Below are 69,981 nucleotides of genomic sequence, written 5' to 3'. Positions count from 1 at the left end.
TTCAGCTGGAAAGATACAGGTTGCTCTATTTACACAACTCAGTTGGAAATGGAGTTATTCACTCCCAGATCCCTTAACCTCACTGAATATTTCAGTCACTAGCAAATCAACACTCCAGGGTAAGTTCTAAAGAAGAGCTATCTAAAAATTTCAGTGCTGAGGCACAATAACTTGTCACCACTCCACTTCCAGATGTATTTCAGTAAAAGATATATTTTTAATCCATTTGGAAGTGTTCTGAAAGCTGTCCAGCCAATTCCATGTCGATCACTGCTCGATATGCTTTTACAGGAATAAAAGGCCTTTTGGCCCGATCCAAAACCAGCACTGGCAGAGTCCACAGTGTTCCTTGATAGCTGTTTTACATCATACCTATGTCTTCAGTCCTAATATATTTTTAGCAGACGTTTAAGTGGAAGCAGCTCAGATGACTGTCTGACACAGACAACGTGCTCATGATCAAAGTGTCCTCCCTGTTCAGCCAGGAAGAATACAGTGCCTTCTCTATCTTAGGTTACACAAACTACAGAGATGAGCTACGTGAAAGCTCTAAGTAGTAAGTGCAGAAATACAAGACCTTTAGGAGGCATCCTGAGATGGAGCAGGAGGATCCTTATTCTCGGGCTCCGGAGGAGGAGCTGGCACGCTTTCCTCTTTCTTTTGTGCAGCCAAAAATTCATGAATCGCCCTCTCTATCTGGGGCCTGAAGATGTGGTTTAGTTTTGGATCCACCACCTGAGAAATAATTCTGTCCACTCCAGCTTCCAGCATTCCTGACCTTGAACAAAGACAAAGGAGTCATTCAGTTCCTCTGAAAAACTTCTCCCCACTCTCCTCCAGTAATTCTCCAGAGCCCTCCTGTCAACTGCAATTAGCATTAACATGGTGAGAACTGCAGCCCACTCAGTAGATCCTTAACAGGGAGTTGTTTCAACCACCTATTTTCCCCCCTCACCCCTTCTCACTTCTCCCCACAGAATTAACAACTGACATCTGGTCTCTCAGGTACTTAAATGACACCTTGGACAGGAGCCACTTTAATAGGGCTCATGTGGAAATGAGGTCAACATGAAAGCAAACAAACACATTTTGGCACAAACAAGGGAAACAAGCTATTCTGAGGAAGGCAGGTGAGAGCAGTCTTTTTTTTGGCTGTCTTGAGGGAGAAGAGGCCTTCCCCCAATAACATTACTGTCACTCACTTCTTATAACTGTTAGTCTAGACAGCTGTGTATTAATTAAGGAAACAAGAACACGTAGCACACGGCAAAGTTTCTGGAACCAAGCACCAGTAACTGAAGTGACTTATTGCTTCGAGGGCCGCGTCAGACTCTTGGATTGTGGGGCACAGGCAGTCTGGGCTTAAGTCATGTCTGTGAGGGACAGGAAACGCCGACAGTGCCCACTGCTTGGAAAAGCAGCCACAAGACTTAACAAGGCTGCGGATGCTGGTGGGTGACTGGGTGCAGGGTCACCACACATCACATCACCTCCCACTAACAGCACGTGTGTATCTGCATCCAGCAAAGGACAGCTACCCAGACATGCCTTGACAGCCTTCTGTGCTCGGTCTTGCACCCACAGAAGTGACAGGGACTCTCCAAACTCCCTTTATTTTTTTATACTAGTAGCCTATCTAAAGCGAGCACTGTATGTTCTGCTAACTATGGGTTCTTTGATGTAACATTCTTCTATTGCCATTTCCCTCGTGGCTGATTATCATGAAATAAGAGGATGTGTGAAGTGATAGGCATGTCTCAAGGACTTTAAGTAAAGGTAGAAAGTTCTGTACTTTCAGTGGATACCCTCTTCTGTAATTACAGATTAAAAACTGAAACTAGCATTAGGTACTAATGATCTGCAGTTTCCATCAAGGGAAATACAGCTTCTGCGTGCAAGACATTCTAGTAACTCTTCTTGGAAGCATAAATGCCATTCTCAAGTTCACTACTGCCCCCTCCCCACAACACTGCTTATATCAATGACTTTTAGTCAAACCAGTTAAGGCTCCTACTTCAGGCAATGATGAGTTAGCAGCAGGAGGTGCTAAACCTAGATCTCTAAGCAGTGAAGTTAATCTGGCTTTCCTGCTGTGCTGGAAGTACATCTTAAATAGCTGTTAAAAAGCTACGCTCTGCTGCGTGAAATCGGGCTAGCCGCGTTTCATTACTGCCTGCTAGTGGTTGGAGCCTACTTAAACAAGCTTTGGAATCTTTAGGTTTTTCTTTAAGTGACACGGGCTCTCCTCCTTTCAGAAAAGGAAGATCAAGGTTATTCAACTCAGCATATCAGGTACAGTTTTGCTAAGTGGGCAGTACTGGGTTTTTGCAGCAATAACTTGGCTAGCTAGCAAATGTGAGTACCTCACCATGCTCCCCAACTCATGAAAACTACAAATTGCAGGTAAAGCAGCAACATAAGCCTTTCCATGAGAGTTAAGACTGCATCCACTACTACAATAAAACTCAAGAGACCGCAACAGAAGGTGCTGTGAGAAACTTAATGCTGCAAATTCTTATTTGACTCAGGTAGTGAGATGGTTATACGTTACTTATCAAATCACGTTACCACTGGTTTGCAGACCGGTGCTTACTTACTGAATCACACTCTGTCTGAGCCCATTTCGTAACTGGTTTTTGTTCATTGTTGGATTCCATTCCTGTTTGTCCAGGTGGGTCGATACAAAGTTGTCCACCTTCTGCCTCAAGTTTTGATAGGCTGGCTAAACAACAACAAAAGAAAATCCAGTTAAAGTGCTAAAAGATCCCCAACCCGCTGCCAGAACCCTGCATAGTACTTCTTTTGTTGTGTACATTCCTGTTTCGTTGTCTGTATTCAGACTTTCTGAACAAAGGTAAGCTTGTTTTACTTAATAACACAACTGGTAACTGCACCGAGCAGCCTGTCAGCATGCTGTTAGAATAACAGAAATAACTGATTTGCTTAAAAATTGTTGTCTGCTCCTAATTTTACTTAGTGAAATACAAACCATCTGCGTAGACAGTTGTTCATACAGGATTGTTCTTGTCTGGAAGCCGTCTATCATAGAATTCCTAGGAAACTCAGTAATTAGCGAGTGTTGCTATCACCAACGTGACTTGCTTCTGTGACACTAACATCAAAGCTAAAAATTTGAAGGGTTTTGTAGGTGGAAACTTAGATTAATTCCCGTTTACTGGAAATAAAAAAATGGACAAGAACATGTGGCCACTGAGGTTATGGTGCTGTGCAAGGAGAGCGTGGCAGCACTTTAACATCAAATGTGGTGTGAGTGCGGGGTGATGCACGAAAGGGTCGGTAACAGAGGGGCAGCCACACCGAGGGCCGGGTCCCTCCGCCTGGGCAGCCCCCCCAGGGCAGCTTCAGGAGCCGGCTGCGGGCTGAGCACGGGCCTGGCGCCGAAACCGGCCCCTGAGGAACTCGAGACCGGGACAAAGGCCCGGGGAGAGGCCCCCTCGCACCTTGGTGTCCACGTCGGCCAGGCAGTCCCTGCGGAAGCCATCGAAGAGGCCGCGGCTCTTCAGCTGCTCCACGATGATGGCGATGAGCTGCGCGTCCCCGGGCGGCAGCGAGGCCGGGTCGGTGGCTCCGGGCCCTGAGGCGGAGGCCGAGCCTCCCGCTGCCCCCCCCCCTCCCGCCGCCCCTCCGCCCGCCCCGCCCGGCGCGGCCCCTCCGCCGCCGCCGCTCTCCGACATGGCCGGCGGCCGCCACCCGCTCGCCTCAGGCCGGCGCCGGCGGCGCGCGGCGTTTTGCGTCGCCCCGGCGCGTTGCATCTCGGGGAGGCGAGTCCTTCCCCTTGAGGCGCCCTTATAGGCGGCGAGGCCTGTGAGTTCAGGAGAACTACGACTCCCAGGGTGCATCGCGGCGGGACAGGGGAGGGGAGCGGGGCTGTCGCGGTGCAGCTTGGGAGTTGTAGTTCGCTGGGGGGGGGGTGCTGAGGTGGGCCCTGCCAGGCCCTCGGGGGGCTGTGGTAGCCCCGGGGCGGTGCTGTGCCCCCCCCCCGAAATGTAGACGTGGGGAGTAGCGGTCCCGTCCTGTCCATGCCCTGAGACCCCCGGGGGTGTCCACTCCTTCATGATTTGGGAGTGGTTTTCAGTGGGGTTGTGAGGACAGCACTGGTGTGAACCCATTAAAAATGGTTTTCCTGGGATTGTGTTCATTAAATCACCAACAAAAGGAAGGGCGGCCCCAAACCAGTCCTCTTAGGGCCAACCAACCCATGTTCCAGGCGCTTTTCCTCTTGTGTGGCCTCAGACACACTCTTAGGCACTGCTCTGACTGTGCGATATCTGGGTACAAACCCCACACATCAGTTTTGTTCCTTTCCCAGTCACGGTGCAGGGAAGGATTTAACGCAGCAGGAGGTGCCAGCCGCAGGGAGACCCTGCACGGGAGCAGTAATGCAAACACACCCTGCACGGGTGCCCTCTGTACCCTGCTGAACAAGCATGAAGGCAGCACTCTGCGTGCACTGTCCTCCTCTGCCTGATTAAAATTCAGCAGCCCCGACAAGCAGCATAAGCTGTCCCCTTCCATCTGGCACCTCTGAGGAGAGAAGAGAGGAAAAAACCTGGTGGTGTTTTACAGAGCCCGAGCTTTGCTCTGACAAAAGCATCCTGTGCAAATGCTGCGTCCCGTGAAGAGGCACGGGCGCTGTCCCGCATTTCTCTTTAGTTTCACCCTGCCCAGGCAAGGAGCAAATGGAAGGCTTGGGGTCTCCGTGTAACACTCCAGAGGCTTCTTCCACCAGCACACTTTTTTTTTTTTTTAATTATTTATTAATTAATTTTGAGACCAGGATCTGCTGTCAGCCTGCTCAGTCCCACCCGTTGCTTCTCGGGCGCGGCTGGAGGCGGCTGCCCCGGCAGAGGGCACCCCGTCCCCTCCTCTGCCCCGTCCCGTCCTTTGCTCAGCCCCAGCCCGGCCTCTGCCCCGTCCCGTCCCCTCCTCTGTCCCCTCCTGTCCCCTCCTGTCCCCTCCTGTCCCCTCCGCACCCAGCCGGGGCCAGGCAGCAGCAGCAGCCCGAGGCTGCCTCTCCCTGCCCGCACCCATCGCCGGGAGACATCCAGCCCGGGATTCATTACCTGGGGGCTCCCGCAAGCCGATGACCCTCCCAATTAACAAATGACCCAAAGACACTGTCACCTGTCACCTGCCCCAGCCGTGGCACTTGCCCGGCAGTGCTTCCTTCTTCAGCACAGCACGGGCAGGGGGGGCTTGGGGTGTGCAGAAAGGGGAAACCTGGTAGGTAGGTTTCGTCGTGTTTTGAGGATTTGTCGTGTTTTTTTTTTTTTTCAGGTTGGCTGGCTGTGTGACCTTGCTTAAGCAGTGTTTGGGGATCTGTAGCAAAGAAAAGCCCAGCATTTCACCTCATCTGTAGGGTATTTTTGCTCATCATCATAGCCTGTTAAATCCCAGTGTGTGAGATAAAGCAGGCCAGCCCCCAGGGGGGAGAATTCTGGACCTGGCCGTGCGTCAAACCTAGCGCAAAATTTGTCAGGTCTGTGAACTTTTCCTCTCCTGTATCACTGCCCTCAAGGAAAGATCCAGGCGGTGTGCACAGTTCAGGTCAGTAGGAGACTCGGGAAGGGTGAAATCTTACCTGTTTTCTGCTGGTTTTGAAGACCCAGTTCTTGGGTCGGAATATGTGTGTAGGGTGTTCACAGCAAAGCTGTAAGCCTGAGGGAGAAAGTTTATTTCAGGAGAAATAACCAGAAAAAAAAAATGTTTAGAAAGCTATTTGATGAAAATCAAAGCAATGATATTTAGTCTATTTTCCTGTGTTACAAGCCTCCCGAAGCCCATTCCTTTGCTTGACCAGGGGAGATAAAAATGCTTGATCATAGTTTAAATTGGTAAAGTCCCACCCGTCCAGAGTCACGCTTTCTATCACAGAAGCTCAGCTCTTTTTGTCAGTGGGTGCCACCACCGCCTCCCTTCAGGTTTCCTCCGTTCACAGCCCCCACTCTCCACCCACCCCGTTGCTGTCACAGGAGCAGCAAACCAGCTCCCATTTTCTTGGAATTTCTGATATCACGGGGAAAAAGTTCCCCTCAGCTCCAGCTGCCTACAAAAATCATGGACATGAATGTTTGTGGTGAACGTTGTAAGCCCTGTTTTATACTGCACCATTGTTTTTGCATGATTGACAACATTTCTTCCTTAGACGATGCGTGTAGCTTTTTCCTATTGCATGATTTGAAGCACAAGCCCCTGCCCATGAGGATTTGGGGTGGGGGCAATCAGTGTGGCTGGCAAAGGGGAAGGCTCACTTTCCTCTCTGAGGTTTTCCAGCTCCTGTGTCAGTGTTAAATGATGCAGACTGGACGGAGGAGGCACAGTAGGACGCTTTCTCTTCCTTCTGACAATTTCCAGCCACAAAACTAGAAGCCAGTTACTGAGTCTAGCTTCTACCAGCTTTGGCCATACCAATGATCAGAGAAAGGTGGAGCTGCAGAGCCCTGCTGCAGGGCTGGGGGGTGAAGCTTCGTACGCACGTTTGGGCTGCTAGTGACAGAATTACTGAACTCTCTCTGCTTCAGCTGAAAACTTGTAGAGTTTTAGCATCAGTTCTGGTTCTCTTGAAAAACTGGAGCATTGAACTGGGACCATGATTTTCCAATGCCTGTGTGCTGTAGCGTAAGGAGATAGCAAAAGAAAGTCTGTGTTAATCCCAAAGGGAGATCAGACAGAGCCAAGCAGCTATGCAGGCAGTCCCTGCTCTGCAGGGAATTCTGCCCCTGTAAATCCAACCACTTTATAGATAAAGATTTCCCTTCTAATAACTGTGTAGGAATAGCCCCATAGGAATCTTGCCATGCTATCAAAAATCATTTCGGGCTGAAGGTGCTCATTGAATTTTGTTGTCCCAGCCTAGCTCACAAAACGGGCACCTGATGGATGTGCATTTTCAGCCATGGAAAGCAGCATCAGTGCAAGGTTTCATCACCACCACCACCTTCAGTTTCCTCTGCAGGAAGGGCTTTCTGGGTTGGACACGGGGTCGCAGGAGGAAGAGGAGACTGTGAATGGGGCTCATGTCTGTGCCAGTATCAGAGTGTCTCTGCAAAGTGCTGCTGGAGGCAGAGCTGGTACTGAGAGCCACACCTTGTGCAATGCAAAAACCAGCTGCTCCCGAGCAGGAGCTGTGGAAGCTGCCTCCCTCCCTCCCTGCGCTGGGACCTCCAGCAGTACAGACCCAAATCTGCTTTGCTGTTCTGAGCAGGTGAGCGTTTTCCCTGGTGTGTTTGCAACCTAGATATTGCCCTGATCTGGCTGCGCACGAGAACTTTACAGTACGTTTTAGCGCAAGCTGGCTAGGAACAAAGGTGAATCTGGCAGCAGTGTCAATGAGATGGAATTTACTCTTCCCTGTTAGCAGAACACAAGCAATGCCTGCCTGGTTTGCCTGTTTTGAAGGGCGTGCAAGTTTTGCATCGTGCAGATCTGGCTCTTTTCAGCTGGGAGAAGGGAGCTGTGCTCAGCCCCATTCCTCTGCACCATGACAGTGGTGCAGAAAGCCCTGAGGTAGGGAAAATGCATGTGTGGCAGCGTGGTCCTTTTGGTGTCCCAAGCTCCAGGTGGGCTGTTTGCTCTTTGCCTCAGGCCTTGAAGTGGTTAACGCAGCGCTCGCCGCGTGGTGGCTGGGCTGGGGTCAGTGCTGCAGCGAGCTTGCTTTGGCAGCCGGAGGAAGCGCCAGAGTTTTTAGATCCTGCGGATTTACAGAACGAACAGCTTGGCTGCACAGGTGGCAAATTATTGAAAGAGTTGAGAAGTCAAAGGAATGTTCACCAGCCCATGATTCTCTCCTGAAGAATGCACACCATGCGCTCAGCTTGCCAGCCAGAGCCCCGGAAGAAAATGTATGTTCCCTGCACATTTGCCATTCATGTTGGGCAACTACTATCCACAGAGCATATGCTCTGTGTGTGACACACTTTCGGCATCAGCCACGACTCAGACTAAGCCCCCAGCCCCACAAATGTGGGTATGGCCTGAGCTCATAGCCAGCTTAGCTCGTGGCAGTGATTCCAAGAATAATATATTTACTCCTGAGGTTCAGTGTTAAGGTGTTGCTTGCAAGATTGGGTACTATTGCCTTATAAATATTGCTGGTGTGATGGACGACGTTGCAATTCCTATATGGGTTTATTTTTATATGTAAATAAATATATGTGTATGTGTATGTATGTGTAGAGTACCTGCAGAGGTATCGGGGTGTTAGAACAGCAGGTAGGGACTTTAGGCAGGCAGAGTTTGTGTATGATATGCCCATTTCCATCCAGAATGGTGTTTTTTGCTCCCTTTCTCCCATTCTCCCTTGCTCCCTTGCCCCCTTTCTCCCTCTTTTCTCCTTTTTTCCCACTGAGACCAAAACCCTTAGGAACTCCAGAGCACTGTGTCTTTTAGTACCTAGGGCAAACCCATTTGTAAGGCCGAGCTGCTGCAGAACTTTTCAGAGTTGTGCATGCTGTGTCCTCAAGCAGGAATGTCACTGTTGTTCATTCTTAAATCATTGTTTCCATTATTATGAAAGACTAAAAGCATGTGGGAAAAATAATATAAATATTATTGCCATATATGCAGAAGTGGGTAATTTTCCACACTCGATTGTCAACTGCAACCTTGGAGTGCATCTGTGTGACAGAACACAGCGGAGTAATCGGCTTTCGGTTGAGGTTTTCACATGTTTCGTGAGTGTTTATAGAAAAATAGTGATTAGGTTGATGAATTCAGTAACTGCCCCGCTATGCAGGGAAACAGAGGCTCTTTGGTGGCAAAAACAATTTGCTTGTGATTGCTCTGGAATGCAGAGACAGGGATGGGAATAACTCTGAGAAACCTCGGCTCTCTGTGCACACTGCCGGCCACAATCACATTTCTCAAAGCTCAATATTCACCTTTCCCGGAGCCCATAGGCTCGCCTGAGCAGCGTCTCACTTCCCATACCACCAATTTTACTAGTGAGGGCAGTACTGCTATAAAAAACACCGTGAGAAGCGGCGTGCATGGCATGAATTGCTGCCTATTTCCGATCTTTCCCTTTTAATATCTGTGTCAGGATAATGTGCCAGGATAGCCAGTTGTCCATTACTTATTTTTACTGCATCACCTTTCCAGAAACTCTTCCCTGCAACCCTCTGTAGCTTTGAACCCAAACAGGGTTTGACCCTTTCCTTCTCCTTGCCCTACCCTACCTCAGCCTGGGGAATGAAACCCCATATTTAGAGCTGCTCAGTGGGAGGAAAGCGTGACATGCTGTAGCATTTAGGGACCTAATGCTACCTGACAGCTGATTGGAAATACGCTGGTGTCAGAAAGGGAGCCAGCTGTTCCCTTACCTTCTGGAGGGAGGTAAAGACTGGGCTGTCACATCCAGGAGTCGAGCAGCAATTACCCTGACGTTAGAGGATGAAAGGATGCAAACAAGTAGGCTGAAAATTAATTTCTTTTGCCCCTCTGTTTCATGCAGCCATCAGCGGTACATCTGGGCACTGAGAATCTAATTTAAAAGTGTAATTTCTATCCCAAATGATCGTGTTTGCTGTACTTTTTGCTCTCAAGTCAAGTTCAAGGGGGAGCAAACATGGAGTAGAGGTTATCGCTACCTCTGCGCTTTGCTTGAGCCTATTTCTGGGTGGATATGTGCACGTGTATTTCTTTGCATGGACTACTAACGCATGTTTTATGCTCCAAGTAAGCTCCTTGTCCCTTATTTACAGCTTGCAGTTTTCTTCCCTTCTCCAAGGACCTGCAGCTCTTGACCTTTTAGCCTAGTAAATTATTTACACGTGAAACAGTGAATCAAAATGATGGGTCTCAGGAAGATGCTGCTTATTTTCAAGGAACAAAACCACATTTATTCCTGAAATCTCCTTCCTGAGGCTTTCACTGTAGGCTTGTGTGTCCTGTCCTCCTCAGCCCTCCGCGTTCTGAGAAGGAGGGGCACTCCTTTTTCACACGCCTGGTTCATTTGCAGAGGGAAATGTCTTTCTGCCTCTGATTTTCAAACATCCCCTCGACATTTGGGGATGGGGTGAGAGGACGTTAGTTTGATATCCTCCCCTAACTGGGAAACAATGGAAGAATGCAAGAAAAAAAAAAAGGTGTGCAGAAAAGCCCAGGTTGCTACAGAAATCCCAAAGTTAGGCAGATACCAGCAGGATTAGGGATGTTTAACGCTCTGAACTAAAAACCTTCTGCTCCAAGGGGCTTCTGGCTGCCCGAACGCTCATTCCTTGTATGAGGAACTCTGCTGACGTGCAGGCCGGTGGGTTACGATGCCCTGAACACGGTGTCTGGAGAGCACGGCCAGGTGACACGCTTTCCAGCACGTTTGCTTTTGAGGCTCACCAGTAGCTGGCTGCCCAGGTGGCATGCCTCGGGGCTAATTTTAATGTTTGCCAAAGCCCCCAAGCTCCGTGTCAGTGCTTGCGGTAACTCCATGCTTTGGAAGCCTGAAATAAAAAATAATTAATAAAACAGCTTCACGCTGGCTATTTTTTAAAAAACAAAGTTGTTTCACATCAAGGGCCTCTAAAGGAAGGTTACTTAAGGAGGTTATTTTTAATTCACTGTAAAGTACACATAACACTACTCAGTAAAGCTCTTTCAGACTCTTTGATGAAAGGCGCTATTGTAAGTGAGACAATTGTGCACATGGTGTGATGGGGAGGTGTTTTTTTTCGTAGAGCTATATTAATCAAATCGAGAAAACGGTGCTGTAGGCTTTGTAGCAAGCACCTCGCCGAAACTCACACAGTTTTATCTGCAGGATGGAGAAAACATACACTGGGGAACGTGAGCCCAAGAAACAAAGTGGTACGAAAACAGAAAGTTATTTAAATACTTTGATTTCTTACCACATAATTTTGCCTATTGAGGGAATGTGGGAAAATCAACAAGAAGTCAACATTTGAAAAGCAAAGGTTTGTTTTGGAATTATCTCTATCAGCTTTTTTATTTTATTTTATTTTTTCTCAACACTGTTTCCCTTCACATTAAAAGGCTGGGACATGCCAAGCACCTCCTTTGCAGAAACCACCCTGGTTCTGAGTCAAAAAAAAGGAAAATAAAGCTTTCTGACATTATAAAAGTTAACATTCCAGAATAAAGTGGTTTATTTTCTCAAGAGCATAAGGAATTTCATAAACCATATATATTTCATGAGGAAAATGGCCAGTTTGTGGGTATTTCATGAGAAATGAAATTTCTACATCATTAAATGGCCAGAGAATAAATTGAGAAGGAAAATGTATGAGGTTTTTGACAACTTCTAGTCTTGTTTTAGTTTTAGAAATGACAACATGGTTTGATAGTTCTGCTGGAGCTGCCACTCACGGAAAGGTGAGTTACACCTGTCCTGCAGTGATGTATGGCCCAAGTGGTGTACCAAGGGAAAGAAAATCTTTTGTAAAGGTTTATTTTATTAAGGTTTATTTTCATAACATGGCCATGAAAGGAAAATCAAGTTGGTAATTGTCTTCTACACATTTTATGTTTGGAAGGAGAAAAAAGCTGGGCAAGATCACGAAACCCTTGGAGAGAAAAAGATCTCATATCTTCCTCCCTATGTATAACTGCATTAAAATTTGCCTTCTTCTGAGCTTTGTGCAGTGCTCAGTGCCCATCATTTGTCTAACACAGAGTAGCCAAACACACCGCAGCTGGTATGTGAGATCCTTTTATCCATCCTTCTCCATACACACACACACAGAGACAAAAGTTAGTTTCCTTTAGGCAATGCAGAGCCCTGGGAGAGCGGCAATTTCTTTGATTGCTTATTGTAGCTGTAGCACTGGAGATAAAAGTTTAATGCATCCTTATTGTCTCAGTGCTTTTAAGTATTCAGCTGCACCGAGCAATGCATCTTCATCCACGTAAACGACTGAATGCAGTGGTTTAAGATTAACAGATTCAATGTCAGTGCCGTTACCTTTTTTTTTGTTAGTGCTCAAGGAATAATTTGCATCGGAGGTGAGCGTCGCTGTAACAGCCCTGGCAGATGGGCACTGTGCAGCTCAGGTACGAGACAATGCAGACAGCCGGGTTAGTAGAGGCAATAGCAGCAATCCCCAGTATGATATTGCTGTAACAAATGATGGGCAAAGCAGCTTGGAAAAAATGGGGCTGGCCCCTGTTCAAGTACAGCGAGCTGCTGGGCTGGGCCACAAGGGCAAGCTGAACGCCCGCTTCTGAAACAGAGGAGAGGGTCTGTGGGGCTGGATCCCCATCTCCATCATCCTCTCCTCTGTCCTAGAGGGAAGCGAGAGGACGTCTCTTTTAACCAATGCAGAAATTGCAATGCCACTCCCATTAGACAGGAACAAAAGAAGAGGGAGGCCAAGTTTTGTGCTGCCCTAATTTTAGATTGACATTTCCATATTCCTCTCGCCTTTTGTCACAGCGTTGGTTTCCCCTTGCAGCTCCCAGGAAGATGCTGGTGCTATTTCCCTGGCATTTCCTCTCCCCTCTCCTAACCACCATTCAGCTCCAGTTGGAAAAGGGAGGTCAGGAGAAAAGTGCCCTTTAGCTGACACTCGGGTAACCCAATCCCCGCCCTGTTGGTCGGCTGTGCCGAATTCCGACTCATCTGGTTGCACTGAGGGCTATTGTACCAGCCCTGCCATCAGAGCCGGGTAATTGATATGCTTGAAGGGACTTTAATGAGGAAGAAAGCTAATCAGTTAATGTAAGGGGAGAAAAATAAGTCCAACAGCCTTGTAGTCCATTTTGTTCCACTGCAGCTTCCCCCAGTGCCTAGCGTGGAGCCTCATTCGGGCTGAGCGTGGTGGAGCTGAAAGATTGGCAATCCCTAGCAGCGGCTGCAGAGCACAACTGGGTTCAGGACGCGTGTCTTTGCCCTGCTTGGTGAGGCTGGGGGTGTGCTGGTCTCCTCCAGGGAGCATTTAGGAGCTGGGGGAGCTGCTGAAGCTGGGACCTTCCTCTAAAGGGGCTGCTGAGGACCAAGGGCCCTGTGCTGGCCCAGCAGGCTCACAGCAAGCGAGGCGAGCGCTGTTGTGGGGATGTGGGACCACAACACACACACCTGGATGTGTCCTGTTTTTTGAAGTTAATGTTACAACAGAAATTGCAGCCAGAATAGTCCCTCTTCTCCATCAAATGGATTAAAAAGAGCAGGCTCAGCCTTCTGACACATCTCTTCTGTGGTCTCCTGAAACCTCCCCAAATCCATCCTGGTATAGCACAGTCCTCACCTTTATAGCCCTGGAAAAAAAGTCTGAAATGGATCAGAGAGAAGGGCCTAGATAACATCTGTCTCCTGGCCTTCATTTTGTTCACCCATTTACTGCTCTCCCCGTGCTTGGACACACCGAACAGATGATTTGTGTCCCCTCTCTCTAGGGGAGAGAGGTCAGAGGGTCTGAAAGGCTTCAGAAACCACTGAAGTCTGTGGGAGTCTCCTCTCTGACGTTGATGGATGCTGACACTGTCCTTTGGGGAGGAAAAGATCAGGAAGAAGGGATGGGGAAGAAGAAGGAAAAAGCTGTGGAGTAGGACTAAGAAAACAAAGAGATCCATAAACAAATAGGGCTGAGCAGTGTTTGAATTTTGCTTCCCACCATGGCCTTCAGATTTGTATTCTTTGCACAGAAATCCAGTTTCTTCTACGAGTCCTGTAAACACCACCTGCTTCTGGTGCTTCAGATAATGAGATGGGCTGGAACGAGACCAGACCTTGGGCACAACCGGGGCTGAGGCCGATCAAAGAGGGGAGGCAGCAAGAACTTATCAATTATTTGAGAGAAAAGTCTCATAAAAAGCCTTTTTCAGTATAAGTAGAGTCTTGCTGAATGTGGTGGGACTTTGGGGAGTGAGCAGTTCACACGAGATGAAACCCGTCTAGCTGTTGGTGATAAATAATGTTTAAGGACATCTTTGAGGTATTGATCTATAGCTGCTGCTGTGTCCTTGCTTGCTTCAGCCCTGTCTTGAGAGCCTGGGGATGGTGCGTGGTCACGCTCTGTAGGGCACTGCATGGTCTGGTCCTGCTGTTACATGTCCTCCTACCCTTTTACCCATCTCCAAATGCCTCATTCTTAGACATTGTTCATCCTAGAGTCATGTCAGAGCAGGAAGGTGGTGGGAAGGAGGTCTCTGTGTTTAGGAAGGAGGTATCCACACAACCAAATACCCTTGTCAGTGCCTTAGATAAGCTGGATTTGTGCCTGCGGGCACATCTGCAGCGCTGCAACCACTTCTGGGCTCCCCAGGGCAAGAGAGAGAGGTGGAGGTGCTGCAGAGACCAGTGAAGGGCCACTGACATGTTTAAGGGACTGGAGCATCTCTCAGGTGAGGAGAGGCTGAGAGCTGGGCCTGTTCAGCCTGGAGAGAAGGCTCGGGGGAATCTCATCCATGTGTACAAATTCCTGAAGTGAGGCTGCAGGGAGGATGGAGCCCGGCTCTTCTTGGTGGTGCCCAGTGACAGGACAGGAGGCGATGGGCACAAACAAAATGGGGGAGGTCTGAACATAAAAAAAAACACTTTTTTTTTGCTGTGAGGGTGATGGAGCGCTGGCACAGGCTATCCAGAGAGGTTTTGGAGTCTCCATCCTTGGAGACATTCAAGAGCAAGCTGGATATGGTCCTGGGCAGCTGCACGGGGTGGCCTCCAGGGGATCCCTCCAGCCTCAGCCATCCTGTGGCCATGATGTGTGTTGATACAGACCTTCTTCCTTCAGGATGCCTGGTTTCACCTTCAGCCCCATGCTCTTAAGCCAAGGTGACTCGGGGAGAAGATCAGGTGCCCTGGGCTTGATGCCCGTGCCCATGGCTGTGCATCCACGTGCGCCACCCCTTGCCCACAGACACTCGGCACGCACGTGCTGCGAGCGCTCGCGTACCTCCCGGCGCCTCTCCAGGTGCTCCACACCCACGCTCCCCGTGTTGCTAGCGCTGCTGAACGCCCGTTAGCAACCAGGAGAAAATCTCCCCAAAAGGTCCTTTTAAAGGGAAAACTCAAGAAAGGGAAGGCACTCGCTCTGCTGCCGTGTGGAGGAGGTGCAATGCTGCCACTAGCGAGCGGCCGGCTGCACGGCTTGGGTTTCCCAGAGCTGCTCTGTTTGCTTTCGCACTCTGGACCTTGGCATTTTAGTGGCATCTGTGTCATTTAAATGGCAACACCCTGATGTGAATATTCATGGCAGCAGCGCTCTGCCAGTCATGCTTGCCAGGTCCTAGGTGTGTTCGTTAAATGTGTCAGAAGAACCATTATCAGGCACAGCTACAAAGGTTGACCGAGTATCTGGGACTTAATGAGAAGTGCTTTCTTTTTTTTTTTTCTTTTTTATTATCATTATTATTATTATTATTACAAACTTGAGGTAGTTCCTTGCTGAGTGCACTTCCAGCCCGATTTCCAGCCTGTGCAGCCTGCCTGTCTGCCTGTCCACTGCTCTATTCTACCCTCCAAAAAATCTCGGCCAGATTTCAGCTAGGCTCATCAAATCACAAAGTTTCTACAAATTTTATGAAAACCGATGACTAGATAGCAGAGAAAGTCCAAAATTAGTCCCCCAGCGAGAGCAAGACAGGCAGAATTTAGCAATCAGCCACTGTTTGTAGCTCCCGGCCAGCCAATAAACCAGTTCCTAGTTGTGCCCCAGCCACAGCCTCTGCTCCCTCTTGTGCTGCCAAGCAGAGATCCTGGCTTTCGGGAGATGGAGGGGACATTTCTCTGGGGAAAAAAAAAAAAATAGAAATATGTTTATGGACACAGGACCCAAAGCTGGTGGAAGCCAGGCTTCATTGCTTCTGGTACATGCGGAATAACTTGTTTTGATGTGTAGTTTAGAGACCTTAAAAAAAATCGGTAATGCGAACCAGTGCTTCCTAGCAACCCTACAAAAACAAAGCAGTCTGTGCAGCTTCGCCTTCCTGAGCCGCAGTATTGGTCTCATGGCAGGAGCAGATTTCAGTAGGAGCCTTCCAAGGGGTTCCAGCGAGCAGGGAGCAGGGGAAGGAGTGCTGGCTTGTCCCCGCGTGCTGGTGTCCAACCCCACATTCCTTGTGTAGAGGAGTTAACGGAGGGATTGGGAACAGGGAACACAGACGGGAGGCTTGGGTTGTGTTATTTAAGAAGCGAGCAGCAGCAGCCGTGTGTGTATGGGAGACAATTATGAAGCTCCTCTGTTTCCTTGCCTTGTATTTTGTCAGTGGAGCACAAACGATACAGGAACTTCATCTCATATTAAACTGCTTCTTATATAATTATTGCCATGAGCGTGCCCGTGAGGTGCTGTGGTTAGGGTTCAGTACAGGTTGCTTATCTCAGTGTGGTGCTCTCAAAATCCTCCTCAGGCTGCAGCTTCTCAATGGCGTTTATTAAAAGCAGATTGGTCATTTTAGCACAGTTTTGTGAGATGAAAAGAACAAGATTTGTTGTGGGATTACACGTGGCACGGGGACAGAAGAGGCAGAGCCCTTCCTGTAGCATTCATGGTTTGTATCTGTGTGGGAGCAGTGACTTTGTGTATCCTGCAGGATGGAGCAGCTCACCCGCTGCCAGTTACACTGCAAAGAGCCCTCGTGCTTTGAGACCTAATATCCATGTCCATCCTCCACGTGGGTGAAGGTGCCGCCAGTTTGCCTCGAGTAAGGAGGTGAGCAGTGCAGAAGTGTCACCCTGCTCCTCGCCATCCTCGCTGCTGGCTCCTCCTGTGTGCTGCAGCAGGTGCCCCGTGCCCCTTCCCAAGCAACAACCTGTCAGCTTTTGGCTCCTTCCTGGGATGGGAGAACAGCGAGTGCTACAGCAAGGGACTCCTGCGGGGAGGGCAGGCCCTTGGCACAGAGGAAAGGAATTGCAGTGAAGTGCTGAGGCTGGATTTACCTTCACACGGCGTTTGGCTGGATCATGGTGCACGGCTGGATCTTACAGACCCCCTGCTTGAATTTCTGAGGCTGTCCCAAATTGCTGCCCCGATTCAGTGGCTCTGGGAGGTCTGCAGGAGTACAGGGTAACCTGGGCTGCTCCCTGCAGGCTGTGCTGATGGGTGCACGATGCAGCTCCAGCTTACCAGGAGCCCCGGCCGCATCCCAGGGTTGGCTTACCAAACACGGCCCTTCGTCTCGTGTCTTGGAGAATACGAAACTTTCCAGGCCTGACACAAGCTGTCTTAACAAGATGGTCTGTTAATATTTACTAAGTTTTGTAATGACCTCTGGGCTCCCTTAACAGTTTTGGGCAAACCATGCGAGGCTTCCTTTCTGGCTGAGCTTTGTTGTGTGCGGAGCAGATTCAAATCCCAGCTGAAGGGGGCTTGAAGAGGGGGGGGGAGGATTGAGCAACACATGGAACCGACCTGAGGAAGCTGCTGCAACCCTCCCTGAAAGGAACCAGCTGAATTCCACACGTGCCGAGTGGCTACCGTTGTGGGCCACGAAGGGTCCCCGGAGCTGTAAAACCTGTGGGTGCCATCCCTTTACCCTGGCGTGATTTTCGGGCGCCCTATAAAGCTGCTGCATCACAGCATGCCTATGCGCCGCCGTCACCACGCCACCAGCCCCACGGAGCTGCGGCGGCGTGTCCTCCTTCCAGCAGGCGAGCTCCCAAGGGGAGGCATCCCCTGAGCACGCTCCAAAACAGGCAGCCGGGAACACAAAGTTCAGCGCGAGCTCCGAGCGCCTGCAAGTTCTGCTGCAGTGTCCTTGAGTGCCCTCCCCCTGCCCCGAGCCTCTGCCTTGAATGCTTTTGGCTCCTACAGCCCGAGCCAGCGCGTGAAACCTTCCCTTCCTGTTCCCCTCCAGCTCTTCCAGCCTTTCCCTTCTTCCTTGCCTCTGCCTTTTATGATCACTCTTTCCTATGGGGAGAGATCCCAAGCACAAATCTGTTCCTCGTGCTGCAGCTCTGCAGCCTGGTTGCCTCTTATTTTGCTCCTCTGCTTGCTCTGTGGTGCAGAGCAGCGTGGCTGTAAGGTGGGATTCAGGACAGCGCTCGATCTATCTTGGCACCCACAGCTATCAACCCCAGTAAAGGCTGACAGTGGGGGGATTTGGAAGTGAGGATATTCCTGTTCAAAGGTACATTGCATTACATTTTAAACTATTTTTCCTTAATGCTTCTCTCTGGAGCAATAAGGTGCTGTTTGCTTTGCAACTCGCTGCAGTATTTATAGTTTTTGTTGCTAAAACCCAATGAATCCGGCATGTCTGACAAGGTTGAGATTCCTTGGTATGTCTGAGTGGTCGGTCTATCAGGTCATCGCAGACTGAGAGAGAAATTGGAGTCTGAGAGCATGCACGAGACCAGGAGCTGATGTTATTGAGGGTTAGTGCAAAATGGGAAGGAACAGCTCCGGGGAGCGCTGCTTAATGCAGTGTTTGGCATGAGCGAGCAGATCTTTTTGATCTTCCTCCGTTCTCTGTACTAAAATCAAGCTGGGTTCTCATTTCATATGGACCACTGGAAATTATGAGAGCTGATAATTTGAAATACGTAGAAAGTTTTCAAGTAGTGAGCTGACAGTTGTCCTGAGATCAGTACTGTTAGCAGCTCAACTTTGCGGCGACTGCTCCTTATTGACACAGCTACGGGTCAGGCAAGATTTGGCCCTTATTAAGGAAACTTTGTTATGGCTTTGTAGTGCATACGGAGAGAAGAATTTCTTTAGTGATCTGCAAATATTCATTTCCAAGGTTTCCTCAGGTGGACTTCAGCATACACACCCCAGCCTAGTGACACCTGGACTGGGACCACTGGAGATGAATGGTGGCAGGACAAGAGGAGCAGTGAGGGTATTAACACAGCATTATCTCTTTTATTGCACCTAAAGCACCTGAAGCACAGCAGGCATCTGGGCACAAGCAGCTCCAGAGAGCCTCAGGCACTACAGAACCTGGGTACCACTGACCTGGGGGTTTCCCCTCACAGGGATGCTCCCCACCTTACGAGTGCTGCACCCAAGAATGCTATAGCTGCTTGGGAAGAATGCCAAAAAAAACATACAGTATATGAAGAGCTGACCTTGGGATGTTTGGCCGGGTGCCACAGGCCAAGGCACCGCCATCCTGCAAAATAAACCTTCCTGTCCTTAGCACGGCAACATCTGTGGAGGATAAAGGCCAGCCCGACTGCTGAGGCTGCCGAACTGTCACCCCGTTCCAGCGCGGGGGGATCTCAGCCCCCTGTCCCAGCCCTGACGGATGTCTCCCAGCCTCAGTAATGAGATGCAAGCACTTGGATTTGCACGCCCGCAGCAGGCAGGCTCCTCCCGGCGGAGCAGCCATATGGGCAGACTTTAGGTGTCCGCACCGTGGCTGCATATGCTTTAACATGGCTTTTTATATTTATTTTATTTATTTTTAACTCTGTTTCCTTTGCTGCCAGGCTATATAGTGGCTTTTCAGCTTCTTCCCTGGCATCCTAGATTGTACTTGAATGGAGTTTGTCTTGTCGCCCTCTAAAATGAGATGTCAGCGGATGTCTTCTCACTTTGTTAATGGAGCAGACCCTGAACTCCCTCCCAGCCTACAAATTGTCCCGACAGTGGTGGTTGTGGGTTCCTAGGGTGGCAGATGGGTCTCAACATCTAAAAGCTGGTCCTGTTGGTTTGGATTGAGGAAACACCTGTACTTAGATCCTGATACAAACCCATACCATTATGCGGTGTTTCAGCCCTCAAAAGCTGTACTGGATGCCCAAAGCACGTGGAGTGGCTGCAGTGTGCAGTACAGGGTGGGATGACTCTGGATAAAAGTGGCTGCAACCACAAGGTTTTGAAGTTTTGATTAAAAGCAACACATTTGGGGCATCCCCAGTCCTTCTGGCTTGGGAGTGCTGCTCTGTTTAGTGCATTGACTTAAAGAAGTGTCCTCTTGGCGGTGGAAGGGCAAAGCTTCACCCAGCTGCAGTGGGTTTTGTGTGCACACAAGTGTGGCCGTGTCCTGGAACTGTTGGATTTGCTGTCCCAGGCGCCAGGGGACGTGTGGTGCTGGCACTCCCAGGGGATGCTGATAGGTCTCATGTTGGAGAAGGGGCAGTTTGCATGGTTTGCACGTAGCTTAACGCCTTTTCCTCAGTCCCCCTAAGAGCCATCCGTCATGGGAGGTCCCTGTACTTGGTGGGGGAGCTTTAAACTCAAGGCATCTAACAGCGGCGTTGACATTTCTCTGAGTTCATTGCCACTGATCCTCCTTTCATGTAGCTCTTCTTCAAATAAAGGGTGGTTTATGAAGGGTGATACCCAATGCTGATCAGCGTTGACATTGCAGATTTACATCGTTTCTGAAGAGTAAAACTTGTCCCGGTGACCTTGCCACAAATTTCCCTTTGCCGTGTTGTCTGGCTTGCTGTAGCCTCTCCCCGTACATAGCTGTGCTCTGAAGGGACTCTGCTGGTTTGGAGGACACAAGATTCATGTATGAGATTAGCATATTTATAGATTATGTAAATATCCATATAATTTATACCAAAGTACTGTGTGCTGCCCAAATACAATCTCTGCTGCCTCCATCACACAGGTGCACTTCATCACAACCTACCTGAGGCGTTACTGTGGCCTCAGATGTCCCAATCAATCAGTACGAGGATTTTGAGTGCAAAAACAGACAGAAAGCATCTATGGGGAAAAATCACACCTCCTGCCTTCTGTTTCTCCTTAACCAAAAAACCCCCTAAACTCATAAAATCTGTCAATGCGATACCAACAGAAATGTTTGCTGCATTTAGATGTGTTTATGTGACGTTTCTATCGCTTGCTGCTTTTGCTTGTCTCCTGTTTATTAAGTTAATGCGGGGCTTGTATCGTGGTGAAGGCACAGAAAATTCATACTTGTGCACAGCATTTATGCCGACCCATTGCATTTGCAGTTCAGTGTGCACCAGGGGCTGTCTGCTTTGCTCTCCTCTGCTCTTCTCATGAAAAGCTGCAAGCGCCGTCCTGGGTGGTTTACGGAGCTGTCCCAGTCCCAGCTTGCTCTATGGGATCTCTGAGCACTTAGGGTTTTTCCTCCTGGCTTCTTCAGCGGGGTGGAATCCCCCTGGTTAAGGAGATCTGGCTGCACGTTGCATCGCCCCTGCACTTTCTGCTGGCACCTGGAAGCGCAGCCAGAAATCTCGGTGGAACGGGGCTGGTTTTGCAGTGGACACAGCAGTGGAAGAAGCAGGGAGCACCCTCGGTTTGATTTTCCAGGCAGCTGGGTTCTCAGGGCTGGCAAGCTGAGCTCAGAGGCCTTTGGCTGCACATCACGGGCTGGTCTTGCAGGCAGAGACCTTTTTCCTGCCATGTCTCCTAGCTTCTGACGTACAAGGGATCCAATCTGTGTGTTATTGTTTGTTTTTGTTTTTTTTTTTGTTTTGTTTTCAGAAGGGGCTACCCCAGGGGTGGGTTTTGCCCAGGGAGGAGGCTGTAAAGCAACAAGAAGCAACTCAGAGGGGGGATATGAGAGCAATTAAAAAAATGAACTCGCTTGACCCTAATTTTGCAAATCTCTAGCTGTCAAAGAACTTAGCCTGACTAATTATATTTCAATGCGAAACTGTGGAATCATTACAGCTTTGATTACACGGGTCCCCCAGCTCTTGCCTGCCATGGTGCCTGGGTGGGTGTGCTTTCTAAAGTCTTCTTTCATTTCAGATTTTTCTTGTTTTAGCCATCCAGTTCTCCGGTAGTAACCAGAAATAGGCCTCAAAAAAAAAAAAAAAGAAATAATTGCATCCCACATCTGAGATGTGCTGTCCTCGGCTGTCCTCCCACCGCCCTCCTTTCTCTTTCTCCTTTTGGCCTTTGGAGACCGGAGCCACTGCTGCAGTCAGGCAATTATCCTTCAAAGCTGGGAGCTGCGCCGAGCCTTGCCAAAAACCGCTGCAGCCAGCGAGCAGCCGGCTTTGAACGCGTGGTGTGGAAGTGCAGCCTCTTCCCCGTCAGATGCTCTCAGGGTAGGAGCCGGACAGCTACATTGGAAACAAGAAGCTAATACAAGTGTTGGGTGGTTGGAAACCTCGACTTCAGGCAGCAGATTAAGTGTAGTCTCTTTGATGCAAAATGTTTCTTTGGTTCCAGGGTAAGGCCCGGGGTATGAAGATTCAGGGTTTCTGTGTGTTTCTAAAAATAGCATTTTCGGATTTGGTCAGCTCAAAATACACCCCGTGCTTTATTTTTATTTTTTGTTCCATTCTCTAACTCAGCTGCTTGCAGAGTCCGTGCCCTTTTTCCTTTATTAGTCAGACTGCCGAGATGCTCTGCATAGTACACAAATAATTTGGGAACCCAAACCTTTATCGGGGTCCTTGCTCTGAGAAATCAATACGGGCTGCCATTCCCAAGCAACTCGGAAAACAAACCCATGCCTGCAGCTCCGATAACCAGGAGCAGCCCTGCAGTGACAAATTAACGTGGCCAGCCTTGCACTTGTCGCTCTGAGCTGCTGTGTCCGTGCCCCAGAGAGGGCAGGGGAGCAGGGAGGACGCAGCATCCCTCAGCTCCTCCTCGTCAGCAACTCGCCCGTTAACAACCCAACCTCCTGCGCCTGCAACAGAACAGCTGGAGAAAACAAACAAAAGAGCCGGCTGCTGCAAAACACCACTCCCAAAATAGAGATTATTACATGAAACAGAGCACCGAGAGGGAAGGCTGGCTCGGAAAATAGCTCGTAGCCGGCCTTTAAGCAGCTCGGTATTTTATGGTAAATAATGCAGGAAGGAAGGGAAACTGCAGCCCTGAAATGGATGTGCTGGAAGGTCTCGCCAGCACCTGAGATGTCTTTGGAGACCTTCCAGCAGCAGAGCAGCACACCGCAGGCAGAGCTGGTTTTTCTAACACCCCCCCTTGGCCTCCCTGGCTGCTTGGAGACATGGAGTGTGAGCATTTGGGGGTGGTAGGAGTGAGGTGGGGGCTGGAGGGAAGCTTCAGCCCTCTGCCCCCAGCAGCCACACGCGAAGGCACAGTGAGGGCTCCAGTGACTGCTGTGCAAGTCCAGCTGCAAATGGGTGCACAGGGAGTAGCAGAGGGCAGGATTTGGGCATTCAGGGTTCAGAGGTGACGAGAAGCCCAAACTGCCTCGCTGTTTCATGCAGACCAGGGTCCTTCATGGCTCTTCGGTACCCCCAGACCATTGCAGCACCCCTGGGAGTCCTGGCTGCAGCCAGCTGCCAGCCCGCACCGTGCTGACCCTTCTGAGCTGCGGGCATGGGGCTGCGGCTGCTGCCCCAAATTTCCTCTCTGGCAGCCTGGGGTTGCTCCCAGCTTTCCAGGATTTTGCCTTCCTGGCCGCCCCAGCTGAGCGATCATAGCTATGTCCCAAAATGACGTGGTCTGGCAGCACGGCTAATTGGGTTAACGGAGCTGACAGAGAGCAGGTATCCTGTGCTGCAAGCACCTCGGCAGGGAGAGACGCTGCTGTTTCTAGCTCTTGTTTGTTGGGTGCTATATATATATATATTTATTCTTCTTCCTCTTCTTTTATTTTATTTTATTTTATTTTATTTTATTTTATTTTATTTTATTTTATTTTATTTTATTTTATTTTATTTTATTTATTTATTTTAATTTTATGGCAGTGAATTAAAAAAAAGAAAAAAAAAAACAAAAAAAAGAAAAAAAAAAAAAGAAACTCATCTTGAGCTTTAATCAGCAGGCAGCATCCTCAAACTAGGACAGAGCTGGAGACCCGGAGGGTGAGTGCTGTGTGACAAGAACAGAGCCGAGTTAGGAACAGGGCCACATGCCCCTGACCTCTTCTCACCTCGTACAACAATGTGGTGACATGAAAGCAGCACTCGACTTGCAATGACGAGAAGACTGAAAGCAAGCTCAAACTTTGCTTCCAAGGCCTCTTTGTCCTTCGCTGGCACCGTTCTAGGTGGCGGATTTAAAGCAGTGCTTGCAGGAGCTGGGAGAAGTGCTGTGCTGCTTTCCTTCCACAAAGAATTGTTGCTTGTTATGGAAACGGGCAGGAGATTATTTCCCGTATAGATTTTCTGCATGCTGCAAATTGTTTGTGGACGCAGGCTGCGTGCTTCATCATAGTTCCACACTTGCAAATGTATCTTCAGCGAGACACTAATGTCTGTCAGTGTGCGTGTATAAGCAGCAGCGTTTGCATGCTTAATCGGGCACGTGGCCTTTGTTAATTAGGCAGTCAGCTAATGCTTTATGTCTGTGGGTCTGCATGTGCAATCATTTGCCCAGAACCTCATTAATTTTACTGGCTGCCCCTCCTGTTGGAGTTCACAAATCAAGCTGAGCATGCACACAAATCCCTTTGAGTGGGTTTCTCTAATAAAGCAAATCAGGCATCAGAGGAAACTCTCAAAGAATATTGAAAACAACAAAGCTGTAAGGGCTGACCTGGCGATTTTGCAAAGCGGCTTTGTGCGATCAGATGGGAGCAGCCGAGAGTTCCAGTTTGCAGCTAGGGGCGAGCAGGACCGCTCTGTCTCGTAGCTGTGCGTGTTTGTGTACATACGTGCACATAAACACAAATGTGCTTCATCATCCCCAAGGATTTTTGGTGTGTATTCGATGTAGACATCTCCTCGGAGATGTCTACCTGTAGGACACAGCATCTGCCAGTTCCTGCACCTAAAGAACAGCCTCAGCTCACGATAGCCCAGGTAGCAGGGACCATTTTCACTGCTGATGCTCCCTCGACCTGCCCAGGAGAGAGGGGAAAGCAGCCGAGGGGCTTTCTTGGGAGTGGAATTAGGGAAATAACACATCACTCGTTGTTCTAGACCATGGTTGAATGCAGCAGTGAGGCCCCAGGGACTTGCGGTGCCTGTGGACATGTGCAAGGGATGATTTTTTCCGTCCTGGTGACTAACAGATTAGCAGGGTGGAGGTGTAGCACTCGTGCTTTCTTTTTCCCTCTGCATTCTCTCGACTACAAAGCAATGAGAATCACTGAAACACAGCCTCAAAGTGATCCAGGGGTGAAATCCTCATTCCCACCCACTGCAGTGCAGACAGCAGCTCGCTCAGGATCCTCCGGACACCGTTCCGGGTAACTGCTCCCCCAGCCAGCCTTTGCTGTGGATAGAAAGAGACAGGTGAAAATCTTTCAGGAGTGGCAGCCTCTCTTTCCCTCCTTGCTGCCGGTGTGTTACGCTTCCTTGAGCTGCTCTGCCTGCATTGTACACCTCTGCTGGCGGAGACACAGCGCGAGGTTGTGCCTGTGCTTTTGCCATCTGCACTGCAGTGCCCATTACGGATGCAGCGCGGAGCAGCCAATTTCACAACTGGCTGAAGGCAAGGGCATAAGCACGGGGGGGGTGTGTGTCAGGGTGTTCCTCGCAGCATCCAAAACGGATCTGGGGGTTGGCAAGGCAAGCTGCTCACTTAAACGCTCTCTGCAAAGATAAAAACACCTGTTACCATCTGCAAAGGACCAACCTGCAGCACGGATTCGGGCATAATTAAGGAGCGGGTTCGCTCTGCGTTGTATGAAAGACTGGCTGGATGCTTTTTGCATTCCTAAATCGAGCTGTTTGTCTGGGCTACCCCTGCACTAGGGGAATGTTACTTCAGCGCTGCAAACGCATGAGAAAATAGGTGGAAATGTGGCAATGACATGGCTCGGTTCCACCTCTGTCTCTAAATTGGACTGTTACTGCTGTGCAAAGGGTATCTCTGCAGTCGCGAGGGAGAAGTGACAGTGGAACCGAGGGCTTAAAATAGACAGGGTCTATTTTGCTTTTTTTTCTTTCCCCCCCCAGCTGTGCTTGCATAAATCGAGACGTAGTTCAGACATCACAGGAGTTCCAATTGCCTTGAAAAAAAGAAAAAAAAAAAGCAGTTGTGAAATAAATGTCTCTCTGCCCCGGCTGGGTTGCCGGGAGGACGGCAGTAAGCGAGACAAGCTGCTGTGTTTCAGCTGCCCCGAACCAGCTCCGGAAGTAATGTTTAATCAAAGCAAGCTGACATTTGTCTATTGAATTGTTATCAGGATTGCTTAGTCATTCGTGTGCCATTGTGCTGCAGAACGGGGAGCGGGGGATTTGTTCAGCCTGACACGAGCTGCTCCCGGCCCTCAGCGCTTCCCCCGCCTGCTCCCTCCGTTTGGCACCGCCGACCAAGTCACCTCGAGGCCAGGGTGCTGCCGACCCCTGTGCATGAGGCTTCTTGTTAGAGCATCCCGGGGAGATATTTGCTTCTTTATTATCACTCGACACTCCTGGTCTCCAGCCCCTTGGAGGAGCCAGGGGGACGAAGGGGTCTGCCTGCTGTTTGCTTACATGCAACCATAAATAACACGAAAGACCTGTAAACCACCAAGCCCACCTAAATAATAAATAGGGTTGGAGGCTCGGGAGGCTGCCTGGGGGGTCCCTGAGCTGTGAAATGAGTTCTGGTGGGCCCCTCTTCGGCTGGGTATTGGGTTTTTAGGCTGGGAGCGGGAGGAAGAGCGGGGGCGGTGTTTGGGGTGGAGGTGTCTCGGTCGTGCGCGCGCACACGTGCGGGGGGTGCAGACAGACAGACAGCACGAGGCAGAGCCGGCGTGTAGCTGAACGCACGAGTGAGGAAGCTGGGGAAGGTGTAGCCATAGAAACACTGTGTGCTTAGGAGTAACGGCTCGGGGTGATACAGCCCATCTCTTCAGCCTGGGGGAGCCAGGATATTTCGGTGCAATTTTGGGTCTGCTCGAGTGCACCTGCGCTGGGCGTGCAGATGGATGTCCTACACGTGGCTGTGGCTGCTGGTGGTTATATGGGTGTCCACGAGGGCAGAAGGTGCCTGGATGGGTGGCGTGGTGCTGTTTAAAGAGGGGGATACTGATCTGAGGGGAAGGAGGGGGAGCCCCAGGGCTGAGAAGGGGCAGCAAAGCGGTGCCAGCGGACACGGCTGAGCAGAGCAGGTAGGGACGAGAGGTGGCTGCCCAAAACCACGCCTGTTCCCTCTGAGAACAGAACAGTACCGTGAAAAAAATCCTCTTTCCTTCTGCAGAGACGGGATCTTTGCACGAACGGTCACAGGGTGAGCAGGGGGCGTTCTCTGTGTGCAGGTTTATGGGTGGATTAAGCTGATCTGCGGCCGTGCTGCTGGGTCATGTGCTCTCCCTCGTGCCAAGAGCAGCTCTCCAGTCATCTGCCAGGTTAGGAAGCTGATCTCTCTGAAAACTAACCCAGCAGGAAGGGAAAAGGCAAACAAGTAGCTTCTCAATGCATCAGTTCCTGGCCTTGGCTGATGCTCGTGCCAAGAGGAGGATGAAGGTAAGGACAGGAGTGGGGGCAAAGTGAAAATGCCCATTTTCCTGGCAGTTTAAATAGAATCAGCTCAGTTACAAAACCACTCATCCCTCAGCCTCTTTTATCTGCCCAGAGAGAGCCAGCAGCTGGACTGAGGAGCATGGGGAGCACCTTCCCCCCTGGTGAAGTACCAGGGAGTTCTCTTTGCTCAGTGGCAGCACTGGGAAGTGAATTGGTGAGCCCAGTGCCATCCCATACCTCTGGTCTCTGGCACAGCTTGCGTGGAGCCGTGCAGTTAAGGAGAAGGATGCCACGATCTCCACTGATTGCTCCACAGCTGCAGCAGTCCCACAAGGTCTGGGGAGGAGTTGTGGGGGTGGTGAGAGCCCAGGCTGGGGCTGCCACACAGACCTGGCTTTCTGCTTCCCCCTCGCTCTCCTCCGGTGTCTTCTTGTTCCTCCTCTCCGTGTGCTGCGGCCCAAACCCCAGACAATAACTGGAGGAAACCTCTGGCTGCATAGTTCTCATTCCTGGGCTGAGATGCGTGCGGCTTTGCCCTGGGTGGACAGAACTTGTGCTGGGGAATGAATTCAGTCAGAGGTGGGATTTCTGATTCTGACCTCTCATTTTTAATGGTAGGCTGTACCTGGCATGGCCTTGCTGTGAAATAATTTCTGTGCTTCTATAAAAGTTATTTTTTTTTTAGTGCCACAAGCACGGGGATGGTTTTCTAAGGGAAAGTGCACAGCTGAGGCCTTAATTTCTTCTGAGTGAGCAAACAGCAAATGTGCTGCTTTGAAATGTCACCGGTTCCCCTATCAGGAATAAAATGAAACAAATCCGGGGTGGGTGACAGAAGAAAATCACAGATCTTCTAACTCTTTTCATCTCTTCTGAAAAAAAATAAAAGTACCTCCAGAAGTTAGCATGAGGGCTAATAAAGCTGTGCTTGAAACAGCCGTGCAAGAAAACACCGATGATTTAATGCGCGACAGGAAATCCTTTTTCCTGCTGCTGGGAAAAAAAAAAATAAGGAGTGCGAAACAGATAACTGTGCTGCATGCACTTCTTGCTAATTGGGATGTGCGAGGACACTTCCCATCCTCTTTCTGGCAGTGGGATTTATCCCGAAGGAATCCCCCTGGTTATGTGCTTATGTGGCAGGTGATGGCCGGGATGCTCCTGGGTGCCTGCTGGTGAAACCCCAGGGAAAGGGGGAGCTACTGCATGGTGCTGCCGCAGGGCTTGTCCTCACCACCCTGCTGCTTTCTGGGGGTGGCCTTGCTCCGAGCCGTGCCCTGCCCGAAGGCATGGAGAGCCAAAGAGAGTTTTTTTTATCTCCTGAACCCGTGGCTGGGGTCTGGGTAGGATCCTGTCATGTGGGCCTGCGGCAGCTGCTGGCCAAAAGATGGTCTGGACGCGCTGCTGCAGCAGAAGTAAAAACCACCCCTCCCCACCCCAAGATAAAAAATAAAATAAAATAGGCTTAAGTGTTCTCCGTATTGGTGAACATGTCCTTTATTTTAATATCTCTCAGGAAAAAATGTATATGGGAAAGGCAGCTTTTTTATACTTCCCCTGAAAGCCCCCAAAACGAGCTCGTTGTGTGCAGAGGGTCGCAGAGGACAGGGTTTGTGTGCGCACAGCAAAGAGCAGCAAGCCCTGCCCGAAGTTCTGCCCTTACAGATTGAGACATTTCCTCTCTTCTTCATTGAATTACCCAGAGCTTGTGGGCCTGGGAGGCTGGGGCTGGATGCTCGATGGGACCAGATGTTCTTCCAAATTTTCCAGGACGTTTGGTTTCAGATTGAACCAGGAATAGCACAAAACAATCGGTCGCAGAGGCTGGCACCTCCCGGCCCTGGCCCCAGCCCCAGTGCAGGCTGAAGCTGCAGTGAAGTGAGCTGGGATCTTCTGGGCCTTGAAAAAGGGCTTTTAGCCATGGGCCAGAGCCTGGAGGGGCTGTGCCAGTAATTCTCCATCCTGGCTTTAGTAACTGGAGTTCCAGTGGAGCTGTGCAAAAGATTTGGGGCTGAAACATCAGAGCTGTCCTTTTTCCCATATTTTTTTTCCCGAGCATATTATGGCCAAGCCAGGTTCACACTGGCTGGTGCAGGGGGTTATATCCATTTCTCTGAGCCACAAAAGCTGCTTCCCTCCCCGAAGAGCTTTGCTAGAGGAGAAGCTGGCTGCGTTTCCAGCCTTCATCTCCCCTGGGATCCCTGGCAGAGGGGTTGGGGGTAGACCTTGCGCTCTGGCCATGCCCACTCCAGCCTGCTCCATCTGCTTTGGGACCGCGTGCGCGACCAGTCCTCACCAGAGGGGAGGTTGAGGCTGCCACAGACTGTTCATTTCGGCAGCTTTCTTTTTTTACCCTCCTTTGTTAGCGCTGGGAGCCCTGCACCCTGGCTCCCATTAGCAGAAGCTGGCACAAATTAAAACCAAATTTAGCCTCGGTGTCTGCGCTCTCGGTGAATTTCGCCTCGGCTGATTATTTTTATGGCTTGTTGACAAAGCCGTACGTGTGTGCGGGGAGGCTACTGCGGGTGCCTGCAAAATGCCAAATGAGCCACTCTGGGAATGCTGAAGCCCTCACACATCCCTCGGTGGGCACACACGGGACACGCTCCCGTGCCCGTGCTTGCAAGGCAGCAAGGCCGGAACGGGTCATCCGCCGCGATTATTTGTCTCAGTAAATGATTTTCTTTTTTTTTTTTCTTTTTTTTTCTTTTTTTTTCCTGGTGCTCGTGTTCTGGCTGCTTTGTCGTGATAACTGCATCTGCTGCTGCAGGCTCATCACCACCAGCCCCCCCTCGCCCCCTCCTCCGAGTTGCCAGGCAGCGGGCGGCTGGCTGCGGCGCCCATTGGGAACCCATTACTCACCCCTTCGGGTGCTGGGGATTATTCACGTTCCGCTGCCGGTATTTAGGGCCACAGCTGCCAAAACGGTGTTTGCAAATGTATGCTGATTTGATTAGCCAGTTTAGCCCTCGTAGCTTCTCGGGGGCAGGATCTGGCCGTAAAATCGCTGTCTGCTGCGTGTGACTCGCTAATGGCGTGTCACATGAGAGCACGAGCCTCGGCGCGGCGCAGGGGCCGGCAGGGACCATATGGCCAGCCGACGGCCCCTTCACCATCTCCAGGAAATGTTATACCCTCTCTAACAGCACGGCGAAGGGTTATGAGCTCTGGCAGACCACGTAACCAGCCGTTCACCTGAACGACACACCAGCAAGCTGACAAAACCCAGTGCCACTGGGCGCGTGGGTTCCTTGCCACGCGGCGCTGCTCTGAGGCTGCCCTGCCCCTGGCAGAGCTGTCTGGAGCAGGGCAGCAGCCCCTGGAGTTGTGCTGCCGTGGTTATACCCAACCTGCTCGGTTTTTGTGTCCCTTGGCTGCCCCGTGAGCCATAGATGCAAGCCCTGGTTGCGCTTTGGACCTTTTCTTGAGGCTGATGGGTTTGGGGACAGCTCACCCAGCTCATCAGCGGGCTTTCTGTGGGTGGTGGAGCTTTCTCAGCCACAGCAGAAATAAGCTCACTCCACCTTAAAATCCAGACTGTTGCCATTAAAAAAAAAAAAAAAAAAAAAAGCCTAAAACCTTGTTTTCCCCCAGAGAGCTTTCTAAATCACTACCTCCACTATAGATATGTTTTAACCAGCTGTGTAATTCTGAAGCCTCTCTGGATGAAAAGGAAGCATTAGTTTATCAAAAACAAGTACTGTGATGTGCTCTTAATATTTGTAGGGCTACTCTTGCGGTGGCAATGTATCAGTTCAACCTCTTCTGGTGGTGGTTTGTGCAGCCTGGAGTGGGGAAGCGGCCCCGTGGTGGCTGTGCAGACAAATCCTCCAGCTGAACTCCCTCCCTTTAACAGTGCCCGCTCTGTAGCCTGCCGTCTACCATCCCCTGCCAACGCCACCATCTCAAAGAATCCTTTCAGAGACCGTTTCCTCATTTTCTTCCAAACAATCCTTTTTTTTTTTTTTAATGTCTCCTCGGACAAGTGCACTCACACACTGCCGTGCCCCAGGTTTTTTCCTTGCTTTCTTTGAGCTCGTTCCTCTTCCTCCCCTCGTCCCCCAGGCCTTCCAATTTCTTTTTAATGTTCTTTTGGCCTCTTTCCTGAAGAGTGCTGCATGCATTATGCTGCCTGTGGCCCTATCCAGGCGGTCTTTGAGCAGGGTTAAAGCAGTTTCTCAGCTGGGGTGTAGGATCGGGGTCTCTCTGGCTGTAAGGCATCGGCACTACAGCTCCTGCTGCTCCCAGGTGGGACTGCGAGTGCCAGGGGACTAAAGCCAGGGTCTGCTTGTGATATGGGTGGGGTTGGCTTCTCTGGCTCCTCTCTCTCTTTTCTATCATTAAGCGAATTGTAAATGAGTGCCAAGCCCTGTGCCTGGAGCCCCTGGATGCATTTCTAGGAGACGCTGGCAGGGCCAGGATAAGTGGTGATGGCCAGGTCTGCTGGTGCCACTTGTTTTCCTGTACAACTGCCAGAATTTACCACCCTGAGCTTACTCCTCTGGCTCCTGTAGTGAGCTGGGGCTGGCTTTGGAAGCAACACTGAATTGAGGAGCGAAGCAATGTCCCCCCAAACCCCCTTTCTCCACAGCCAGCTGCATCTCAAGGCTTCACATCCCACCCCCGGGGTCCCCCAGCGGGTCCCTGGGCAGCAGAGGGATGTCCCTCGGAAAGGGAGCGAGAGCATCACTGCAGAGGGGGAACAGCCCCTGCGTAGTGCTGAGGTGGTGCCCATGTGAAACAGGTCCTGGCTCTCCACTGTGGGGTCTGTATGGGGTGGTGGGGAGAGACAGAGGAGGAGAGAGGTCAGGGAGAACCAGCACCTCGTTACATTTTGGGAGAGGGCGGCAGAGGAAAGGGGAGCAGGTGTTTGTAGTGGAAATGAGTTCATTAGCAGTCAGTGTTTGGGTTTAGGAGGGCTGTTCTGAGAGAAGGAAGGTCTTGTAATGAGTCTGTATTGCTTTAAGCACTGAATTGTTTAAAAATATTTAATATTTTGGGGTGGATGCGCAGCTCATGAAAATGAGGAATGTCCCAGGGCTTTTAGGAATGTACTCAGCCCTGGTGGTCATCATTTCAGTAAAGGGGCAGCTGTCGTCTTCACCCCTGCAACAGAGAGAGGGCATCAGCCCCACCTTGGGCAGGAGCTGCTGCTTCAGCCCTGGCCCTGGTGGCCCTGGTGGCCCTGTGGCAGTGTCCCTGTTAGAGGCAGCCCAGAGTCCCTCTGCCAACGTGTTGTGGTCCTCGGGACGGTGGCACGGCTGAAGGAGTCCAGCTTTCTTCAGAGGAGGGAGCAGCCTGGTACAATCAGACAAAGCAGGGAGGGTCAGGCTAAGCCCAGGCACCCGAGTGCTCCTGCTTTGAGAGGTGTTGCTGAGGGATTTAACAACAAAAAATGAAGGGGAATACGGTAGTGTCTGTGCCCAGTTCAGTTCTTCAGCTGTCTATCAACGTGGAGGTTCAAACTAAAGCCACTTTCCCCAGACGGCGATGTTCCCCCCCCGGGTCAGAGATCCGCACTGCAGCCGCTCATCTGTGGCTAGAAAAGCCCTGCTTGATGCCTTCATTGTGCTTCATTTCAGCAAAATGCCGTGCTGCCGCTCTGCCACGAGCATTTAACACCTTGCCCAGGGCTTTGTGTTCTCTGCTCTGAACCTCAAACTGCGCGAGGGGAGAGGGCAGATTCTGGAGAAAAGCGCCCAGCTTTGCACCAGGTTTTGATCACGCTTATCCGTTCTGCACAGATTGCTTGCCCATATGAAGCAATTCCCCGTCTTGCCCGCATTAACATTTCCTGATGAGCCAGTGTGTTAATTTTGTGCTCCGTGGCTCTGTGCTCCCAGGCTGCTGCTGGCAGCGCGGCTGCCTCCCCTTCTGCCCAACAGCCCCAGCTCTCACCAGGCTCCGGTGGAAACCAAATCCAGCCCCCGTGCCCTGCCGGGCAGGTGGCACCTCTTCTCCCTCAGATTTCATCCACGAGGAGCCTTTTGAGTTACCACCTCTTTAATTAGACGCTCGCTGACTTGGTCGAGGCATAAAAGCCCTCTTGCAGGAGCTCGCTGGCACGGCACCAAGCGGTGCCCCCCACTGGAGCTGATAAATTCAAGGCGAAGCCACCCTTTCAAGCCTCTGGAAGACTAAATACCGAGCCAAGATGCGATACTGCAAGGCCACGATAAGAAAGGGACCAAATCACAAAAGCTGATTGCATGGGAAGAGCGACGGTAGCGCAGGAGCCCTGTGCCCCAGCAGCAGCGATGCCCCACGTGCATCTTTTGCACGGCAAATCCTCGCAGCTCAGGTGGGAACCGCAGCTCCCCTGCACCCAGCGGGCACCACTTCCCCTCCCAGCACTGCTGCCAGAGCAGGGATACGGGAACCGGGAGGGGGAAATGCCAGGGAAAGATCGACTCAATTAAAAATAGCGAGAAAGTCCCCAAAGCTCTGACACGGTTTTGTCAGACGGGGCTAACGACAGATGATGCTCGTGAGGATTTCTCACCCTTGGGAAACGCTTCGCGGTTTGTCATCGCTGGGTGCAGGGCAGCAGGGAAGATGCAAAGAACAGAAGAGGCCCGGGAGGAGTGGGTGTTGAGGGAGCCAGCCTCGGGCTGTTTTGTAGCAAAAAAAAAAAAATAAATCAACATGGCAATTGTGCTAAAACTGCTCTCTCCCCTGCTGTTTGCAGCCCGGACATTGCAACAGTCAGGGCAGGAAATGAAACCACCTCCCTACAGCCCGGGCCAGGGGCTTGAGTCTTGTGCCTTCTTTCCCCCAGATCAGGGGGCCAGAGGGAGAACCTCCTCCCTCCTCCCAGACCAGGGCACTTTGGGCTTGCTGAGCTTCAGGCTTTGCCCTGCAGCCGGGAGGGCTCTGCACTTGCTTTAAGAAAAAGGTGGAGAGCTGCATTTGCCCTCCCTTGATCCAGCAACTGGCGCTTTGAGAAGCATCCCTCCCACCCACCTGCCCCTTCGCCACACCTAAAATGTCACCAGCATTTCAGCAAGCCCACAGGGACTGGCAACATTGCTGAAGAGAAGCGGCACGGTGATGCCATGGTGATGGTTGCTACTGAAAATCCTTTGCTGGGTAGGAGCAAATGAGGAGCAAATTTTTTTTTTTTTTCAGCGCTGCGCCCTGGGCTGGGGCGCAGCACCCGATGAGAGCAGCCCAAGGGCTGGCTGCTAACCGGAGATGTTCCAGCTCCTGTTCTCTCCCCCGCCCTGGATGAAGGGAGCGTGCTGCTTTTTGTAACATGTGGTCAGTACCAGCTTTTGTTCCCTGCTGAACGCCTCCGGTAAAAGCCAAACCCAGTGCCCAAAATGCTGAGCAGCCACGATCCGTATTTCAGCGCCTCTGCTCAAGCTGGGGCTGGGTTAGGCACGGCGAGCAGACACCAGGAGGTTTCCCTGCCGCCTGCTCTACTCTCCCTCTTCCCCCTGAGCCCTTGCCACCCTATTTCCACGGGGTGAGCCCAGCATTTCCAGCGCAGGATCAAGTGGCCTGGCACGTGGAGCTGAAAATCAGCCCACGCTCCGACGCAAATCTTCCTTCTCCATCGCCCGGTGCCGCTGCAGGGCTGGATTTCAGCACTGTAGGGGAGCATGGGCTGGCTTTCCTCCAGCCTGATCAGTCCTCGTCCAGGTGCAGTATTTTTACCTCACCTGTTGTGCTGCTAGGAGAGCGCTGAACTTAGGCAAAATATGCTTCTGTATTGATTTACACGACAATTCAGTGACTTGGTGACTCCCTTTTGGGTCCCTTCATTCAAGCTACGTCTCTGTGCTAACGATGTCTCCTCTGCCTGGGTAACAACAAGCTTTCAGTGAAAGGTTTGGAGGAAAGATGCCTCGTATTCTTTACAGTGCATCAGGACATCTTGTCACAACAGCCTTGGTTCTTACTAGTGCTTGACTTAAGCCATCCAGGCTCTCTTGCTGGGGGAAGTGAGGGGGCTGTTATTTATTCCTACCCATTTGTTACTAGTGGCAATGCCGATCTGGGAACGCATGGGAAGAAGGAAGCTTCAGATCTTCCTCTGCAGACATGTTGGAGCAACGAGCTCTTATCAGATCAGCGGAGCTCAGATGCTCAGGCAGAAAGATAGGCTTCCTTTGCTCTGGGCTTTTTGCATATCCTAATGAATCTCATTAGCTCGGCCCTGAAGGCAGGTCATCAAGCGAGTCCGTCCCGCCGCCCCCAACCTCAGAGGGAGCTGCAGGGTGAGGTTCATAAATCAGCACGCCCAAGGACGGCTGCGCTCCGGCCAAAACCCCACCTTCTTCTTCCCTTGCATTTTGCTGCATTTACTCATGCTCATCAGATGTAAAATGTAAAACAAGATGGAAGAGCTGAATTTTGGGGCAGACAGGATGCTGACAAGGTCTGTGCCACGACTCCATGACTCGCACAAGCTTTGCATTGATCTCTTGAACTTCTCTGAAATGTTGTCAGTGTCCCCAGTTCACGTACAGGATAGCTGAGGTGGGGGATTGTGCCGACCAGCCCCACGTTGCTGAGCAAGCGTTGGCCTTGCACAGAGCTGGGGTCACACCCGGGGACCTGCCTCAGCCCTCTTTGTGGTGCTCAGCTCCCCACAGCCAACTCAGGGAACTGCTGTGGGCTTGCACATCTCAAAGCCCACTCCTTTTTTCTGGCTCCCTGAGATGCTCTGAGAGCACAGAGGTGGTGAAATGCCCCTGCTTTGCGGTTGCACCTCTCCGAGCTCCCCCTCTGGGCACACGGGGACCATGGGGAAGCCTGCACTTTATTTCCGAGGGGTCACTGCTCCTATCACACAGCTCTCGAGCTCATTTGCTATTTTTAAGCATGCTAAAATTGCATCCGTACCACAGAGCTCGTTGGGCATTCAGGCTCCCCGCACAACAGGCAATTTGCTGTGCCAGTTCCAGCTCTGTGCGAGCTCCAAGCCCAGTCAATCAATGTTGTCTCCACAGAGCAGGAAGAAAAAAGCCACATCTATTGTACTCTGTCAGCTTCCCTAACCACTTCAAGCCATTAGCTCTGAAGGCTGTTCAGCTACATCCATATAAAATGCATCCTGCCCTTCTATTCCTGGTAATATGCTCTAGACTCATTTTTTATGCTGCTTTCAAAGTTCCCAGGCGATATATCGGTGGCAGAGACGTGCTGGCCCTTCGGTGGGCACTCTGGGAAATGTTTGAAGACAGCGAGCACCTGATTTCCCCTGTAACTCTCCCGAAATTCATGTGCCACTGCAATGAGGATGAGCGTGAAGCAGCAAATGGACATCAGAGACGAATAGCTCTGCCCAGGGCTTTGGGAGAGGACGACCTCTGCATTCTTGCATTGTGCTTGGAATAAGTGGGCGAGGAGAAAATAACCGTGGGTAGCTGCAAAGCCGGGCTGAGCAACCTGAAAAGGATCAGCAGAGCTCTGGAGAGAAGCAGGGAGCTGGGGCATTTCTTAGGTCCGAGGGGGGGCAGCTGGTGGTTTGTATTTATCAGCGCAGTCCCCGGGGCTGACGGCCACGTGAGCACAACGTCTGGGAGATGTCTCAGCCTGGGACCTCAGCCCTGGCCACCCGTAAGGCCCAAGTGCTGTGCTGTGGGTGCCGGGGTTGGGCTCCACGCTTTAGGTACGGCAGAGACGAGATGTCTCCAGGTGCTCTGGGGAGCTGGACAGCAGACGGATTTTTCTGTATAAAGCTAACTTGCCTTTTTCCTGATTGCTCCGAGCTCTTGGCTTTGAACCTGGCAGCGATCTCCCTGCTATATCGCTTGCCTTTGGAATGAACTTTCCAGGTGAATGCGAGTCCAGGAGGGAGCAGAGGGCTCCCGGTGCATCGCACAGCACAAGCACTACCCACAGCCTGAAAACCCGTGTCAGCAGAGTGTGAATGATGCCAGGGACAAGCACTAAAGCAATTTCTGCTGCAAGGGGAAGCAGTCCAACCTGAGATTTTTTTTTTTTTTTTTTTTCTGTGCTATTTAAAGACAGAGCATGTGTGTGCCTCCAGGTAGATATGGGAGAACACAGCTCCACAGGGGACCTTGCTACCACATATCACAGCTTTTACATAGGTTTGTAGGCTTCAAGCTGGACCCCAGCTACTGCTATTTGCATTGCTAGTGTTGTCATTACACCCATCACTTGGTGTTTGTGCTGCTGCCCAGGAGGGGTGAGCATAGCTTCTGTCCTGTGTGCTTACGTGGGCCTCTTGAACTTTATTTTATAGTGCCGTAGGAGACCATTAACTGCAAGCTTTGGTCATCTCGCAGCAATCCTGTGCCTGGGTAGTAGATGTCACATAATATCAGTAGATAGGGTACAATTTTAGCTTCCTAAGTCACTTTCCAAATTGGAAATAGGCTATGAAATCCTGCGTGTAACAAGACAGCTGGGACTTACTCATCCGGGCTCCTGCAGAGACTCTTTTGGTGCTGTGGTTTCTTTCCAGAGTGATAAAGCAGAAGTGGTCGGTTTTAATTTCATGGAAAGCCCCAGCACCCTCTTCCAGATGTACAAACTACCACGTACTACAAGGAGGCAAAAAGCAGGGCTGTAATAATCCAGACCTGGGAGCATTCTCCATGTGTGTGTGCGTTGCTAACTGCGGCCTCTCCCAGCCGTACCCCGCAGGTAATGGTACGCTGCTCGGCGCAATTAGTGCTTAGGGCTTTGTGCATCCCGACCAGATGATGTGGCCATGCATGATTTATGCAGCACGGAGGCAGCTTTGTACACGGCTGGGATGTGACGTTGGTGCCTCTTTATGTGCCTCCACAGCGCAAGGCAGGAGCTTAATGAGGAAGTAATTCATGTCCTGGCTGCTTGGCCGGCTTTGCTGCCGCAGGTATCCGCGGGCCCACGGAGATGTCCCCGTGTCCTTCAGCCCTCTGCTACCCCCAGGTGACCCGAGGAGAAGGGTGCTGTGCAGGGTGCTGTGCAGGGTGCTGTTTCACACGATGGCTGAGCTGTGCAGTGGATTCACAACCAAGCTGGGGCCAAAACCACCAGCAGTGCTGTGTGCTCTGAGCTCTCCCCGAGGGCTTCCCCCTGGATGAGGAGGCAGCCAGGCATGGCACAGCCTGCGCCCTCTGCCTTGCCACTTCCAGACACGTTTCTTTCTCCTGCTTTGCTGCAGGCATTTGCCTCTGGGCTTGGCCTGGTTGGTGCTTAGCTCCTCCTCGCCAGCAAAAAGCTTGAATGAGAGCAGCAGGAAAAACCTCGCCACAGGGCTGGCTGTGCACGGGGGCAGCGTGCTTCAGGAGCTCCTCATCCCTCCAGGTGTTCAGCACACCTGGCTCTGTGTTACTGCAGTCAGCACTGACTGCAGCAGGTCCGCAGACAGAGTTGACCTTGGCAAATATCGGAGTTGTTTGTTGGAGGAAAAATCCTCCTCGTTTGGCCAAGCACCACAGAATCTGGGAACAGCTTCGCCTTCTTCAGCAGCACTGCTCGTGACCACTTTTCCACCTGTGCAGGTCCTGAGTTTTCTGGGGAAAATGGGTGACCAAAGAGGAGAAAACCTAAAGGAGTGGACTGGATAATTTATGTATCTGACAGCTGGGTGCATATGGATTGCTCTTTAAAGGGGAATACAGGGAATAATGGCTTGGACTCAACAATAAGGGAGATTTATCTTTTATAAAGATTGGGGATGTTGCTTTAAAATACAGTCTGGTATAGTCTTTCCCCTTTTCCCAAGCTCCCAATGCGGGTGCTCAGCACCTGGAGGCCTCTCCCTGGCCTCTCTCCTGGACTCCTCCATGAGGAATTTGATGGGGAGGTTGCTGCCTGGCTGGGATCGTGCCCAGCCTTCAGTGCCCGGGTCCCGCCGTTGTGTGGGGCTCATTGTTTCCACAGGCTGCTTTCATTCCTCCCCGTGTGCGTGCGTGTTGGAAGGCTTGCTGTGTTTTCTTTTATTTTGACACCACTTTAAAATAAACTCCAATCTGCTAAAAATTTGGCATTTTCTTCCCGCTGGCTGGGTGCTGACATGTTCCCACAGAAGGGTTTGGATTTGGGAATTGTGAAGGAGGCAGGGTCTGAGGGGGTGAGGGCCTGGCATTACTCTGGGGGTGCTGGGGGTGCCCGTGGGCTCTGCCAAGCACCACAGGTGAAATCCTCGTCCTTCAGGTGACTGGGGACTCTCCACAGCCCTGCTGCAGCCCTGGGGGCTCACTGAGGTGCCTTGTGGCAGGCTTTTGGTCATATATAAAAGAATGGGAACCAAGATTGAGCTCCCAGGCCTGCATGGATATCAGATCTGAGTGGTTTTCCCCATTTCTGGATCAGCTGGAGCTGAGGAAGGAAGCCCTGTGCCTCCTGCCCTCACTGAGGGCTGTGGAAGCACACAAGGTATGGCAGGAATAATTGGATCAGAGCTGCTCCTGATCCACTTAGTGTGAGTATCTCTCGAGATGGAGCAGTGATACTCGTGTCCTCCTTCTCCAGTAAATACTCGAGGCCCAGTGGGACGTGGGCTGTCAGACTGGTGTAGGACACCCACAGCCTTCTTCCTGGGCTGGGACCAGCAGCGTTACAGAGAGGAAAGGCTCTGGGGTGAAACCTTGGCCGTGCAGAAACCCTGCTACAAACCGCACGCGCAGCGAGCCGGGCGTCCTCCGCACCGCTCCATCTCTCAGCCAGGCCAGACGTGCTGCCAGGAACCTCACATCTCACTTCCCCGAAGAGATGCATTTCCCCTGCCTGTTCCTCCTCCCGAGCAACCCCACCACCGCACACACGCGCATCCACACTCGATTTTTCTCTCTCCCTCTCCCAGCAGTGGCACAGCACAAAGCACGCAGCACCCTGCCTGCACCCTGCGCCCCGTGGGCAGCACCATCCCCAGGGGCTTGCGGGCATCGGGGCAGCACTGTCAGCCCAAAGCTGGTCTGGGAGGGAGCCCCAGCATGATGGGGAAGCTGGGAGGCAGGCGGCCATCTGAAACCCGCGTTGCCATGGCTCTGGGGAGCAGCACAAGGCTGCGTCAGGCTTGTTTTGTTCGGCTCGGCGCGGAGCCGGTAACCTCGCGCAAGGACGAGGCTTAAAACAACGCCGAGCGAATGTGCTGACAGGGGGAGAGGGATTGCAACAAAGGAAATTACTGAATTGCATCGTGCTAATCTAAGCGTTCCGGGAGAGCTTGCAGCTCAGGCTTTGGGAACAAACACCTTGTGTTCGGAGGAGACTGGTTCGGGGATTGTCAGACGGAGCACGAAGGGAGTTTGGCGTTGGCGAGAGATGCTGCATTAAGCAAACCCTTCCATCTGGCTCCAGGAGGGGAGCTAAATGCAATTAACAACAAAAGGCTCCTCCATACCATCCTACCTCCACGCAGATTTGGGATGGAAAAGCGAGCCTTTTCTTCTGCCACGGCGCATACACGGCCCTGGGTCGGAGTGCCAGCCCAGGTGACAATAAGTGCCAAATGTCGCAGTGTTCCTGAGCTGCAGACGCTCGCCCAACGGAAACTGGACCGGAGCCAAACTCATTTAGCATCAGCCATCAAACAGTCATAAGCTAATTGTGAGCTTTGACAGGTGCATCAGGGATACTTTCGGCGAGAGAGCTGCCTGCCCCGGGCACATCTAGGGCTCTGTGGCAGCGGGGACATCTTGTCCCGCAGTGCGCAAAGCTCCCCAGACATACACATAAGTTCCTAAGAGGTGACTTGAAGGCTGAAGCCCTACCAACTGCTTCCTAGCCAGCCCCTTGTGCTGCACCTGAACGTGTATTTAGCGTGCACAGATCCAAGGCCACTTCCAGGGGTCCTGTGATGGCAGTGGGGCGATTTAGGGGTCTGGACTGAGCCTCAGAACGGCTGAAGGAGCCGGGTGAGGTGATCTCACCAAGGTGACACAGCAGGGCTGTAGCCCAGCCAAGTATAAGCCCGGCCTCCCCCGGTGCTGCTAAATGTGTCAGCTGGCACTGTCAGCGAATGCAGAGCTATAACTCCTTGCCCTGTGCATGTGCAGTATTTCTGAATGGTGCGTGTATGGACACTAACATCGGGCATTAGCGCTATGCAAAGGGTATAAATCAGGTTTATTACTGCACGTCCAAGCGAGTGTCAGCACGTTGGTTTTGCTCTCCTTGTCATTTCTGGTCTTCTTTCCTACCCAGCCCCTCCTGGTGCAGCTTTCAGTGATGTATTTGGAAAACTCTCTCCTGTGCACAGGCTGTTGATCGACCTTCGACCTTCGCAGGCAAAACTGAACGGTGTTGGTTCAGTGCTCGGTGGGAAACCACTGCGGATATCACCACTGGCAGGTTAGAGGATGTTCTGAAACGGGCAGTGTTTGCATGACCACGCTGGGAAAATATTGACATTAACTGATTGAAAAAGACGTGTAAATCTTTGGTGATGCTGCCTGGCTAGGACTTAGCGTGTTTGCGCTGCGGTGGTTACTAAATATAACGTCCTGGTACAGAACTGGGGCTGTTTCCTGACCGAGACCCTCGTGCACAGCACAGCAAAGCCAGGAAACAGCACTTGGGGCTGAGTGAGGAGACGCCAGGATTACAGGAGAGGAGAAGGGGAAGCTTTGGGGAAGTTTACACCGCCCTTAATTCAAGTCAGCTCAGCTGCGATCCTCAAACCCGCTTCGGAGCTGCTCCAAGGCCTCGGTGCTGTCGGGAGCCAGGAGCGGAGGGAAGCAGGCGTGTTTGAGGGGCCCTCCCCTGGCGCAGGCACCTGCTGCCGGGCTGCAAGTAGGGCAGCTTGGAGGAGAGGGGAAGGAAAGCACGGCGCTGCCTGCCAGCACCAGGGCTGCCCGAGCTGCAGGCTGAGCAACTGCCAGAGGGAAAAGGGGGGAGCACGGCGACGGCATCGCCACCGGATCCCCGGCGTTAGCTGGAGGAAACTGAAGCCCTATTTCCACTAGGCTCAGGGCTGATGACTGGAAAAAGTGTTTCTCTGTTTACAGGAATCTGAAACCTTGTAATTCTCCTCTGCTTTCCCTCCCCCTCGCCCTCGCTCTTTCCCCTGCAGCCAGCCAATCGCTCGCGGATGCACTTGGAAAGGAGGGTTTATTCCAACTCGAAACCTCTGCAATTTAATAAGAAAAACAATTTAGGAACAATAGAAACCGCAGCAGCACGATAAACAAAATATGGAATGAGTCCAAGGCTGGAAAAGTTTGGACAAAGCACCCTGAAATCAGACATTGGTGTCCCCAGGCCCAGCGAGGAGAGGACGGGCACCTGATACCCGCAGCATCGGGGCCAGGGCAGAGCTGTCCTGTGTCCTCCCTCCTGCACTGCCTGCACCCGAACCTGCAGAGGGTGGCTTGTTCCCTGCAGAGATCTCATCCTGATCCCTAACTGAGGCTGGTTTAATGCCAGGAACACGAGCACTGCCCCTGCTCCTGCCGGTGTGGGCTGAAATGCGGGGTGCTGCTGTTGGTGTTTGCAGGGTGCGCAGGCAGGGACTGTGTGCCCTCCCCGTGGTGAGCCTGTATTATCACAATAAAATTCCTAGGAAGGTCTGGATTCAAGAAGAATTCAGATCCTACTTAAAAACCTGGCTTCTCTTTGTCTTTATGGATTTGTTTCTAGGTCGCTCTCTTCGGCTGGGCTCTTGCCTCCTTTCTCTGTTCCTTGGCTTTCCAGAGAGGTGGCTGCGGCTCTGCTCCAGAGGAAATTTCCTGAAATCATATTAAATCATATTAACCAGAGGAAGAGCTTATCTTCCTCTTTTTATAGCTGTAAAGCTAGCAGTGTTTAGCTAGATTTAGGGAAGGGATAGAAACGGTCAGTGAAACAGGAGGACGTGTGGAGAGGCTTCTCCAAGTCACTCGTGGGCTGCAGCTCTGCACGTTAACTCCCCCTGCTTTGGGTAGGAGTTTTGGTACAGCAGGGGCTGGATTCACAGGCATTTGAGATTCAGGAGGCGTTTTCTGTGAAGCACCAAAATCCAGTAATTCAAAGGCAAGCCTTCAGGTTGCTTCCCCTCTGCACGTGATGTGTGTTATCTTTATTATTACTTGTCAGGCCCGCATCTCGGACGCCGTCGTGATTTAATGTCTCAATGCAAACACGTGGCTGGTATTGCTTCTAGCTGACTTGTTTCCTGTTTTGCCTCTCGTGTCCTTCTGTTTGCTCACCAGCACACAAAAAAAGGACCAAAGTTCATAAGTGCTGGCTGGAGAGCTGCGCTATGGAAGCCGTGGCCATGCTTTGGGAATTGTTTGCAATTGCAAGCACACAACTGAAAGCCCAAAATGCTGCTCGTTGACATTTTTTCCCTTTTCTGCAATCCTGTTGTGAATTGTTTTTGTAGGCTGGTGCTGGGTTAACCAGCAGTGTCAGCCCCTCGTTGCCAGAGGCCAGCAGTTCTTGCACCCAGCTGAAGGTGGTCGTGAAGAAGGACAGAAGGCTCCGGCAGCTCAATAGGAATTTTCCTTCCTCAGACTTTCCCCTATTTCAAAATAGATTGTGTTAAACCTTTAGTATTAATTGGGGATCACGTGTGTTCGAATACCACAGATGCATTATTTACCAGCAGAAAATTCTGGCAGGTCTGAAAATACCCTGAGATACTAAGTGAAGCAGGAAACTTCTGAATTATTCACAACTTGGATAGGCAGCAATCATTTGCTGGTATTGTAGCAAGTTTATGATTTTAAATTATTATTTTCTGGTGCTTTCTTGTTTGCACACCCATACCTTTTTATGCCTTTTTTCTTTTTTTTTTTTTTTTCTCCCCACCCTTGTGTTCAGCAGTGACTTCTAAACTTTTGCAGATGTGGGTATTTTCGGAGCCCCCTCCCCTCTTTAGACAGATTGCTCAGGAAGGAGCAGTCAGTTTCCATGCAATATTTTTTTTTTGCCATTTGACTTGAGCAATTTCTGTAGGTTGGCATAGGCAAAGGGCAAACAAAGAGGTGCTCCCCTCCTCCCCCCCAGACAAGCAGGAGGGAATTGCCCTTTGTCAGTCCAGTTTCGTACTTTGGGGCCCTGGTGTTGCAAGACTTCTTCTGAGAGATTTTCTTTCCTCTTTCCCTTTAAATCTTGTAAATAGGCTCCTCTGCTCCTTAGGTAATTGCAGTTATTTTTGGAGCAGTGAATTCACATTAAGGCAGAAAGTATTTACTGCAAAAGGCGTCAGAGCAGGTAAAGACATTCCTGCACTGTGGCAAGCATCACTGGGCTGCAGCCACCCCCATCCAGGACTCTTTTTTTGGGTGCCCCAGATTTGTCCCTGCATGGAAAAGCTACAAGTCCTATGGATAGAATCAAAGAATCTCTGACCTGTGGCCCTTCCTGGAGCAGAAATCCTAAGGAAGGGTGTGCCAGGGGCATCAGCACATCTCCAGGGCCTGGGGGTGAAGAGGAGAGCTGGCCCTGCCAGGTGGCACATGGCTCTTCCCAAAGGATTGGGATCTCTTTTTAATCCTCTCTCAGTAGCCTGATCTCCCCTCCCAGCCACACTGTGGGGACAGATTTGCTCTGTTTCTGTGCAGGCATATCCCTCCATAATCTCTCCACTTTATTTTTCATGGATTTAAAAAGTGAATGTGATGGGGGAAGAACTGCTGTTGTCACAGCTCTGTGACTGAACTCAAAAGAAAAAATTAAAAAACAAAACAAAACAAAACAACAATAAAATAATAAAACCCCCACCCTATTGTCATTAGAGAAGAGCTGAGGGAGCACTGTCTGGATTGAGTTGGATCAGTCTGGGTGCTAGGATTCAGCATTTGGTGCTGAACGAGGGCTGAGCCTCTTGTTTCGCAGCTGTGCAGTCCCACACGCTGTTATCCTGGGAATTCAGCTCTGGACAACAAACGCCTTATCAGGATTGCTGTAGCCTCCAGAGAGCTTCTACAGTTTTAGCTGAGTTTTTGAGAGAAGTGCTTTTAAGATAACTTCCACATCTGAGCTTTTTTTCCAGAAAATTACGGAATAATGGAGGTTGGAGGGGACCTCTGGAGGTCAGCTCATCCAACCTGCTGTTCAAAGCAAGGTCAGCTTCAAAGTTAGATCAGGTTGCTCAGGACCTTGCCCACTGAAGTTTGAATATTGCCAAGGATGGGGATTGAACAGGCACTCTGGGCAGCATAAACACCCTCTTGAATTTTTTTCTGATAGTCAGTCTGAATTGTCCTTACTGTAACTTCTGACTGGTTCCTCTTATTTGTCTGCTGGGCATCTCTGAGAGCAATCAGGCTTTGTTTTCCTATTCCTCTCTTTAGCTTGTGGAAGACTGCAATCATTCCCCTGACCCCCCTCTTTCCCTGAACTATTTCTTTTGAATGCTAAAAACCACTGGGTGCTCTCAGCCCGTGCTTGTGTGTTGTGTGTCCTGGCCCCCAAAGTCCCTGTGCCAATTCCTCTCTGCTCCTGGCATCCCCAGCCTGGACCCAGACACAGCCTCACAGGTGCCTTTGGCCGGCTTGCTCATGCCAGTACAACCCAGTAAATGGTTAAACTTCATGGCTGCAAGGTCAGGCGGCTAATCTTCGTTTAACTTGATAGCCATCAGCACACCTCATAGCCAGGCAGACCCCGGCCTGCCTGAAATAACTCTCCGCTGGTGTCACATTGGTCATGGGTGCACCGGGAGGTGACCCTGGGTTCGAGATTGTATGGCCAGTGGAGCTGGGAAGTTTATATTTGAGGGTTCATGTGATGGCTCTTCACGTGGTCAGGCCAGGAGGTTTCCCCCAGTGCCAGTAAAGATCACAGAGATGTGTAGTCACTGCAGAGGGAACAGGAACGAAAACTGGGCTGAATCTAGATACGGCCTTGTGGCTGCTGCTGTCTCAGGCTGAGAGGTTGCTGTCCCCTTGGATGTGCCAGCGGAGCTGCAAATGTAATTGCTTCCCAGCCCTGTTCTGTCAAAATATTTGGGGTTAGTTTAAATGCAGGGAGGGAGATGATGATGTTTGCGGAAAGGAGACAAACAGACTGTAGTTGGCCTGGGGATGGTAACCTCTCTGCAGCTGCAGGCAAGCAAAAGGACAATATTTTGACAGTGATATTTCTGACGTGCTCCTGTTTCTGCAGTGACACAGATCCTCTGTCTGCACCAGGTGCCTGCAAGCCACATCCGTGGGGCTTCCAGTCCAGGTGATGAGGGAGCAGCACCCCGAGCGTACCCGTGCCTCTGGGGCTGCACCAGGAGGGAGCAGGGCAGCCCCCAGCCCTGGGGAGCACCAACCCACAGACCTGGCAGAGCAGCAGGGCCTTCCCTGAAAAACATGGCAGCATTGGGAAAAAACAGGGTTCAAGGCACTAGTGATATCATGGGAAGTGTCTTATGCATCGCAGGTATCCATAGGGTCCTGCTTCTTCCCACGTGGAGGCTTTGAAGAGGCAATTCACAAGCACAGACGGTGGGGGAAGCCGGGTCCCACTGCTTTTTGAAGGGCACATAATTCCCTTGGGCATCTTCGAAAAAAACAAAAAACACACGTTAATTAAATTAAGCTTGCAAGTGAAAACTTCGGTGGAATGAAGGATTGTTGTGGCTGCCCGGGTATACTGCTTAATTGCACAGAAAATTGTCACTTTGTTTAGCTTTTGCATGTAGACCCGGAGTAGGAGGGGTGCGTTTGTGTGCCTGAAACGTCAGCATCAGATCTCTTTATTGGTCCATGGCTCGTTCTGGGATTACAGTATATTTTGGGATGTGATGCTGTGAATAGAAGGCAGCTCAGGGCAGTGTTTTATGTAAGGTAGCGCTCTGCACTATTTTTAAATTTTTATGATATGGCAGCCTTGTTCTAGTATTTTAATAAAATGAGACATGCTCTTCCTTTTCTACAACAGCAGCAAAATCTAGTCGAGGGCTGCCCTGTTTGACAGCTTGTGGCAGGATTATAAAAAAAAATAAAGAGTTTATTCTGGGGCTATATATAAATGTTATATGTGGGTGGAGGCTGGACAGAATTGTCTCAAGGGTCACATCCAGTAAAAAGAGCACCCTTTGCACAACCTTTTCCTACAGATGCTGGCTGTCAGTAGCGTAAGGCTCTTATTTCCTTTTTTTTTTTTCTTTTTTTTTTTTTTTTAATCTTTCTTTCTCTGTCAATATATTTAACGTTCACAAAATGGAAGCAGGGTTGGAACAGCCTGGAGCCTGGCAGCCCATCACAGGTTCACTGCACACCTGCGGGTTGGGTATCTGTGTCTCAGCATCCTGCGTCCCTTCACCTCGAGTATTTCCTGAGAAGAGCCTGGCCAATTTCTCTGCCTGACAGTGGTGAAGGCAGATGGAGATGCATGGTGAGGGTTCTCTCTCTTTCTGTCCCCATTGTCGGAGTCCTCCTCATCCCATGTGGATCGTGGTGCCCACCTGGAACAGGCTGCGTGCTCTCCAAGCACCGGGCACTTTGGGGCTGGAGGATGAGATTGCATTTCAGATGTGCTGTGGTTATTGGCTTTGTCCTCTTACTACTTCTGTCCTCAAAATTCCTTTCCAAAGGAAGCAACCCCCGTCATTTGAGCTGGTGTTATCACTGTAATTCATTTTTTCCTCTGCCATTTCCCCAAAAGATTGTGGTGTTTTTTCATGACATTTTTTTCCCCAAATTCTGCCCTCACCATGTCTCCACACAGTCAGGCCAGGTATGTTTATGGGCCGAATTCTCCACGAGTTCCAAGTCCAGAGCCACTCTGTTGGGGTTAAAACAAACACACACTCTCTTTGATCATGTGAGCTGGAGTAAAACTTGGGCAATCTTCTTAAAAGTTAACCGTGACTTGCTCGGGTTTTGATAGTTTAACTGTGTCTGAATGGGTTTTATCAGATTTTCCTGAATGATTCACCTCCAGGCTAAAAATAAAAAGGGAAGCACTTCAGAGTAATTTACAAAAGAAGTCTGCATCAGGGCAGGGGCAGGAGGCCAAGCATCTCCCCGCGCGTGGCTGGAGCACGGCACCGCTGCACGGGTAATGCTGTGTGAGCCTGGTGCGGGGCAGGCAGGGAGACGAGAAAAACAATGAGGGGCAATGCCCATGGCTCCTACTCCATATTTTTACTGTTGGAGCTGATGAGAAGAATTTAGCCACCAGGGTTTTAAAATTCAACAACATTTTTGAAAAAAACAACAACTCGTTGACGTAGGGAAAGGCAAGAGAAAAAGCAAAAGACCTGCAAGAGAAGTCTGTAGTGATACCAGGAAATGCTGCTGTTGTCTTTGGGCTAAATCTATCGGAGCAGGGCACTGGAAATTGAAGATCCATTGCTCCCCCTGCTCATTAGCTGTGTGTAGCTCTGATTAAACGCCAGGGCTGGCCCGAGCAGCTCCGGGCTGTTCTTGTTGCCTTCCTTGAGTCAGGAGCATCGGCAGGCGGCCGTGATTCACGCATGCAGCCCGCCTTGCTGGGTGCCAGATTTCCACTATTTTTTTCCATGAAGGGGAAGATCATGCAGCCTTGTACGTCTTCCGTCTTCATTACTTTTTGCTTGGACAAAGGCAAAATTATTCCAAATGATTACTCTTATTTATTAAAGGGATGAAAATCATTCACTAGACTAGGCTCAGAATGCAGCAGGCAGCAGCGTAAGGCATGGAGGGTACAAGCCCAGTGGACATCTTTATTTTTAACAATGAAAATACGCAATCTGTCTCAGCAAAATACAGCTGCTGAGCAAATTAACTCGTGTTGAATGCTTATTGGGGGTCCATAGCTCATTCTTTTGTTCTTCCTGCTCGCCGAGTGTGTTCTTCTGACTACGAAATAATAGATTGTGGCTCTGTAGAGCCTCTCGTCAGATGATCTCAAAGTACTTGGCAAACACTGGTGATTTGCTTGGGAGAGACTAATGCTTATCCTATAGCCAGGGGATGGTGCCTACCTCGAGAACAGGGTGAAAAGGCCATGGCAGCCAAGAGGACTGCAAAATGTACGTACACAGAGCTTAGTGCACACCCGGCACTGTTCTCCAACAGGGTACCCCGTGTCAAAGCTGCCGTATTTTTTTCTTTCATTTACAGTGGCATCAAGAGGATACAATCATGAAGTTTTAATTCTTTTTCCAAGTCAAGGTGCTTGCACCTGCCCAAATATCCGGCGAGCTTCGTGGTGGGGTGTCTAAGCCCTGGCCACCCTCCAAGCCTTTGTTCCCGTGTCTCTGCTGCTCCCATGGAAAGCAGCCCCCCACCTACCAGCTGGGAATTTCCCCGACACATGGGCATTCCCGGAGTAACAGGAGGTTGGCAAGTGGTGTTGTGTTGCAGAGCTCTCCTCGCCTAAGCGATGAAGTATGTTAGGAGCGCCTGAATATTCAGTATCAAAAGGGTTTGGGCTGTAACCTCTCCGTGCTCCGTCTCGTCTGTGCTGCAGTCTGTAGGCGCTGTATGGAGTTAGGAAAGCCCTGGGGCTGTGGTAGTTTCAGGTTGGGACTGCAGTGGCGGCTGTGCAAGTCCCAAATTCAGGCAGAGATGGTTTTCTCTTGGTCGTCATTGCTCCTACTTCATTGTCTTGGCTTGAAGGCTGCGGAAGGCCCAGCTGACATTGCCCTGTGTCTGCCTTTGGCTTGCAGTTTTTAGACTCCTGTTGCTGCTCTGCTATTCTTTTCAACAAGCTTTCCAACCCCAGGTTACAGAATCTCAGCATGAAATCAACTATTTGCTCACATTTAGGTGTTTTCACGTAGGCCTGGACAGAGCGCTGTTTGGAGTTGCAAAGCCAATGCTCCATTTCCAGCTCTCTGAAATTTGCAGAGGGGACAAATGTAAACTTCTGTATTCAAAAACCACCCACACAGCTCCCAAGCTGGTGTAGTACTCTTCTGACGCCATCCCAGGCAGCAGAATCCTTAAATAGTCCTGAAAATACCACTGAACCACCACTTTGGAAATCCACTCTTGCAAGAATACCTGTGAATTTTGCTAACATTGGAGCTGAGCGTGTGTTTTCTTTCAGACCCAGCCATGAATTCATTTGTAATGTGATTTTGTTCGGAAGATGTGAGAAATCTGCACGCTCTCATCTTTGACCCAGCTCCAAACAAAACCTGTGGGAGCTGGGGTTTCATAAATAGTTTCACGTGGTGCTAATACAACCCAGTGGAGCAGTGGGAGGAGAACGGGGTAGGACTGAGAGCGAGCCACCAGCTCCTGAGAGGAAAAGGCAACTTCAGCTCTACTCAGAGATTTACATAATGTCAGGAAAAGCGATTTAAATGCAAATAGCCTGGTAAGATTGTTAGAAATTTTGCAGTGGCTCTGGAAGCCAGGTGTGGCATGAAAAGAAAAGGAGCTAAACAAATATTTCCTTCCTTCTGCAAGTTCATTTATTCATAACCCGGGTTCGTTTCTTTGACAGGTGTATTTTTCCCTTCATCTTAAAAAAAAAGGGCTGGCTGCCCCCTCCTTCCAAAACCACACTCCCTTTGCATTACAGCGAACCCACCTGCACCCACCTGCACCCAGTGCATCGCCTCTCCAGGTGCTGTGTCATACCCAAATTTATTGCATTTGCCATCAGGTTCTACAAAGCGATGCAGACACCAGGATTTTAAATCAGTTTCTTTCCGAATTCTCTCCTCATTTGAAACACACAGATTCAGGTATTTGGGGAAATTACAAATATGTTTTGAAGACTTCACAGCCTGTATTAAACTCGAGGCAGAAGTTTTGCTCTCCTGATATTGTTTTTCAGAAGGCCAACCTGAGCCGTGGCATGGGCTGTTGGGGCAGTGTCCTGGCCAGGAGGATGCGCTCAGTGCAGGTGCAGTGAAAGCCTCAGAGACAGCGACCTGCTGCGTGAGCACTGCAGGCACAGGAGGCTCTTTGTTTTGCCTGCAGTAATTACCAGAGTGCCTTCTGGGGCTCTCCCAGTATACGTGAAGAAAAAGAAACCAACGGAGCAGCGAGAAATGTCACTTTTCTCTTAGGATTTTGGGCACGTGTTTTGGGTTGGTGTCTGTGCATTCCCAGCATTCAGCTAATATCCTCAGGTGGAAAGCAGGGCTGATTTGGTGTGACCAGGACACTGCTGCTCTTGTAGCTGCAGCTTTCTGCTGCCTGCTGGTTCATTGTGCTAAGACTTAGGCAAGGTCATTTACAACTCCTACAAGCAAACCTTGGCTGCATGGAAAGCCGGAGATGTTTCTGCTATTGATTAGTGTCAGCTCAGGTCTTGGTGCCTCAGCTTCACCCTGTGTAAAATGAGGATGCTCATGTTCCCTAGAAGTCTGTGAGGGTCTATTTGTTGCTGGAGCAATTGTGATATGCGGATAGATTACTAATAAAATAAAATAAAATAAAATAAAATAAAATAAAATAAAATAAAATAAAATAAAATAAAATAGACAAGATTATATAATTTGCATTAATCAGTTACCAGTCACTGACACAACTGTGCTGGGTGTTCTGCTGTTCTGCTGCCTTCACGTTGCTGTCACTGCAGAGGACACTTCCAGTGGACCCTGGTGTGAATCCTACCCCAGCAGAAGTTCTGTCTGCTAGACAGCTGTCTTCATGACTTTGCAAATGTATTGGTTCTCTTCAGAGATGCTGCATTTAGGATTTTGCCGGGTCTCTTTTACATCTAACAGCTTTCCTTCCCAAATTAAACAATGAACAATTTCTAAATTAAAAGAGCCAACTGGGGAAGGATCCGTTTTCCTTTGGTTATCTCCCAATACCCAGGCAAGTTTCAAGTGCCACACCAGTCGGACAAAAAGGAAATACACATCTTCAGAGCTAGAACCACGTAGCATCTGCTCAAACTTCTGCCAGCAGAAACAAACTGTATTTCACAGGCAGACTACCTGATTTATCCAGGACAGCCCTTACTGAGATCACCAGCAGCCCCCACTTGCAGCACGTAATGTCTGGGGACATAGGAGGGATTACACAGCTGGTCAGGCTGCTCGTTGGCCATGTGTCACCTCTGCAAAAGCTGGTGGCAATGGAGTGGGCATCTTGGGAGCATCTTGGGAGCAGGGTTTCACGCTGATGGGCGGCAGACTCTTCCTCATGCCATTTTGCAAGCATTTGCTTATGCATTTGCTTGCATCCCAACCGTCTGGGTAGACTGAATTTAGATTTGAATGCAGGCTTGGGCTTGTGCTGAGAACGTTTGCTCCATGCCCTAGACCTACCCAGGGAGACTGAGCTGGTTTGGCTGCAGCCAAAAGTGGTCGCTGACTGGTGGCTGTGTCTCCAACAAGGTCTCAGTCTGGCTTTTGAGGAAGCCTCCAGGTAAGGAATTTGCTTGGCTTGGGCAAGAAGCCAGTTGGTGCCCTGGCTGTGCCGCCTCTGTGCAGGGTTCCTGCAGATGCCAAGGATCATTTTGGTCGTTACTGATCCCAGCTGGATTTGTAAGAGCTCTGTGCTGCTTCCTCTGTGTGATAGCCCTGTTCTGGAATAGCAAAAACTATTTATTTATTTATTTATTTATTATCTGGGTTTTGTGATTAGACTTTTCAGAACGCTTTTCCCCTTGTGACCTTTCTCCTTTCTCTAGTTTCCTCCTTGAACTTTCAGACCAACGGCTCCAGCTGAAGCCACCTGGCTCAGGAAAGCCTGTGGAGGTGCCTGGAGATAAGGAGCTAAGCCTCCACCTCGCTCTTAATTGCATCTTGGCTTTCCTGCAGCATGGGCAAACCTCGGAGCCGCCCAGTCCTTTCCCATCCCTCCTCGTCCATCTCATCCAGAGCTTTCAGTTCCTGCACCCAGAGGACTGGAAAAATGTCCATGAGCTATGCAATATAATATGTGAGCCCCGATCTAATCTAGCAATTATCTCCACTCGTGAGGCCAGATGAGATTACTCACCAACAGAAAGGTCGTAACAGCAGAGATCAGCCGTCACGTGGTGTTTGCACACACTGATTGGTGTTTTATTGCCGGGTGCTAAGACATGGGAGTAAGAGTTATCACGACGCTGATGTGATTATAGGTATCTCTGCCCATTGTAATTGGATTTCTGCTGGGAACAGAAGAATGGCTGTGGAGGAATCCACACTCGATGCCGCACTTCTGCATGCTCCTTACAGTCAGTAAGCTCGCTTTGATCTCCAGCAAAAAAGTAGGTTGGTCTTTTGGAGATCTCAGGTTTAAACAGGCGGTCTGTAATCTCCTATAAAATCGTGAGGCAATGAGATCATAAAATCTTGCGGAAAGATTTGAGTGTGGGATTTGAGTGAGCTCAGTGGGATTTTGGACTACTTTGTGTTGTGGCTACGTCTTCTTCCCCTGTGAGGGAGGAGGAAGGGAGGCTTATTTTTCTTGGTAATAATCTTTATAGATTTTATATATCCTGTGTTAAAAAAGAAAAAAGACACAAGTGAAAAATTAGTCAGGAGCAAACCGCTGAATGGATAAATTGCCATCCCAGGGGAAAGGGCTTCCTGCCGTGCTGGGTGGACTCATATCAGTGCGGTGCTGCTGGCTGCGAGTGAGCAGAACCACAGGATCCCCACAAAGCACCAGCTCACCGTGCTAAAAGGCGCTCTGCTACTCCTAACCCAGATCTTGCTGTCAAATGTGCTCTGAAGCTTTGTTTGGTTTCATTTTCTTGTCTCTAGTTCATCGCCGCTTGCTTCAGACAGGTTAATCAATACTCCGAGGCCTATTTTTAGATTCAGTGACAGGCTGACTACACCCTCAAGGCAGAGGAAAGTTTCCAGCCCTTGGGCAGCCTGGAGAGCTGCTCGGGAGGAGAGGGAAGGTGACACCCCTCAGCAGCACATTTCTAACCTTGCTTTGCTGCTGCGAGAGGCTCAGGTTTTCCAATGCCTTGTCGCTGGTGGATAAACACGACCGAAGGTGCCATTACGTTGGAGGAAGCGGTTTTAGACCCCTGTGGCATCAGATGAGAGGATGCAGGAGTTGTGCCTGCAAAGCTGGTGCTGTGCCTCCGGAGCAGCCGCAAGGTTGGCAGCTCTGCCCTCCCTTTGGGATTTAACCTCTACCTGCTTGCTTAGCTGGGATTGGAACAGATCACTGCATCCTTGCGCTAATTGCAGTTTAATAATTAGTAGCTATCAAAACGTTGCCTTTCAACTGCCATTCATTTTGCGCCTTGCTTGCCAAATAACTTCACCTTTCCCTTGCCGCAGCCACTGTGTTAAGGGTGACGGGGTTGGCGTTTCTTAATTTCACATCCAGTTTCCTCTCCCTGTCCTGCATTTTAACCCCTCACTGGTTTCAGTTTTGCTCCCCGAGCTAAAAGGTACAAATCCTTCCCCACATGGCTGTAAAGAGCAGAAAGCCTGCTGCAGATAGACCGAGCCCGCTGCCTTTCTGCTCGGCTGTGCCGCTGGTCCTCCAGCAGCGTGCAAGGAAAAGAGATGGCAGGAGGTGGGTCAGTGCCGGTTTAGGTAGCAGAGATTTGTTCAGGTTTAATGGATTTTTGGAGAAATAATGGAGAGCCAAACACACAAGAGGGTTAAAGGAGCCTGGTCTCTCTTCCTGGGATTTCAGCTGCACTGAGATGGAAGAAAGTTGCTGAGGAGTTGTAAAGTCAGAGGAAAATTGTTTCCTGAGCTTGAGCCCAATGGCCAAATTGGTTGGTGGAAACAAGAACTACCTGGCACTGAATCTGGTGACTTGGTGACTGGGAGGCCTGTACACCCGTCCGTTCCCTTCCATTTGCAGGGCAGCAGCATTGTTCGTACACTGCTGCCTCTGCAGCAAAATGCAGTTGTTCCTGACCGACAGCGAGAGTGTGTCGAGGACTTGGAGAGAAAACTGATTTTCCTGTGCTGTAAATCATGGTTCATAAGGAAGCTGAAACTTGACCTGAATGGTTTTCCCAGATTTCTGTGCTACATCTCATTAGAATTAATTATAAGCTTCTGCTGATAATTAATCAAACATAGAGATGCTACAGACCAAGACCTATGCTATGTGAGCTATTTGAACACCTCCACCGCTTTTTGCTAGGGGCTATTTGTTTGTTCCTCTTCATTTTACTTTGCTTTAATCAGCACAAGAGGCCTGTCATTGTCACTAACGCTGTAAAGCCCCTTCCTACCTCCAGCAGTGGATCAATAAGTGCTCGTCTCTCCCTGCTTCCTGCCCACTCACTCATTTGTCCTCCGCAACTGGAGACGTGAGGACTCCTCCCCGGGGCTGCCTGGAGTCGTGTCTCTGCCGAGGCAGCGATAAACATCCAGAAGAGCTGCAAATAGGTCCTGCGCTGTCACTTTCTGTACAGCTCTAAGGTTAAAAAAAGATTAAAAAGATGTTCCAGCAGTCATTAAAAAAAAAAAAAAAAAAAAGTGTGTCTCATGGTGCTGTAGCAGTAATGTGGATATGTAGGACATAAAGCCAAGAACCGAGCGGTGTCTGAAGCTCATCTCCTGTCCCCTCTGGGCTGCAGGGGCAGTGGGGCTGGACAGCCTGCGCCCCCCACGCTCTGCCCTGATGGCAGAAGGTTTTGTCACTTTGTCCTTCACGTCTGTCTGTCGCCAGCACCTGAAGCCACACAGCTCCCCTGCCAAGCTGCAGCTCGCAGCAGATCTTATGGGCACAGAGAGGCTGGGAATGAAGGATGCACTTAGCAGGCTTCCTTGCAGGTGCGGAGCAGCACTCGACATGGGTGTGGAACAGGCCAGTGATGGTCCTGGGCTTTGAGGCTTGTCCTTCCTCTCTGAGCCAAGGAAAGGTACTGGGAGGTCCATCGCTGGGGGGTTGCTCTGAGTTTTCTGCTCTTCTTTTGCAGTCATCGGTTAAGCTTTCCAGACGAAATGCCTACAATCCAGGTTAAGAATGTAATGCTTATCCGAAAGGTCCGTAACCCTGAATTACATATGCCGATCTGATCCCTGTGCTCTTTTCAACCATCCTTATAAACACAGAAAACTACTGAAAACAAAACCCAAAAAAAGCACTATGCAGATGTGTTCGGACCTCAGTTTGAGGCAGGACATAAATCAGCTCACCTCCTGCTTTTATCTGCAGGGGATCGCTCAACCCCTGCCCGGTCAGAGCTGTGGTCCAAAGCAAAGAGCTGCACGGGGAAAGGGCAGGTGTACTCTGAACTCCATACAAATTACACAAACGTAGATAATCTAAACAGTAAATATTAAGGAGACAGCTTCAGAAGCTCTCTGGCTCCCCAGAGAGGGGCAGGGTCAGTGAGAGCTGGTCCAGGGATGCTCTCCCTGGGGTCCGTACCCTTGCAGCTCAGAGGCTGGGCGATGCGGTGCTGCTGTGTACCCCTGGGCACCTTCCCTGCTTTTCCTTCCCTGCAGCTGCAGCAGGGCTTCCCCGGACCTCAGCTATTAGAGAGCATGGAGGGACAGGGAGGAGACGAGTCCCCAGCAACTCTGCAGAAGGGAACAGACGTGGGGGCAACATACATGTGCTTTTATAATCCCCGTCTTTTCTGCAATGTTTGTTCTCACATTCGAATCAACAAGCAGGCTGTGACCTTGCCTGTTGATGCTTTAAATGCCCTGTTACACAGCAAGCATGGGAATGAGTTAGTCACATGGAAAGTACTTAGTCTCACATGGGCTGTTCATGTGCAGAGGGGGAAAAAAAAGCCAGTCTCACAAATACAATAATCTCTGCAGGAATCTCTCTCTCTCTCTCCCCTTCTATAATGATGAAATACAGGCTGGATTTTTTTTTTTTTTTTTTTTTTTCTTTAAGGCAGAATCGTATCACGGTTTCAAGTCATGTAAAAAACACAGAAAGATCAATACTTTATCCTTCCTAACAAGCACCGCATTAACTTGGTCACACCATCCTGCCCTTTACGAAGCCACCTTTTTAACACACAGTGCTTATATGCCTCAGCTCAGGGTGGTGGAGGAGTTTTGAAAGGAAAAACCCAAAGCCTCTGTAGGGCAGAAAACAGCCCAATCTGTCTCCGCTCCCTGCTCCTTGTTCCCAGGCCAGAGGTGAGCTGCCAATGCATCTGGAATTCATGGAAATGTGAGAGAGAGGTGGGTTTGCTGGCTGCAACGCCTCGCTCCCAGAAACACGCACTCAGCACAGACTCAAGCCAAAGCCACTGCAATGTGCTCTGGTGCGCTCTCAGACCCTTTCCTCACTCTGCTTTACCAAAGAGCCCCAGATTTCCCAATTCCCCCAGAGACAACGCACTCCTACTTTAACCTTAAATCCAAAGCATGAAGCAGAGAGCTGGGGTGTACCCTGAACGTGCACTTTTGCTGCACAGATCTGTCCAGAAAGCCAAGCCTGGTCTCAGGGATTTCATTCCTGTGCAGTGGCTCTGCCAGGTACCAAAGCACTGGAAGCACCCAGAAAATTCCTGCCATATTTAGGGGAACCCGCAGCAGGTGCACGGACAACGTAACCTTTCCCCAGCTGGAAAACCTTCACGAACAACTGCAGGGGTATTTATTTGGGTAGCGAGAGGATCTGGTTGTGCCTTTTGTTCCAGCTCCCGGAATAGCCTCGCGCAGCAGGACTTGGCAGCTGAGGTGCAAGTGCAGCACAGCCCTGTGGGTTGTGGGGCTTTGTGATGGGACCCAAGCCAGCTCCATGGTCCCAGCTCTGGGGCGTCGATGCTGGTTTGTCCCTTCATTTAGTTGTTGTGCCTGGCTGAGCATAACCACGAGGTTTGGAGTGGGGTACGTCCCTACACCCTGACCAGTGCTGTAGGCTGGGGTGCCTCACAATTACCAGGTGAGTCCTATGCTGTTCCTTCAGCATTTCATCTGCTGGCGATGGATTTGTTTGCTGATCTCCCCCAGCCAGGTCACAGCCCATACCTCTGGCAGCTTCGGGCCCCGGTGATGTTATCTCTCTCACGGCCAAGCACCAACATCAATCGTCCCTGAGGGATTTCGTGGTAACCTTTCGCTTGGCTGCTGTCTCCATGCCTCATTGCTGCTGCCTGCAGGGCTCCGATTTATGACTTGTGCACGTGTCTCCCTCTGCTCCCACCTTTCCCACCCCTGGACCTTTGGGAACACACCAGCACCTGCAGGGAGCTGGGGGGGTGAGGGGAGCAGTACACCCACGGCCTCCATCTCCATGGGACCGGAGGTTTTGGTGAATTTCCCCATGGGCATCCTTGCGGTGCCTTTATGTTTTAATCCCTGAAGGAGTGACTTTCTCAGAAATGTGTAGTTTGAAAGCATCTTTATCTGTAATGCTTGGTGTTGCTTGTTCTTTCTGGACTAAAAGGGACGCAAACCCACATCAGCCTTGCAGCAGCGAGCACGATTCAGGGCTGCAGCGCATCAGAGAGCTGGCAGCCGCTCCTGCTTTCCCGTCCTGCCTAACGCCAGCTGGCCTACAATGCTGATTTTTCTTCGTGTGTTAGAGTATGATTTTAGGTGGGTGCAGGGCCTGCTCCTTGGCACGGATCCTGATGGCAGGATAGCTGGTGTGGGGGGTGCATGCAGGCTTTGGCTCTGTAACAGCTGGGCTCCCCTGGAAGATGGGAGAGCTCTGATACTGTTATCTGCTAGGGGAACCCAGACAGAGGCGTGTGCTCTTGCTGGAGCAGCTGGGCCAAAATATCGCCTTGGCTCCACAAGCATTTGTTCAGAGGTCTTCTCTTTCCGCTCCAGCGCTTGGACCGCTAGTGCCACACAGCAGAATTGAGTCCCGATTGGTTTTGACAGCCCTTGAGGAGTGCTCTGACTCTAATTTCACTTAGCAAAGGCTTCTCCCCCACACAGCCTCCTTCGAAGAGATAGATGTGTTTGAGCAATGAAAAGGGGAATCTAAGCTATTATTAGCTGTGATACTCAAAGGTGACGTGCAGCTCCCCTTCCTCAGGATGTGTTTACAGAACATAATAGAGCAAATGCTGCAAATACACCTGGGAGCCCTGTGAAGAAAGCGTGACAATAGTTGCTCGTGGCATCCATCTATTCTCTGCACATTTGCCATTCAAGCAGAGAGAATCCAGAGGGTACCTTCTAACATCTTTTTAAAAAATCTGTCATTTTAATGCAATTGCTGTAAAATCAGACTGTTTTGTGTACTGAACTTGGAGGATATCACAAAATGACTTCCTGAATGAGCTCATGTGAATGGGATGTCTTTCACACATGATGCTCTGTATACTCAGAGAGGGTAATGTAAATGTCAACGTAAAAAGGTGTTCTACCAAATCGGAAGAAGCAAAAAAAGCTCTCCTGATCTGGGAACACACAACACTAATGCACACTGCAGCGAAAGGAAACTCTTGACTTTTCACAGGAGATGTGATGGTTTTCTGATTGCAGGTTGGAACTGAACCCGGTTCTGACCTCTGGTAGCTGTTTGTGATCTGTGGACAGCATCGTGTCAGTCCTGGTTATTTATCGGTCAGGGCATGGTGGGTCGCTTTCTGTGTAATTACTGCTGAGCACAACATGAAGCTGTACGTGTCTTTCCCTGCTCGCAGCCTGCAGAGGTGGTACGGCTCTATTCACGCGAACAATGCTGCAGTGGCTCGTTCTCTGTTAGCCAGTCCTGACATTTAGCGTCGCCTTGGTGATTTTCTGGGTTCTGCAAAGTTAGCCTGAGCTTAGAAAACATTGTCTTGGAAGTGGAAAAAAATACCTTTGTGAAAAAAACTACCTGGCAAAACCAGCCTTTATTCCTTCTTGTTGTTGTCTCCTGGTCCAAATTTGCTTTCCAGATTCAGCTGATAGGCAGAAGAGTTTGCTGAACAGCAGCAAATACATTTTGGTCTATGAATTGTTTGCAAATCCGGTGCTTTGACAATCTGTGGTGGGTGAGGGGCTGCCAGAATCTCAGTACTGCTCCCAGAAAAAGTGGCTACGAGCTTTAAACTAGAGAATGCTATTGAACTTCAGCAAGTGATGGATGCTGAAAGATACGACCGTCTCAAATACATGAAAAACATGGACTTTTGGTGGATATTTTAGTTATACCTTGATTTATACTAGGTCCCAACAAGCCCAGAGGCTGAGCTTTGTGAACCTCAGCACTATTTCTCATATGAGGGAGCCAAAAATAATACCTGTGCTTGAGAAGTGGTGCGGAGGAGATGATGGGACTAAGGAGAGAATTTTCTCCTTTTCTCCTCAGCAATTCCAAGCTGTCATGCCTGACTCTCAGGACACTTTCTATGTGGACCCTCCCTGCTGTGCTGAGCACCACTGGCAGCTCTGACATGGCCACGGCCAGGCCCTGCCCTGGGCTGCGGCCCCAGGTGTTGGAAGAGCCTCAGCTCTGAGGAGCAAAATCTGGGGACTCAAGAAAAAATAAGCCATATTTCTTTGTCTTTTAATTAATATATGTTAATTAGGGAGTTTGGGGTAATGAAATCACCATCTTCTTTCCAAAAACCAGTTCCCTGTGGCTGGCTGCCTCACTAGGCCGAACTCCCCAGCTTGGAGCCTGCTTCATTTCCCAGGGAACCTTTTGTGCACGTCCTAATCGCATGCATAAGTGGAAGAATAAAAATTGCTGTTAGCCTCTTTCAGGGGCTGTGAACATCTAGACCAAGCTCTCCAGCACGCTGGCAAATAAACAACAGGGCCCTTGGTAGCAGCAATGTGATTCTGTGACTGGTCTGTGGGGATTTCACCTCAACAGGGCCATTCAAATGCTATCTCCCAGCCATGTTTACATTAATGACTGTCCCCAAAGTCCCCTCGTCTCTCCTCAGAGAATCTTATTCACTCGTTAGGCTTTTCACTTGGAACCATTCAACCTTGCTGCTTTGATTTTGTAACAGGACAAACTCCAAGTCCTAGCAGGACAAACAAGATTGTATGGCTAATGATTTGTGAGCTTGGCCTGAATGCAATTTACTGCAGAAATTCCAGCCGGTGAGACTTTGTAACCTGCTAATCAAGCACTTTTGGCAGGGGCAGTACAAATGGAAAGGATTTCATAGCCTCCGATTCTGGGGTCATGTCACTCTCCCGAATTGCAGAAATGCTTCTTTAATGCACAGCTTAAATATCTAGCGGCAACTGTTGGAGTAAGATAGGGTTTCACCCCAGTGTGGTTCCACAGGTGGGGTGCAAGGGATGCTCCTTTCCGTACTTTACAAGTTGACCGTTTGCAGCCAGAGTCCAAAGACGCCTTACAGGGGAAATGGGGTCGGTCCTTATCAAACAGCAATAACAAGCACCATTACACAGCAGTACCGGGTAATCGATGCTAGGAACTGTGACTCAGCTTCGGCTCAGGTTGGTTCCCCGGGTGGGGATCACAGGGCAACGGTGCAGCGTGTCACGTGGAGATAACCTGCTGCAGCAATCCCGCGGATTAGGCATTTCCTCAAGAGCCCGGCGTTGTGACTGCGGCTCTATCGCTTCGTGTTTGACCTTGGGCATGTCACTGTGCTTGGAAAGAGGAAATAATAATTCTTTGTGAAAAGAAGAGCCCCGAGAGTCTCACAGTTGTTGTTTCAAACCGTGATGGGTTCCTTGCCATCCCCAGGGGCTGGGCACCCTGGTGCTGAGGCAATCCCTCTCCTGACCTCGTCTGGTGAAGGTCCCACAGGTGCCAGGAGAAGCAGACACACAGCCAAACGCTGAAAATCCTGAGCTTGTCTTCTCCGCTCTTTCAAACTGCCGGAGATCTCAGGGCTGACCTGGGATCAGGGCTTTATTTGTTGAGCTTGAGAAGCTGGCTCCATTTTATTGATTGCAGAGAGCCTCTCCTCTCATTCACGGGCGCACGCCGCTCCCAGGTTTCAGATGGGCTGATGAGGAAATGTCTGGTTATCCATTTCTTTGTCAGAGTCAGGAGCCCCTTCCAAACACAGCATTAGCTGACACAGGCAGACTGCTAGCTAGACAAACACTGCTCTGTGTGTCGCGTTCCAGTAAATACCTGCATTTGATTCCAAAGGGCTCCATTGATTAAAACCGGCTCTCCCCACAGACCCAGGGAACAATCGTCACAATAGGACACTGAGCCATTAAACATCGCCACACAAAAATGCTGCCGGATCCTTTCATGTTGGCGCTGTTCTTAGTATTGTTGAGATCTGGAAAATTACCCGTCAATCACTCCTTAAGCTGCTCGTGGAAGTTTTGCTGAACTCAGGGTCTGACTTTGCTGCCGAATTCATGAATACGTGCTCCTGAAAAAGAAACAAAGCCGCAGGAAGCCCGCTGTACTTACACTAGGCTGTCCCAATAGCTCGCCCACTTCAAATAGACTGATGGTGGCAAATGAGATGAGACAAAAATCTCAGATTCTTTATGGCAATATTTCCTGCAGATGCCATTTTTTCAGGCTCTCCTCAGCACTTTGGGTGGGTTTGCATGGTGCCCCCATTATTTAACTTGTTAACCTCTTCTTGCTAGGCCATATAGCAAATGTCTTTATAAAGCAGAAGAATAGGGTGCAGTTTCCATCAGAACAAGTGTTCGTTTAGCCTGGTATCTTCTCTTCGGCAGTGGTTCAGAGTGGGTGTAATGTATAGAGGAAAGTACACGCAGAAGCTGAACCGACAGTGATACCTACTTGGTGTATTCTTTTAGCCTCAAGCACTTTGTGGCTGAAGCATAAATCTACTGCAGTTAAGATGGTTTTGGTCTATGAAATTGAAAACCAGAAGAAAAAGGCATCTGTCCTTGGGGTAATTGGGTTATTAAAGCTTTTATTTAGCCTGTGGCATGCATAGCACATATGGAACCTAGCAGAAAAGTAGTCAGAGAACACACCTGGCAAACGAAATGCCTTTGGGATAAGGTGGGTTAGCATAGCAGGCAGACCTAAAGTACTGGGTGTCTGACATTTTAGGCTTCCATCCTGTGAGGGGTGGCATGTCAGAGGGTTATTAGGAACCACTGGTAATGCTGAAGGAGCCTCACACTGCCAACTGCAGTGCGATGCACTGGGATTGTGGTGCTACTGGTACACCGAGCCCAGGGAGCTGCAGCCATGCTTAGGATGGGATAAGGCAGAAGTGTTCACGGGGACTGGGTCATGAAACAGGCTTGAAGGAAATCAAAAGCATCAAAGGGAATAGGGAGAGGTGGCAGAAGAGCTGTCATGGCTTTCCCACCTCCAGCACTCAGGAGGAGCTGCGCAGTGCTGCAGAGCAGCTGTATGGTTAACCCTGAGATGGAAAAAGCCCCACAGCTGTTGGGGTTGAGATCAAAAGGACCTATTCGCTCTAGAGACTTGAGATGTGATTTTCTCAGCTCGGAGTTAAATCCCAAAGCAGAAGCTGCTTATTTCCTTGTTTAGATGTGGCCAAAAAGTTACAAGAACAGCTCCTCCTGTGGGAGTCTGGCTGTGGGACTAGGGAAAGTGGTGACTCTTGTGAGATTTCCATCATTTTGTGGAAGCATTTTGCAGATCAACTGTTACGATAATGACAGCGTAGAATCTGAACCTGACTCTCAGTCTGGATTTGGTTTCAGATCTTTCAGTCATTCTAAAATTAACTTCCCTTTCCAGCTCGCACATACGTACAGGGAAGAAAGCAGAGGAATAAAAGCCATCATAAAACGTTAGCTAACGAAGGGAACGAAGCACCTGTGATCTCACACGTATTATTTCTATTTTCAAAGACGAATGCAAAGTCCATTGGGTGGAATTTAAACCCCTATCGCTGAGCTAACTGTAGGAACACGGCGTTACTATGGAAAATTCCTGATTAAAGTCTGTAAAGAATTTCCTATGCAGAGGCTGTTTATTAATAGGTACCTCAGCCTCGCATCTGACATTGACAATTCTGCCCTTTAAACGCATCGTTTTGCAAGCAGCGTGATAAAATGCCGCACCACTTTTTTTTTTTTTTTTTTCTTTTTTTTTTTTTGTACAGAGAGAGATTGTCCCAGCCCTCCCCCTCGGGCTCCGCCGGCTGTAACCGCTACAGTTTGCTTTGCTAAGCACAGGAACAAAAACTGCAACCATGAAATTATTTTAACAAGACCATAAAAAAAAAAAAAAAAAAGAGAAAGACAACAACAACAATTTGCCCGAGTGATGCTTGGAAAAAAAATAAACTCCTCTCTCTAAACTAATTAAACTGTACTATGTGTCCTTGTGCAGTTCCTGGCGCTTTTCTGGTTCACTCAGTTTCAATAGATGCATGAGGACTGGAGCCAGCGCTCCTGAGTGACTAGCTCGGAACAAAAGCAGGTCTCCTGAGTATTCTTGAGCAGCCAGCAAATTGAGGGAAAGTTATTTTGGGTTAATCAATGTACTTCAGTTGCAATCACAGCTAGCTTCTAACAGAGGGGCCTGCAAACAAGGAATTACTGTTCGGAGCTCAGCTATGGATGGGACTGGAAAGTGTTACTGGCTAGACTGTGCTCTTCTCAATGCCTTTTTTTTTTTTCCTTCCTTCTTTTTTCTTTTGCGTCCTGAATTTGGCTTGGCAGTTTTACGTGTCCTCTCCATTTGCATTTCCCCCCTGTTTATTTATTTATTAATTATTGGCACCGGGAGCATGGGAAATTATTGGCAGTTGCTTAAAAGTCCCTGCAGGGGAGAATTCTTACCATGTTCTAGCCAGGGCTACCGTATGGAGCTAGAGCAATTGTGGTCGGTGCTCAGCTTTCCGGCAGTAAATCCCTGATTTATGCAGGTTTATGCTGATGAAGGCTGGCAGTTGAGGTCGCTGAGGTGTGGTGAAGAAGGGGGCTGGGTACCTCGAGTGTCCTGGAGGAGAGGCAGGACGTGGGGGAAGCTCTTGGCATCAGGCTCTAGGCTGAATTTAATAGCCTGTACTTGTGTGTGTAGATACAAAATGACCTTTTTTTGAAATCACCTCTCCTCTTCAGGATCCTAAAAGGTGGAAAATGGGATGCTCTGCCCTGCAGCCTTTTGCAAACCTGGCTGCTGGGTAGAAGGTGTAAAGCCTGGGTGAGGGTCCCAGTGAAAGGGGTGCCGGAGGGTGCTGCAGTCTCACCTGCCTTCTGCACCAATTTTGGGGCATCAGTGCCAGCGTAGTGCCTAGAACAACCTCACTGAGGCTTTCTGGCCCTGGGAGCTTTCATAGGTATTTACAGCCCTGAAAGCCATCATCTGTTAAATGGAATCCTGAATTATTGCTTCTGCTGCAGTGTTTTATTCATCCAGCCACTCCCTACCGTTCATGTGTGTGCTATTACGCTACAAAAATGCCAGGCGTCCAGGCGCTCAGGCTGTGCTGGAAGAACCAGTTCAATAGATCCCTATCTATGGGTTCAGGTGGAGCCAGTGCTCGGTGCAGTCCCCAAATCCAGCTCCCCCGTTGCTTTGGACTGCAGGCTGTCCTCCCCTGGTGAGGATCCTGCCCCCTGTACCAATGTTTGATTCACCATTTCAGAACTTGGTCTGTTAAAAGGCTGAGATGCCTACGCCTGCCTGAATTCATAGAGGAGTTTAGGGTTTCTGAAGCACACATAAAAGGTCTGTGTTAGGTCATCTCTTGCAATTAAAGGATTGCTTGGACAGGCACAAATCCAGGCAGCTTCCCAGACAAGCTCAAATATTTTACATCCCATGTCCTCCAGGAAAGATATCCCAGAATCATAGAATGGTTTGGATTGGAAGGGACCTTGAAGATTGTCTAATTCCAGCCCCTCTGCTGTGGGCAGGGACACCTTCCACTAGACCAGGTTGCTCAAATATGTATTTATATTTACGAGTACAGATAGCCTTAAAGTTTTTGCTTCTTGAGGTTGCTCTTCGGGTCAACAGAATACTGTTACTGGGGAGTCTTCTTGAATATAAACATGGTTTTTGTCAGGTTTGCACAAGCCCGAGCCCCATGTTATTGTGCAATGCAGCGTCCAGCCACCTGGCCGTGCCTCCTTCCCAGCCCAAGCCTCCCCAAACGGCTCGGCGGCTGTCCAGCCGTGGTTCAGCTCCCTCTGCTTGGAAGAGGTGGGCCTCACCTATGGCTTCACATCCAGATACCAAAGAACCCTGGATCTAAGTCCCAGTTTTGCAGCTTTTTGGACCAGCACGTCATAAACGCAGTGTGCAGGGTCCCGCTGACCACTGGCCTGACCAGGATGGTCCCTCAGTAGGTGCATGGTCCTACCAAGGACCTTCCTTCTGACTGCAGTCAGGTCTGGGTGAGCTCCTGCACCACAACCACAGCCCTGTGAGGATGGCAGTGCTCAGCACAAGGAGAGTTAAACCCCTGAATTTGTGTGCTGAGACTCTCATCCTCATATAGGTAAGAGCACACGAACACATTGCCATCTATAAACGCTGCTTTTGTTGTCTCTCGTACTCCAAGGACGGATAGGAACTTCTGTGGGTGAGACCTTCTGTTTCAGAGACTTACAATCCATCTGCTCGGGAATTATATGTGAACGTTTTCTAGTTCAGCTCCTTCTGTTAATTTCTGTGTTGAGGGGCTGTTTAAAAATGGCTTTATCTGGATTTGCTTGTGCCATGCTTGCAGGATTCTTGGGAGGAAGCCACGTCTTGGAATCCCATAACTTTCTCAGGCATGTTTTTCAGTGCTTACGGTACTCTGTCTGAGCTGTCCTTATTTTTTTGGCTTTGAAATAATTATTTTTGTTATTTTTCCATCCTCTCTTTTTCCTTCAGTATCTTTTCTTAAAGCAGTTTTCCTAGACCTTCTTTGGTTAACTATACGTTCAAATACCCTGCTTTCTGGAGTTGCACCTGAACCACGACTGTAGACCTGAGTGCTAACATCAGGCTGAGGCAAAGCATTGCTCTCTGTCTTTGGTACTCGCGTTTTCTGAGGCTGCTTTCTTGAGGCCACATCTAAATCTGAAACAGAGATCTGGACCTGTAAGTGTGAAAACTTGCCTACTTAATTGCAGGTGTCTTTGAAGGCCTGTTTAAAAACATTTGAAAACTGGGTGTCACAAGAGTTGCCCTGACTCGTCACACCAAGGAACGTGGAAAAGTCTCAGTGACTGAGGGAAACTCGGTTTCTTTGCACCACGATCAAGCTTCTGATTGCCTCTAGGCAATTTTATAGGACCGAACCTGTTCGGCCTAAAGCTCACCCCCTCGTTTTTGGGGTTTTATGCTACTCACACTGAAATACTCGCTCTGGCGAGGTGGTGTCAAGCCTCAGGCACTGACAGCTCTCTGCAGGGTGCGAACCACACCAGGCCGTGCCTTCAAAGCAGCAGGAAATTCCCACAGCCCAAAACGCGGCACGCACAGGCGTGAAAGCAGACAAACGTCACGTCTGCCTGGAAGAGGGGCATGAGAGCAGAGAGTGACCACATGGGCACTGATCCTACCCCCTACACGAGCTCTTGTCGAGCTGGCAGGAGCAGAGGAGTGCAAGCACCCCACCTCGCTGAGCCCCAGCTTTTCTAATTGCAATGAGCTCACATGAAGCTTAAATAGCCAACACCAACAAAGCTCTCCTAGAACCTCAACGCTTCCCAAAAGTGAAGTGTCCTTAGTAGGGTGCCAAAGCTTTTTGTGGCTTCTATGGGGTCCGGGAGGCTGTAAGGGAACGCGTGGAGGTGCACGTCCCGCGGCTGACCTCGCCGTGCTGGCTTTTGGCAATTTAGGCCAGGTCTCCCTTCCTCTCTTCTTTATGTTGTCTTGACACAGCTGTTTGCGAGTCTTACTACAATGGGCATTTATTTTATTCCAATAAGCTCTAATTAAATTAAGCTGCTTCTACGACCAACAGGTCAAATTTCTCAACTAAAATTGACATTCGCATTCTTATTGTGCCTTCCTTATTGGATTAAGTCTTGATCAAGGAAAATCATTTACTGGGGCAGCATTCAAAGAGGGACAAAACACAATCTGCCTGTTCTCTGCTTCTGTGGTTTGAGAGGCACCGCAAACTGCAGGGGGACACAGGGCCATTTTCTGCAGTTGTTTGCCAGCTTGCTGGCCAGTGGTCAACAACACATTTTCTGGAGTGAAAGTTGTTGGCCCATTCAGGTATTTATTTATTTATCAGCTTGTATGTTCTGTGTCACAGATGTTTAGGACTTTAGCTCCTCTGTTCTTCCCAGGAATGTCCTATTTTGTTGGCAGTTTTGACAGAGGCCAAGGGGAGACCATGGCTTAACAATAAATTTTGTTCGCAAAATATAAGGGACTCACAAGGTCAGAGCTGAAATACACATTACGTATATTGCATGATGTTTATTTATGTGTATAATATATATGTGTACTTTCTGAACATTAAAGAATCAAGATTTGTTTCTGCAGCCCCCCAGCTTTTCCCTGTAAAAAAGAAAGTCTTCTGGTTTAAAAAAGTGCCATGAGATCTTGCTCCTTTTTTTTTTTTTTTTTCTTTCTTAACTGGGATGTTTGGGCTGAGTTTAAAAAAGAAATAATTTAACTTCTGATTTATGAGGCTTAAGGGTCATGTTTTTAAGCTTTTCTCCGCAGTCATGAGACCTAGGAAAAAATGAAAGCTAAGACTTTCGGTTAATGAGAAGAGTCCAGGAGTTTAGACTTCATGAAAAGTACCAAATTCCACGCGGCTTGCAGGAAAACTGCTGGTGTTGTGAACCCCCGCTGTCCCCCAGGGAGGGGTCTTAGGAAACACTGCTTGTGCTGCTGCTTCTGATAAGTGAGGATCTTTTTGGGGGAACAAAGGGAGCTGGCTTCACACCTCCCAAGGCAGCATTACCCCCAGCCTTTCCGTCTCCCCATAAATGAGGTTGCGTTGCTCACCGCAGCCTTCCAGCCCCATTCGAGGGACAGGTTCCCAGCTAGGTTATGGGCTGGCACCGGTCCAGAGATGCAACTTTGTGATACCGAGGAAGGAATGTAAAGCTCTCGGCTTCCTGACAAGGTGTTTATCTGCGGGTTTCCCACAAGCCCTCTCCATCCCCTGGCTTTGGGGCCGGAGGCAGCTCTGGCGGCCCGGCTGTTTCCTGGGTGGCACTGCGGATCCTGCTCCTGCCTGCTCACCAGGACCTCGCAGACCTTTATCAGGGTTCAGTATCAGTTCTCCCGCATGGCAGCGGGAAGTGGCTGAGCAGAGGAACACCTGCACACCCGAAGGCGCCATCACCCTCGCTGCAGCATCGAGGGCTGGAGCAGGAGGCGGTGGCAGGGATGCTGATGTGACGAACGTGTCGGCACGGGCAGCTCGTCATTTCTATGGTAACGCTTCTTCTCCTCCTGTTTGCGTTCCCCCGCATGTGCACGCCCAAATCTGTGCTGTTCATCCCCGTCCACTTGGACAATTACACCATCCCCAGCCCTTCGTGAGTTAGTCCAAAAAAAACATGTAAAAAATGTCCATTTTCTTGCCATGTCTGAAAGTTTTGCAACAAAGGGCAAACCTGAGCGCTTGGGCCATGGGATTTCTTTGAATTATTAATCGTGGGAACAAAGGAGCAGGAGGGTTCCTCGCCAGGAATGGGGCAAGCAGAGCACGGCTTCTCCTCTGGACTGTGCAGGAGGAAAAGGTGATGGCTCTGCTACTAAGGGACTGGTTTAGCCAGCTTTTGATTGTTTTGGATACACTCAGGGATGCTGCAATGACTCAGACAAAATTGCTGCTTTGTCTGAGAGACACGTTTACTTCTCAGGGTAATGAGTTGATCTCCGCTCCGATTAGATTTCACTGCAGTCCTCGTAACCAGTGGGTGTTGGCAGGGATGGGAGTGGTGGAAGGTTTAACTCAAAGGAGAGAACAGAGAGGAACCTGCTCTGCAAAGGGATATTAAAAAAAAAAAAGAAAAAAAAGGCATTAATTGCAGCGTAAGCTGATCAAGCATAATAGCAGCCTCTTCCCACCTTCGCTTAGTCAGTTTCTGCAGCTGGAAGCAGGCAGATCTCTGGCAGCTCAGGAGCTCAGCAGGAAGCAAAGGTGATTTACAGCCCTACCGACGCCTCCTCTGCCCTCCTGCTCCTGCCATGCTGGCGGGCAGCCGGGTGTTGCCGCGGGGCTCTGCCCTCCTGCCCGCCCGCTGAACGCACCCCGAGACCTCGGGAAGTTTGGGATGGGGTCGAGGTGAAGCACACGGGCAGCTCCAGGTGGCTCTGGCAGAGGGGCAGCAGCTCCAGGCCAGACGAGGAGCCCGCTGCAGAAAG

General features: G+C 50.1%; 1 protein-coding gene and 1 long non-coding RNA gene across 4 annotated transcripts in view; both read right to left on the bottom strand.

Moving 5' to 3' along the window:
• Nucleotides 1-3,728, bottom strand: part of BOD1 (biorientation of chromosomes in cell division 1) — a 5,223-nt gene extending 1,495 nt beyond the window's left edge. The window contains exons 1-3 of one of the 3 annotated variants that reach the window (XM_068698602.1): nucleotides 3,462-3,723; nucleotides 2,598-2,722; nucleotides 578-778 (exon numbers count right to left, since the gene is read on the bottom strand). In XM_068698602.1, the coding sequence (XP_068554703.1) occupies nucleotides 580-778; nucleotides 2,598-2,722; nucleotides 3,462-3,695 (558 nt within the window). In that variant the 5' untranslated portion in view covers nucleotides 3,696-3,723 and the 3' untranslated portion in view covers nucleotides 578-579. Of the gene's footprint in view, nucleotides 1-577; nucleotides 779-2,597; nucleotides 2,723-3,461 lie in introns of all 3 variants that reach the window. The other 2 variants (XM_068698601.1, XM_068698604.1) reach the window with 2 other exon arrangements.
• A 6,106-nt stretch (nucleotides 3,729-9,834) lies between these two features.
• Nucleotides 9,835-16,409, bottom strand: LOC137864380 (uncharacterized). Its single transcript, XR_011101469.1, has 2 exons — nucleotides 13,049-16,409; nucleotides 9,835-10,457 (listed from the first exon to the last, which is right to left on the bottom strand). It is a non-coding gene; the product is annotated as an uncharacterized lncRNA (long non-coding RNA).
• Between the last annotated feature and the right edge of the window lie 53,572 nt (nucleotides 16,410-69,981).

This window comes from Anas acuta, chromosome 14 (genome assembly GCF_963932015.1).
Source record: "Anas acuta chromosome 14, bAnaAcu1.1, whole genome shotgun sequence".
NCBI lineage: Eukaryota > Metazoa > Chordata > Aves > Anseriformes > Anatidae > Anas > Anas acuta.
Note: the sequence above shows the minus strand (reverse complement) of the source record. Positions and strands in the feature narration are given on the sequence as shown.